The sequence below is a fragment of the Anguilla rostrata genome, chromosome 2 (genome assembly GCF_018555375.3).
Source record: "Anguilla rostrata isolate EN2019 chromosome 2, ASM1855537v3, whole genome shotgun sequence".
Taxonomy (NCBI): Eukaryota; Metazoa; Chordata; class Actinopteri; order Anguilliformes; family Anguillidae; genus Anguilla; species Anguilla rostrata.
The window spans coordinates 7354441-7415388 of NC_057934.1; the positions used below are offsets into that span (position 1 = coordinate 7354441).

Genomic DNA, 60948 nt, shown 5'->3' on the forward strand with positions numbered 1-60948 from the left:
CTCTCTCTCTCGCTCTCACACACACGCCCACGCGAGAAAGGATATTTCACCAGTCACTCTACAAAGGGGGCTGCACGCAAGTCAAAACAGACCTTGTCCGTCTGGCCAGAAACATCAACAAAAGAGTAAAACCCAGTCAGGGGAGAAGCAGCATATTTGCTTTGTTCAGGAGCAGAAAACGAGCCACCTTGCCTTAACTGATGTACGAGAGGACGGTTTAATTTTTTAAAAATGACGAAACCGCAAAACACTACAGGAGAACTTATCATTAGCTCGGCGTCCACGGTGCGACGCGGAACACTTGATTTGGCGGATCGTTCGCAGAGTCGCCTGCGCTAAAATTAAGTCTGTAATTAGAGCGGGAAAAAAATACACTCGAGCCTCGTAAAATAAACACAGATTTACTTCTGATAACCAGGGGCACGAGAGACTCCCGCCGTTTACCCCCCCCCCGCGCGCGGACACTGAAGCATGTCGAAACAAAAATAAAAGATAAAAACTGAAAAAGAAAAACAGGGCAAAAAAAAGAAGAAAAAAAGACAGGGTACTTCAAAGAGACAGAAAGTACGACAGCACAGAAAATACAGGCTGCAAAAAAGTAAATCACGACAATTTCCATAACTTTAAAATGGCACCAGGGCAACTTCAAAGGAGATTCTACCAGCCTTGTAACTGAGAGCAGAACGCCAGTCAGTCCATCTGTGTTTGACATGGGTGTACAAATTAGGAGTTGGAATCGCAATAGCTCTCGCGTAGGATATAATTTTAAAAAGGAAACACGACTGTGACACGTTGCATTGTTTCAAATGCAACAGACATTTACGCATCGTTGGCTGAATGTCCCTTTTTATCATTTTATCGATGACAATATTTCATATTGCAAACTGTAAGTGTAACAGTAATTTAAGACTTTAAACCACATTTCTGCGTTAGAGAGCCTGTGATATTGTTGAACGACCAACCAACGACCAAAAAAATAAACAGTGAATAGAAATCCATCCAAATGCTGACCAAAGCAGACGACATGATGTATGTCTGAAACAAAAGGGACTGACTGACCATTCTAAGTCGCGTGAGAGCAGGAAGCTTACTCCTCACCCTGATTGGCTCCCCAAATCTGGTCCTGGAGATCCCCAGACAGGTGTGGTAGGTTTCATTGTTACTAACACACTTACCTGATCCACTGCACCTAGTGAAGCGACAGCCAGAGACCTCACTTAGGTATGACAAGGTATGGTGCTCACCATACCTTGGATTCAAAAACTTGATTCTATTGATTAAAAAATGTGAATAAAAAGTGAAATAACTTTGCCTTTAAATAAAGAGAAAGATTCTACTGGAGACTCCATTAAAAGAGGGAGGGTCCAGTACCATTCATGGACAAAAAGTCACGGGTCAAAGAGGTTCCAGTTTCTGACAACGTTCCCCGCAGGCTGTAGCCAGGGTCCAGCTGAATTGGGCTTGCCTAGGTTTCTGTGACAGACAGCAGACTTGTTTGGAAATCATGAAACATTCTGCGTATGTTTATGTTTTATTCTCACAGCCCAAACGGGAGTCCAACCCCCCCAACGAATTCTGGAAAAGGTTTCAGCGTTGGCTGATGGGCTTTGCCGGAGCACCTTGGGATAGCCGATCCTCCAGATGAATCGGATCAGAGCGCTCTTCCTGTTTTAGTCAGGGACCCACCTACACTGTGGGGGCAGAGCGCTGTTTATAACCGTTACAGACCGCTATGGCTACGGCTAACCCTTTATCCAAACAGAGCTCGCTCTCTCTCTCTCTATCGCTCTCTCTCTCTCTCTCTCTCTCTCTCTCTCTGTCTGCACTCAATGCCCTCCATTAAAAAAACACTCTCTCCATTTCTCAGGCTGTCTCTCTCACTCTCTTTCTCTCTCTCTCTCTCTCTTACTCTACATTCCTTGAAAAAGATATCTTGCAGCTGGCACGGCAAAGCACGAGTACAGTAACATAATACAGACACATCCCACACTGGGAAGATTAATAGAAAATCAAAACGAAAAAAAAAAAATGTTTATGTATCCCTTGGTCACTGAAAAGCTGGTTGAAAAAAAAAAAAAAAAGACACGTTTGAACAGATTTCGGCAGTTGTCACCCTTGGAGCTGAGCACATCTGCTCCGAGCCTTCCAAGTGTCACGGAGTCCAGTTTCCGATTTTCACGCTTCAGAGTCTCTCATGAACAAAACAGCCGTGAATTTATGCCTTTCACACATGTGATCTGCCCCACAACACACACATAACACTTTCTCCATAAACATTATATTACATTACATTACAGGCATTTAGCAGACGCTCTTATCCAGAGCGACGTACAACAAGTGCATCAGTTCAAGGTGCAGAGGTGCAAAAGAAACACACTAGAGTGAAGTAAAGATCGTAGTGCCAGAAGTGACCACATAAATCTGGACTCCAACCCTGTAGAGTAACCTGTTCAGCAAACAAACAAACAATCCTGCCAAGTACAAACTAGCACTGAAATCACATTCGTCTAATCAGAATCCTACCAAATAAAAACTAACGTGATCGTATTAGCCTAACTAGGTACATAGAGCTAAACTATAGGCTAGGGAGGGGTGGGGAGAGGTGCAGCCTGAAGAGATGAGTCTTTAGTCTGCGTTTGAAGGTAGTCAGATTCTAAACGCACTCATCACACTTAGTTTCATTTTTATATCAGGTTTGTCCCCAGATATTTATATTTGACAAAAATACTGCATATACAGAACATCGTAAACATTTACAAAGAGCGTGACAGTGTAATACTGGCTGTCCAATCGTATCCAATAAACATTGTTGTCCATTTTTGGTAATATTATGGTTTTCTACCCTTCTCAGAAATGTCACAGTGACCACAGGGGCTGTTAGAGGGACAGCTCTGATAAAATAAGAGTGAAGGGTAAAGGACTTCTCAATGGAATTCATCCTTACTTCCAACTGTTACCACCGGCTTGCTGTTCTGAAATTCAGCTGGCATGATATGAACACCAACGATACTTTTATTCCTTCAATTTAATCAAGAAATGAAATTTAACACTATCATTGGTTTATTCTGTGGTATTGGTATGAATTTTAACCAGGGAATTGCATCTGGACAGGGCACACTAAGGGAGACCATATAAAAATTTAGCAAATTATTATTTATATATTTTTTACATTTTCTCACAAATGTATTATGTTATTGCTTGGTGGTATGGCTTTATGCTTTGTGTAAACATTCAGTTTAATCGATCAAGACAATATGACAACACATAATATTTCTGTCCAAACATGGACTCAAACTTTTTAAAAATTTATTTGAATTTTAACTGAAAAAAGAGAGAGCTAGGCCTACCTGAGGAGCAGTGGAATCCGTCGCCATGGAGACCGGGCCGACACTGGCAGGTGAAGGACCCCTGAGTGTTGTAGCACACCGCGTCCTGGTGGCACCTCCCCGGCTGACACTCATCGATGTCTGCCGAAAAAAAGAACACCGATTATCTTCAGTTTTTTTCCTCGTACCTTTCTCCCATCAACAATTTCGCAGTCTAACACAGAAGAGACCCCCCTCCTCTCCCCCAGAGCAAACGAAACGATAACACCAGGATCTGAATTTTCGGAAATCAGAGGAATCCCGCTAGCTCAGCTCAGCTCCCACCCTCGCCCCCCCCACCCCCCGGTCTCGTTCTTGCACAGAGAGAGGAGCAGGTCAGAGACGGGACGTACCCCGGCAGGCGCGGCCATCCCCCTCGAACCCGGGCAGACAGGAGCATATGTAGGAGGAGCTGCCGGTGTAGCTGCAGCGAGCTCGCTGTGGAATGTCGCAGTTGTGGGTTCCGGCCTGGCAGTGGTCCACGGGCCGGTCCGCTTCTGCGGGGGGTAGGGGGGACAAACAAGCAAGCTGAATTCTGAAGGAACGACCGGTGTGCCGTTTCACCCAAATTTCTGGCTGTTCCCAGAACAGCAGGTCATTTTACATGCAAGGTTAAAGGAACTGACTTTCGGTTGACAAATGCTCAATGTTCAATGAGAATTTTTAAAAGGAATTAATTTAATTTCAATCCATTTCTGAAATTGACTGACTCGCAATGGCGCTAACCGCTAGCTTCTGCTACGTAGGTGGCAGCAAGCATACGCGCTTAAACTCACCTATGCAGGTCTGGCCGTCGCTGGCGAACTGATAGCCAGCAGTGCACTCGCAGCGGAAGGTTCCGGGCTGATTGTTGCAGGTGGCATGAGGCCCGCACACCTGCGGCCTCTCCCTGCACTCGTCGATGTCTGAGAGAAAAAGAAAGATATGGTAAATGGACTGCATTTATATAGCGCTTTTATCCAAAGCACTTTACAATTGATGCCTCTCCTTCGCCAGAGGGGTTAGGTGTCTTGCTCAAGGACACTTCGACATGCCCAGGGCGGGGTTTGAACAGGCAACCCTCCGAATGCCAGACAATCGGTCTTACCTCCTGAGCTATGTCGCCCCACAAATTACACGAAAGAATTACACAAAAAACCGAATGAAACATGTTACACATTACATTACTGTCCTCTCATTTCATACTAACCGTTAGAGATGGTTAAAAAAACATGCTACAAAATACATCCCATTCAAATGTATCATTACACTGCTATCAAAACAATGGAGGTGTAGGTTGCATTACAGGTGGGACAAAGGTTCATGTATTTCATATGTAATATGGGTTGCTGTCACAAACGGATAGAAAGCTATATTGTGGGTGAAATGCCTACACGCGAATATATATTTCAAATACATGCATACGTTCGTATTTGAAATGCTCCCCATTCCTGCTAGCCACATGAAAGATAGTCACTTCTCGTGCTTTGCGTGAGTATTTTTCATTCATCCTCAGTTCATTCAGAGTTTTTCAGATACACTCGAGGGAATTAACTTCCTTCCTCATCATTTGTGTCTTCCTCTTCCCTGGCAAAATTAAAATGACTTCACGCGATAATTATAACGTTTAACCATTCTTTGAGATAAAACATTTTTTCTGTCATCATAAGATCAAGATTTTTTTCTAACAACAAAAGGAAAAGGGGCAGAACCCAGTTTAATGATCGCAGACGTTTTGGTGATAGAATCTTCCCCCGTTTGCACTGTTTGAAAGGCCGCTTCCGTTTGTGTGAAGGACGGGCTATATCGTGTCTGGCTCGACCGAGGAAGATACCGTCCGTGAGAAGAGCAGACTTCACAAGCCCTTCAGACTGAACATTCGCAAAGGCACGTCCTCCTGAATTAGATAGGTGGCCGTTTACACAAGATGATTTAACAAGAGCCTGATTCTTAGAGGGGCAACACCAGAGCTAGGTTCGACTGCAGGAAGGAAGACATTAAAGAGAATTTCCTGGGGGAAATTAAATAATACCTTTGGGGGGGTAATTAACTCTAACTTTAGTTTGGTGTGTAAAAAAAAAAAAAAAAAAAAGACCATGTATGGGTCACAGAAAACTTACAATTTCCCTCAATTAAGTGGCATCTGTACAATAAATAAAGGCCTTAAATTTTCTATTTTATTTTTTTGTTAGATTAAAAAAACAATCAATAGGCATATTCAATTTAGCTGTGTCTCAGACAGACATGGACCAAAGATGTATTTAAAATGCTTTTTAAATGCTGATATGATTGGTAAACACTCCTGCAGAGGCCTGAGAAATTTTCAAGACATACAATCGTTCAAAAGAAAAAAAAGTGCATTTTAAAATTGTTTACAATTTGTCAGGCATCATAGCACATTCAACTGGTGTCTAAAGGGTTTAAGTATTTCAAGGAGCTCGGGTCTGCTGTACAGCTTTGGAGATATGTCCAGCAGAGTTCAGGCAGTCCCATCATGACCATCTGTACCACATGACTATCATGAAGCTTTTGCATTATAAGTCAGTCTTCTAGAACGCTTGTTGCTTTCATTACCAGAAGTGATTGTGACATCAGCATTAGAATGTTCAGTGAAGAACATTCTAATCACAAAGCTGTGATCTTTAAAAGTGTTAACAGAAAGCCATTGCGAGTCCTACCGTGACAGGTCCGCCCGTCCCCGGAGAATCCGGTGGCGCACTCGCAGGTGAACTGGTTCCCCTGGCCCGGTCGGCAGACCGCGTTCGTGTCGCAGCCATGGCGACCGGTAAAACAGGGATTGGGTTCCGGTTCCCCACCTGCACGTGACCAGAGCAGAGTTTCTCAGGGGCGCGAGTGTGCAAACATCACCCAGGAGTGATCCTGAACCGTCCTGAACTCGGTGCGCTAGGATTCCGAGAGGAAGTGTCCGCTTACGTACAGACCAACCCAACCCACGGTGTAAAATGCCAGGGAATACCCTGAGATTCTCTTCTAAACGAAATAAGATGCACAGCAATGAATGCTTAGGAAACCAGAATATTGCTCAAGAGGCAGTCCTTAGCCTGGATTTGTAAATATCCAGCTGCACAAATGGACTGAATGCAAAACAATAAGCTCTATAACTCACGCCTGATAACAACATCTGCTGTTTGCGTTAATGTAAATGTACCGACGGACAATGCCAAGAACATTCTAGAACCAAACCCCCAAGGGCGTGAGGCCTGAGAGTGTACCCAAACATTCCCCACAGTGGGCGGAGCTTCTGTCCCCTGCCAATCACGTGCATGCTTCAACCAGTTGAGAGACTTTTCACTCTGCACCAATGCACTTTGGCTGAATCTAATCATATCATATAAAAACTGCACCCATTTTGGGTTTTGTGATGCCCCCATCACTCTCCCGTAATTATGATATTTAGAAACAAAACATTCCACACATCTGAGGAAAGTCCAGCGGGGGAAACCTTCTGCCTAATTGGAGAGGGACAAAAGCCCCCGTAGCAGTGACCCCTGACCATATGTGGTGACCCTATAAGCAGTCCCATCTGCAGACAAGAGCATGGAGGTCAGCGTATCCCAGAATTCAAGGCAAAAACATACAGAATCCCCGCCTCAGACAGCTGCTGGCCGGTGGCTTTGAAGTGGAAGCTCATTCGCGACACACAGAGCTTACTAAGGAAGTAACCCGCAGGTACTCTTCATCTTCCAGCGATGAACTGCAGCTGAGTCAACCCTTCTACAAGCTTGCCCACCCCCACATTCCACGTAAGGCCATCTCACAAGATCCAACCCCCCAGAGCCCCCCCTCCCCCTCGGTAAACGGCAATGTGTGAACGACAACGTGCCCCTTGTTGACCTTCACCATCCATGTGACCATCACAAATTTCAAATCCTCTGAATAAAAGAAAAAAGAAAGAAGAAAAAAAACTGAAGAGGAGGAGGGGGGGAGGGGAGATAACCACAGAAGAAGAGATTGATTCTCGCCGCTGCTCAACTGCTGAGCGTGCACAATTACAGGGTGAACCATGCACTGGATTTAAAATTACCATGGATGGAGCCGATCTTGTTGCTCATGGCGTAGCGGATCAGCTGGTTGCTGGGGTCGTACATGACGAAGATCTGGTCCACGCTCAGCTGCTGGGTGGACGGCGCCGCCCTGCTGGCCTCGTCGTGCGGGCAGCTCTGGAACACGATGCTCTGCCGCCACTGGTAGCTCCTGCTCTGGGCGCCGCCGCCGTCGCTCGGGGTGACGGTGTAGCCCCGCGTGGAGGCCGAGGTGATCGCTGCGCGGGAGCCACGCTCGTTAAAACTACAGGCGGCCATCTTGTTCGTTACCTGCCATCTTAGCTAGGTCAGCAGTGAAATGAGTATGAACTCTGAATTAGGGAAAACTTTGTTTACCTTCTATGCACCTTTAAAATGGAATTAGCTACAGGTTAACGTCAAATTGGGAAAACTGTTTAGCATTGGGGATTTCAGCCTTAGCATAGCCTGGTGCTGTTGAACTCATGGGTTGGTTAGCCTCTGTGGCTGTTGTATTGTAGAGGATGTGTTAGCCTTAGCATAGCATAACTTAACTGGTGCTCATGTGCTTGTTGTGGGTAGGTTAGCCTTAGCATGGTGAAACCATACTATTGCTAGGGGGGTGGGCTAGCCTTACTGTTGCTGCTGTACTGGTAGAGGGTGGGTTAGCCTTACTGTTGCTGCTGTACTGGTAGTGGGTAGGTTAGCCTTACTGTTGCTGCTGTACTGGTAGTGGGTAGGTTAGCCTTACTGTTGCTGCTATACTGGTAGTGGGTGGGCTAGCCTTACTGTTGCTGCTGTACTGGTAGTGGGTAGGTTAGCCTTACTGTTGCTGCTGTACTGGTAGAGGGTGGGCTAGCCTTACTGTTGCTGCTGTACTGGTAGATCTCGGTGTAGGGTTCGATTTGGACGGTGGAGCCCCGCGGGACCTCTGGCAGTCGGCCCTCCAGCTCGGTGCTGACCACCAGGTGGTCGTGAGCGTCGATGCCCCTGAACTCCTGTTTGATGGTCAGCTTCTCGTTCCCCGGCAGGAAGGTCACCTCTGCCTGCCGCGTGAACTCCCCACCTGCATGAGAAAAAAAAACAGGCGGGAGGGAAACAGGAGGCCCAGCTCTTCCCTGGAGATCCGCCCGCTCGCGATTCAGCCCTAAATTACTCTCTCTCTCCCTCTCTCTCTCTGTCTGTCTCTCTCTCTCTGTCTCTCCCTCTCTCTCCCTCCCTGTCTCTTTTGGGAGCCAACGAAATCACACTTCAAACGCGGAGAACGGGGAGCGCGCGTTTGGAGATCTGCCGATGGCCAGAATCGCAGCCCTGTTCGAGCCGTCGTGTTTCCTCAGCTGTAGCGGTTCGGTCGTGCAAACGGCGGAATGTGCAACAAGGGGACGAGACACACAAAAATATAATAATTCACGGCCCCCTGTTTGTGGAGGAGTTAAGGGCCTGCCTTCAGCCTCGTCTAAATAACTGTCTGGCTTTGTTCTCCTTAACATCAAACACGCGTCTTTTCCCCATTTTTATATTCTCCACCAATAGGAAGTGAATCTTTTGAACAATTTTGATTGTTTTTTATTTAGCTTTTTTTATCAGTTGAAAATCGTTGCTGACGGTTGCTTTTTTTTTTTGCAGTTTGATGAGGTGTACAGTGCATATACTGCCTCCATATCTGTTCAGTTGACTGATCTTGTCTGCTTGTCTTTGCCATTAAAGGCTGCTTTTCTGTTCCGGGGGGGGACTCACCGATGATGCTGAATCCGTTTTGGTAGCCGGGCTGCTCCAGGGCGAAGGCCCAGCCGATGACCCCCCCCAGGGAGGACAGGGGGAGGAGGGAGGGGCCCAGCGCGGCGGGGATGGTGCTGATGGCCACGTAGGCGCGGCCGTCGTTGGCCACCACGTACGAGTGCAGGTCGTTGTTGCTGAACTGAACCGGCGCGGAGGAGCCGCCGACGAACACCCGACCGTTCACCTTCCCGTTCATCCTCTGGGGCTTGCCTGTCAATCAAAAGGGCGAATTCACGAGTTAAGGCACTTTTTCCTTACACAAGTTAGAAATTTAGTCCCTTTCAACGACCCGTCAAATACACAAACTACCATAGCCTAGAAGACTACAGACTCATTCCAGCTCACCCAAACACTCCACAACCATTGTCCTGACTAGAGAAACACTGGGTTAAGGGAACCCGGGCTTGTAAATCAGAGGTTGCAGGTTCAATTCCCTGGTGAGGCACTGCCGTTGTGCCCTTGAGTACAGCAGTTAGCCCAAATTGCTGCAGCAGACATCCAGCAGTGTGAATGTATGTGAAAGACATGCAAGCTGTATAAGCCGGTCCTGGTGGGGAGGGGCAAGAGGAAAGGGGGCGGGGCCGGGCACCCTTACCTTCGGCGACGCAGTGTTTGCCGTTGCCGTAGTAACCAGGCCTGCAGTGACAGCAGTAGCCGCCGGAGTAGTCCCTGCAGTCAGCGAAGGTGGAGCACTTCTCTCTGTTGTTGGCGCACGTCTCAAAGTTGTAGGAGAACACTAGAGCGAAAACAAAAATATGGAGGGGAAAAAAAACGTTGGTGTTGTTGTCCGCCTTTTACAGCGTGGCCTGTAATGATAAACCGAGGAGCGAGGCACTGAACACTAGCAATTATTTTCAGTAAAGAAAAGGTATAATTTCAGTAGTTATTCTTATTCGCAGCTGTTTAACAGAAGAACTTTGTTACATAGCTCCCATTTTTTGAATATTTCATGTTTTTCAAAGACATAAAATATAACAAAACAAAAATTGATTGTGAAAAAAATGTGTATTCACAGGAATCAAGATTTTTTTTTTCTCACACTACACGAAACTGTGTCTCGTAGTTCAAGTCTGAATCACTTTTCAATCACATTTTTTTATTTTTAATCACAGCCTCCACTGCGTTGTGATTGGTTATAAAATACAGGTTAGGTCTTGAAAAGGGGGAGGGGTTAGGTTATAGCACAGAGGAACAAAGATAGACATTGAGGAAACTCTGACAGGGTAGGCGATGGGAGGGGGGTTCCTCTCCAGTGCTCACCGTCCACGTTAATCTCCCCCTCATCCACCACCACCACCTGGGGGTTCTGGGGCTGGTACTGGACCGGGTGGACCGGGATGGGTTCGGCGTACGGCTCCTCTGGGTCTTGTCCCTCAACGGGGACCTCCTCCGGCCTGTAGGGGGGGTACTCGGGGACCTGCTGCCCTCTGTCGTACATGGTGACCTTTGGGGCATGCTCCTCCGCCCTCTCCCTCTCCCTCTCCCTCTCCCTCTCCCTCTCCCTCTCCCTCCCTCCCTCTCCCTCTCCCTCTCCCTCTCCCTCTCCTCCTCCACCCTCTCGCCCCCCCGGGGCCTCCCCTGGGGGGTTTCGGGAGACAGGTCGGTCACCTGACCGGGGGCGACCGCGGCGAAGAAGGGGTAGGTGCCGATCTCGTACACCCACACGCCGCGCATCCCCGAGTTTGTGGCCCTGGGGGAAGATGGACAGAAAGCGCTCTTGGAGTCGGCCATTTTGAAGTTCAGTTTCTCACGAGAGCGGCAGTGTACCTTCGGCCATTTAGCAGATGCTTTTATCCCAACTGACTTACGCAGATTATATTCTTTTACGTACAATAAATTTATAGAGTGGAATATTTTACTGAGGCAATTCGGGTTAAGTACTTCTCCAGCTTCAACATCAGTGATTCTAAACTATCTTCATCATCATCATGACTATAATCATAATCAGACCTGGGTCAAATATATATTTGAAACAGCAATCAATCAAATCAAAACTCTTTAGCTGATGGTAAAATTTGAAAAACAAATGTGAGAGAGGTATGATGGTTCCGAACACTGGTGAATATTTCATGTTGCTTTAAATAAATAAAAAAAATCTGCAGGAACTTTACTGGCATCTAAGTGTTCACAAATGTATATCTGACCCAGCCAAGGAGTAAGACTGGTGGGAGGTGGGACCATGGGACTCCTGCAGGAGGTCGGTCTATGGCTGCTGCAGGGCGATGCTTACTCCGAGAGCTTCCTGACAGACGCCTCGTCGCGGGTGGTGATGCGGTAATACGGCCCCTGAGTGGCCCTCCAGAACCAGCCCTTCACTAGCCCCTTGCTGAAGCCGGCCTGGCAGGGCTCACTCGCGCCACCCGCAGGCGTGGAGAGGAACTGCATCCCTTCCGCCGGATACAGCAGAATGGCGTAGGAGGCCGTCTCCATGGAAGCCACCACAAGCTGGAAGGTGTTTCTCTGTGGAAAATGCAGAGAAGGCGTCGCAGGTCAATCTCATTGGAAGTGGTTTCAGTTACCAGTAGCGACTGTGACATCAGCATTAGAATGCTCAATTAAGAACATTCTATTCCCATACTTGAGACCTCATCCCTCACATCAGTAGTGATTGTTACATCAGCATTAGAATGTTCAGTTAAGAACACTCTAATCCCATACTTGAGACCTCATCCCTCACATCAGTAGTGATTGTTACATCAGCATTAGAATGTTCAGTTAAGAACACTCTAATCCCATACTTGAGACCTCATCCCTCACATCAGTAGTGATTGTTACATCAGCATTAGAATGTTCAGTTAAGAACACTCTAATCCCATACTTGTGACCTCACACCTGAAAGTGTTAGTAATGTTCCCCCCCGTCTCACCGTCCTGGACGGCCCGTCCCCCCTGCTCGGGGCCTCGTGCGGGGCAACGTTCTCCCAGGTGACCACCACGGCGTGGGCGGGCACCGCCTCTTCGTCCTGCGGGAACGCCCGGGCGACGTGCTCCGCGACCCGCCGCAGGAGCGCGGGGCTGGCGTCCTGGCGGTAGTACACCTTCCCCACGCCGTCGCCGGTGTCCAGGTCGCCCACCAGCGCCGCGATCATGCCGAAGGTGGCGGGCATCTTGCCCAGGTACTCCGACTCCGCCGTGGGCTCGGCCGTGGCGACGAACCCGTTGGTGTTGATCTGTGGACGGAGAGCTGACGGTCGTCAGGGTTCTACACACGGCCATGACGTACAAGCGGAAAGGCAGAGGGACGTAACCTGGGCAACGATGAGCCAAAATGAACTAAGGTGATACAGCAGGGATACTCATACTAGTCCTGTACTGCTGGATTTCATTTCTCCCTCGAATCAGGAACTGGTTTAACATGATGCGCCAGGAGAGTGTCATCTCTGGCCAATCAGTGACATTACTGGACTATAGACCATCAGGCAGAAGAGAAAAACCATCAGTACACCCGTCCTGAGAGCCAAATTTCACTATCCCTGTGATACAGGCTCTATCTGCATGCACAGCAGTACAGTTTTGGAGATAGTGAGCACTGGGTACTTGACACTCGACTAGCATACATACCGAACCATCACATCCATAAGCCATGAAATCCCCATCCATTCGTCTATTGATATACCCCCACTGGAAATAAGGAATGCCATAGACTACTCCAGCTTCTCCCCATAATCCAGAACTGTGCTTACTTCACCCTGAAGGTCCAGAATCCATCAAGATCAAAGCCAGACTCTGTTTAAAACTGCTCGCTTAATCTAATCTAATTTGTTGAGCTGCACCTTGTCCTCCCACTGCAACAACACTGTCTGGCAAAGCCTTCAGAATCAGTGGCAAACGGAATGTTCATTTATCACTTTAAAGCTTTTTTGCGGCCATTGCAATGCGCTGCCAATCAAACAACAATTAATCAGGGACAAAAAAGATGTGAAGTGAGAGCATACCCGTAGTGTACTGAACAATTCTGAATGGGATCATAATATTTGAGCGGGGAATAATAAACCCGATATAACTGGATTCATTTGCAGAGCACAGGAACATCGAATAAAACAGATTCCCTCTCGCATCGACAAGGCTGTTGTAGCACCCAACAGTCCTGAACTTGAAGGCACAAAAGGCCATAAATTAATTTCTGTTTATTTTGGTTCCCTGCAAAGAGGGGCATTCGGCCAGCTGGGTATGCTAAGGTCTTCTGCACACATTAACACAACGAGAGTGAATGAAAATGCTGATCCAAAACCGTGGGACAGGTTGTGAATCTGGTGTTTTTATGAAGGCAACATTGCATAATCCAGCCAAACATCTTTTCCTTCCATTAGGCCACTAAACTAAACTAAACCTCCATTGTGAAATGTCAGAAAGTAATCTGGCTGTAAATCTCTGCGGTGATAACTGGTATTCTACATTGTACTGACAACAAGATATTTTGTTTCTAAAGAGTTCACGATGGATAACAGGCAGGTATTCTTTGATTTCCCAAAGAAATCTGTTGCTTCATTGCAGGGGACTTGTATTACTGTGAAGTGTTAACGTCACATGCATTGCGTTAAATGAATCTTATCTGAAAAACGGGACGATTTGGTTGGAGGTTTTAGATTTAGACCGGCACTAATGACACCTCATTCTTTTTATCAAGAGCTTGATTTAAGACCATGGATTACATAAATATCTGAATCAAGTGCTATGGTGCTGGGCAAAAAAAAACACAGATCTACAACCACACCAGCTCTTTTTTGGGTAAGATGTCCAAACTGCTTACATATAATTGAATTTCTTAATCACCTACAGATCACAAGTGACATTTACTTTAAACAACACAGTTGTAACATGATGAAAAAATACTAAATTGAAGCCAGCTAATAGTTGCGAGTCATTTTTTACCTCCATGAAGTGGCTTCATCGTTACTTCTTGTGAAGATTACCGTACATTTCCTAAATAAATATCAGCACTAGAAGGATCCTGAATCTTTCTGTTCCAACCCCTTACAGGGGTCTCGTCTGATCTTTAAATATCTGCATCAGGAAGTCTCTGCTAATGGCGTAATGAAAAAAGAAAGCCTTTGAAATGGATCTGGGGGCCTTCTCAACTTATCCAAACAAACTCAGGCACGAGGAGAACAGTTACCCGAGGTTCCCTGATGGGTGGGTCTACCTTTAAAAGTAGGGGGGGGGGGGAAACAAAAGTGTATGATAATTTGTTTATTTAACTCAACAAAATGGGGTGCTAGAATGTTCTTTGTTTTTGAAGGCCCAACTGCCCAACCACCAAACACCAAAAAAACCAGGACACATCTCCTCACACCTCCCCAACATTCCATTTTGCAGGACAACATCAAAGGAATGGGACCTGCTCACATTTGGAAGAACTTAAAAGTCCACAAATGTGTGGCACAGTCTGCCTGGAGAGTTGCCGATTTATTGGTAATTAACAACACTGCAGCTGGTGGCAACACAAACTCTCCGGTTCACTGTTAGCGATCACAGCATAGGTGGATAACTGTAACTGGGTAGTAGAGAGTACTGAATTACAGTTTACCATAGGTTAAACTGTTAAAAATCACCCTGTTAACGAAAATGACTCCATCAGAAGAGCTGGAAGTCAAACATGCATTGTGCAATTACCTCTTAAACCCTACAGCGTACAGCTCAGTGTTTGTGTGTACACCATGTAAAAAGCTACATGAGATTCTAGCAGAGAGCCTTTCTGAAATTTTTTAACTGAAAACCGAGAACATGGACCCTAATATTTATTTTCCTGCGGCCTGAAATTGTGCTTTTTGACAGAAAAATAAGACACAGTTCCCACTCAGATCAGATTGACTGTAGATTTTCCATAATTTTTTTCAATGACGTTTTAAAGACAATGTTTAAACTAGTGACTCCTGGATTGGTTTTGTGGTCAATTTTTCACGTTCCAGGACAAATATTTTCCAAGGATGTTCCTAGTGATCGGTTTACAGGGCCGTGGGAACCCTGTAAACTGATTCCGCACAACCTGCAATAACCTTTTTTTTCTTTTCTTTTTTTTAAGCTTTCAGTGTATCTTATGAAATAACAGCAAACAGCTGTTCGCAGCCAAGATACCTAAGATGCATGCCACGCAGTGGCATGTAAAAGATTACATATGGACATTCCAGAGCAAGATGTGTCCATACATTCCAATGTCATTACAATGTGCCAAACTGTATGGTATTTACACGAACACAGTCATTAGACAACAGATAACAACAGTGCGTGTGGGGGAAAAAAAGGCTATGGAATATTGCGCAGTGGTCATGGAACAAATCGCAGAATGAGCCCAAATTAGACTGTTTTCTATCTGTGGCTGATTTGAAAAGCACCCTGAAAAAACACTGTAACTGAAACATGCAAAGACTTAGTTACTAAAATTTATTTTGCGATCTTTTTTTCAGAACCGTACGTTCTATGTTATGTTTAGTGCATTGTTTATACGGACACGGTGTCGGCTGCTAATCTCGGAAAATCTCTTGAAAAAGAAATTCTGGATCTCAATGACTTCCTGGTTAGATATATAAATAACAGTAAACATAGAAATAAAAGGTAAAAGCCGGTGGCCTCTCCACTGACGACGCACTGAACGGAGACACGTTTTCCTCTCGGATGGACATCTGGCCAGGTGTGAATTAATAATGACAATAATAACCGGCGAACAGGTGTCACACAACAAGTGTTTGGTCTGAAAAATAAGGAGGCCAGGACTTTGCTTAGCGTGTCCGCAGCGAAACATGTAGCACCTTGCATTACCGGTAAAACATTCATTTCGGTTGAGCACAGAGAATGCTCTAGTTTAACTGCGAACTTTGTTTTGTGCCGCGTCGGCTCAGCGAGCTGCAGCGGACATAAAAGCGGGGAACGCCATTCTGTGCTGGTGGTGTGGGACTGGTGTGAAATTTTGTAAATATTCAAAGAATCTAGAGAGGACTGAGGGAAAAAAAGACAAAATGCCTCCTTGGCTTCATAGCAGATGAGACGTATAATAACGACTGTGGGGAGAGAGGACAAAATGTAATTTAGGAACCTGTCTCCCAGCGTATCCAGATGTACCTACCGTCCTTACGACACTCGGCTTGTGTGCATAAACTGCATTCCACAAGCGTTTTCTATGCCTTTCGTTCAAAGGAACCGTTACAACAGCCACAGGCCTCCAGCCACGCACCACACGTGCAGCTTTGGATTTACGCAGTAGGGTTCACCTGTTTGCACCGGACAAGACTCTGCGTGTGCTGTGAGTCTGAACAATTCCCACAAAAACAGAAAAATATTGATTTTTTTTTTTTACTGTCACTAATTTATAAGATAAAACTCCTATGATGCAGTAGGGAAAAAACTACATTTGTTTAGAATTTTGTCACAGTGGGCCTGGAATTGCGTGGGCTCCTCAGGTTCCGTCCTCACAAAGACTCCAGCGCACAGCGAGGAAGAACTTATCCCAACCACCCCGCTGTTACCTCCCCCTGCTTCTTCCCAGCATGCACCTCCCCTCCCCCCCTTCCCTAAGGGGTATCCCTGCAAAGGACCTGAGGGGCGGCAGGGTGGGGGTCGGGGTGGGGGAGCTTGGGCCACAGAAATATCAAAGCCAGCTGGAAAACTTGGAGAGGCTTTCGCCAAAGAAACACAATCACTACCTGACCGGGGCGGGGAGGAAAGGGCTACATGAGTGAGTGTATGTGTGAATGAGTGACTGAGTGTGTGTGTGTGTGTGTGAATGTGTATATGAGGGACTGAGTGTGTGTCTGTGTGTGTGTGTGCGTGTGCGAGTGTGAGAGAGTGAGAGAACGTATGTGTGTGCATGAGTCAGTAAGTGAAGCTGGGGGGAGGGGGGGGGGTGGGGGTGAAGAGTCTCTGCTCCCATCTGTTGAACCATTTCAGCAGAACGGATGAAGTCCCAGCCCGTACCAGTCATGGAGCAGCAGCAGCCCTGAGTGGTGGTGGACGACCCAAAAACACCGGCCTATTTTCCTTGCTGCATAACAACCGACAACTCGGCAACCATTAGCGAAACAGCTCTGCCATCCGTAAGACTTGGAGCAAAGTTCCGTCCCTTGTGGGAAATACTACAAAGGCAAATGACTCTGATAATTGGTCAATCAGGGCTGGGCAGGATGCTCCTCTGCAGGATATGAGGAAGTAATTGTAAACACAATAGTCTGGGAGGGGGAGGGGCCAGAGTCAGGAATCACCAAAATTTAAACTAGGCTTAAGACATAAAACATAAATGTACATGCAAAGTAAGATAAAATGTAATGCTCATTTTGCAAGAAAGTATAAATTATTAGACATGTTTAATACTTAACATATTGACATATAATAAAATTGCACATTATGAGCAGCCCATGGAATATGCAGCCCCAATGTAATTTAATTTTGCACTGACAACAATTCTATCATGAGGTCATCTCTATCATGAGGTCAGAGAACCAGAAGAACCCTTAACCCTTTGAAAATTCTAAGTTAGTGTTCTAGGACTCCATTGCTTTAAGTTCGGAGCAGTGATCGTCACATCAGCAGTAAAATGTTCACTTAAGAAATTATAATCACATATCTTATATAAACATAAATCTTTTATGGAACAGATTTCACCATGTGTAGACCAGAACACAAGTAAGGAATTTCTATTTATGGGGCTATTCCCTGAAGAATAAAGAGACACTTGTTCAGTGACCAGAAAAAAAAGAAGCGATATTACTGTTGCAATAGCTTCTGGGCAGGCAATTGGACAAAAAAGTGAAACAGTGGAAGTCTTTGATTGGTTCAATAAAAAAGCACTTGTGGACATCCTCATTGGACATTCAAATAAGGGCAAGAGCAGACATTGCGCAGATGAACAGGAGAACTGTTTGAATGATTTTTATTTATGCGTAACCATGATAACACACGTATGTAATTCATGTTTCTGTACTGCTTGCAGTTTGGGTGCATGAATTATACATCTGCAGCTAATTTTTTAAATACATAATTCATAACATATCTATGTCTGACCTTTACTTAAAACCAATTCAGGAAAATACATGAAACCAATTATGTACATATCTGTAAATACTGGGCAGTGTGTGTGCTGTACAAGGTACACTCACATTTCAAAGTATTAGATAATAGCTTTCTCTTCTCTGGGAAGTTTGTTTCCCCTCAAACAGTGGATTGGGACCCACGGCTGGGCCATTGGAGAGGATGAGGAAGGGAGGGGTGGGTGCAAAAAGACATGAAAGAATGACACTGCAGCCAAAGTAATACGCTTTCCACTGACACATCCTGCTCATTAACAGGGCCCTAGGGTCCCAACGCTGGGGAACCACTGAATAAAGGCTACTGCTACACATGGCTTTGCCGTTTTGCCCACTTAAAAACCCAAATTCCCCCTTTGTTGTCGGTACTGTGCATAAACGTGACTATAGATTACACAGCTGGCCCATAAGGAAGTGTCCGAATGAGAACGACTGCTAAAGAAGACTGAGCTGAGTGATACATTACACCCGCTGACTCCGGGTATTGAACGGAATCTACAAGGCCGGTTTTTTTTAACCCGCCAGAAAAATACGATTCTCCCTCAGGACACGGCGAGGAGTGCTGAGTACCGTCTTTACGGTCTGTGACGACCCAGAGCGCGTTGCTGAAAATCGTGCTTAAAGCACAGACTTAGTTTTCAGAAGATGGCGCGCGCGCGCGGGCCAAGACATTCCAGACGCACAGCTGCTCTACGCATCGAATCCGATCGCTAAGAAACCCGCTTCCGACGCCCCTCTGGTCACAGTGGGATTCCAAGATGTTTAAACCAATACCCAGCTGTTTCTTTCAAATGTCATGGGCATATGTATACATTCTGCTTTTTTTTTGGGGGGGGGGGGGGGGGTAAAAATCGTACCCTTCTTATACGACTGAAAGGACAGAAAACTGTTATGACTAAAAGTCCCTAAAATAACAGTTGCACTGCCTATAAAGCCAAGCGTAGAAAATGTATGGTCAATGCATGAGCAAATTCTTCCAAAAAAGAGTTATTATGTGTAAACTCCGCAGCTATATTTATCAGAAAAGAGAGCTACAAATGGTAAAGTGGTGTGAACACCAAGGCTCTCTCTGGATTTTAAAGGGATTCACATCAGGCCCATTCCTGGACTTTTTGTTCTCATCTAAATCTTTAGAAACCTAAATTTTGTTAACAGCTGGAAGAATCCTTGAAATGTAACAACATTGCACAATGCGCACTATCTGATAGTGATACCTCTGCCTTGAACTGTGCCTTTCAACACCCATACCCCTCTCAAAAATATTTCAGAGGTAATGACTTTCTTATCACACACACTTTAACTACATTTAGGTTAATCTCTCACTTTGAAACTTGGGTAACAGGCTTGCGCAAACATAACTGAATGGAGAACTATGTTTCGAATGCCTTTCAGTTGGAGAAGATGTGACCTTCTCTTGACAGATAGCTGCAGTCAATGCGTTTCTCCACAATAGCGGTCACCACGTGTAAACATCAGCAATGCAAAATTCAACATTCTGCACCAAGGGCATGCTATGGAGAACACAATGATAATTAGATCATATCAGACTCATGCAATACTACTTAATAAAGTTTATTGTCAACATTATAGTTTTTTTTTTGTTGTTGTGTACGTTATAGTAGTTTTATAATCGTTTTTTCCAACTCACATAAACGCTGTCAAATGATCCGTCGTAGAAATACATTGATTTGTCCAGTGGAAGCTCTTGCGTCTGGTCGTTCCCGGGGTCCAGCAGACGGTCCCCGGCGTTCTCTCCATACTGAAAGAGCTCGCTCCAGCGCACGCAATTCACAGTGACAACAAGCGCGAGAAGGGTTATCCAAACGAGCCATCCTCGTCGTTTCAACCCCATTGTGGTAAAAGTCAAGAGATTGGAACTGACAGCACACTATACGTTTTATGCAGCCAGAGTCAGTTGCTGAGTGTGCAACAGGTTTATACTGTGAGATAAGCCCGACTCAGCGTCCTACTGAGACGAACAGAGAGAGAACTGGACACGGATGGGAGGGCGGAGTTGGACAGGGAGGAACACTCGGAGAATTCAGAAATGCACTGGAAAAATGCAACCATCCACATATTAGTTTCCTGTGTATTTTACGTCACTGAAGAATTTCGTAGTTTGCATTGTTTTAATTCCACGTACACTTCAGCCATGTGTGTTTTTACACCCAAAACAAGTGGTTTAAAAACCAAACTAGTAAACTTCTGGGAATCGGAGAAAAGTACTAATTGGTGGTAAATTTAAACGCACATTTCACTTTCGTATTTATGCCACTTGTCCGCCGAGCGATTAGTGAAGCAAACCTTTTTTTTTCTTTTTCTTTTTTAAACCGCAACAACTGGTGGACGCACAGTAGGCTACTTAAAATACCGCATTCATTCAGATTCGCACATATAGCAGGTGGGCGCAACCTGCACGTGAGTTCCAGCAGCGCTCGAATACGCTACAGAAAGAGGCTAGGGGTTACCGCGCGCGCTTGCACATACACAATGCTTTTGCTTTTATGTTCAGACTGGGACGCACACGCGCACACAGGGACAACAACCATTGTTGACAATACATTTTTTACTAGTTTTTAAATAAATAAATAAATATTGTTCACAGCCCATTAAACTGTGGTCACAACTTGTAGCCCCACACTTCTTTAAAACGTTTTCTCAGACCACCCCAAGCCTACAGTAGCTCGAAATTGCTCTATCTGCATAATTTCTTTCATCAAGATACGTGCCCCGATGCGCAAGAAATACGCTCCTGAAATGCTACTCTATCTGCGTGAAGGCGGACGAAATTCCGGTGGATCACGACCATTCTGTCTTATTTATTTATAAATGCTATAACGGATTTCCCTTGCCAAGAGCAGGAATCCACAACCAGCTACCGCCATCTGTCGCATTCAGCAGCCATACAGAAGAGACTACTGCTTCAAGTGTTTTCCTAACGTCTTTTATTAATTTGAGAAACGTCTTTTTCAAATTAATAAAAGCAATTTCTGTCACCCAGGACTTTTGAAAAATGTAGCCTAGCAGATGTTCAAAATAAAATGAAAATATTTTTCGCTTGATCAAAAAAAACCGCTTGTACGTAAAAAGTGCGGCATTTAACTTGACTGGTCCAATGCTTAGGGAAAGTCAATTCATTTACAATACGTTATTTTTTTTCTGGGGAGTCAATGTGGGAACTAGTGAATACACGGGATTATGTGACCAATCAGATGTAGAGAGCCAGTTTTAACAGGAATTTGACACTGGGGTGTCTTTAACGAGCATGCTAACATTCTGAAACAACATTTGAGCAACAAAAATGCCTCATGTAGGTAGAGGAAGTTGACAGGTAAGTTTTAACGATGAATTGAAGCAAGACAGATCACATTTTTGAGGCTAATACAACGGTGGAATTGAGTTGCTTGACAACAGCTTCAGACAAACAGAGCATATGTCAGTAACCACGCAAGGATCCAATATATTAATTTCCTGAAGAAATGATGAGTAGGATACGCTATCCCGAAATGACAATGTGCTTAGAGGTTATAAACAAAATTGGCGGTACGTTTCATGTGCTAAAGCTGTCGTGGTCGGAAGTAAAACTTCGCCACCTAATTTATAGCTGTCAATGGCAGATCCATCATGGCTTTCGCCACCAACCAAGGACAACAGAAGCTTTGAAAATAAATACGGTCAGCTCCATAAAGTCTTTTTAAAGACAAGAGTTTAAACAAACACATCTTTCATTTGAGCGCTAGCCAGTTTCTAGAAGACTTCCCGAATTTTGGCACCCACCTTTGGCTCCGACGTTAAGTAAACATCATCATGAATCACCCTCTAATTAGTTTAAAACACATTCTGGTTATCAGATCTTTCCATACAAACAAACAAAACAAAAACTGGCATAGGAGTAGTTGAGCGGTCAGCATTTATATTGCTGGCTATTCACTGATGTATATTGAAAGCACCTTTTAATGTATTTTCAACTTGTATTTAACAAGGTTGGACAGAAAGGTATCTTCCTTTGGTAAAACAAAACTCACCGATTAGTAGACAAGAGGAACACGAAGTTGGTCAACAGCGCCATCTCCTGGTTATTTGTGTTAGGAAGACCAGTAATTCGAATGCACTTACGTGAAAACACATGATGAATGAGCATTAAGAACTTCCTGTCTGTCTGTCTGATTGTTTGTCTCTCTCTCGCTCTCGCTCTCTCTCTCTCTCTTGTGTTTAATTGACAAAATCCATGGGATATTAAAAGTAGATTATAGATTATAAGTACATCACTATATAAATATAAATACACTTGACACATTACCTATACATCTTTTTGTTCAAACAAAATGCCTTTTAGTGACATTTTAGTGACATCTAGTGGAGGATAACACTGTGTTTTCCCACTTGGAAAACCAATACTGTGGCTTGGTGGTGCAGTGGATAGGTAAGAAGATTCCAGTTGAATCCCAACCTTTCTGTGCAGAGTTTTCGTGTGTGTGGGTTTCCTCCAGGTACTCCTCAGTCCCACAGACTGCTCCAGCCCCCCCCCATGACCTTGCCCTGGAAAAAGCAGGCTAGATAACGGATGGGCGGATGGATGGATGGATGGACTGACGTCTTTTGCCTAGAGGGCCATTCACCTGAGAAAGCAGTGACCACACTTCAGTTAATAAAGGGATGGGTGAAGAGCCTGGGTTTTAAACCGGGGGTCGGCAGAGGTACTGCAAAATGTAAAAAAAAAAAAAAAACAAACAAAAAAAATCTATATTTTTATGATAAAATGTTTGTAAAAATTTACAGGATTTCAGTTTTTTTCAAAACACTACTAAAGTCGGGTAGAATAAAGACTGTAACTCATTATTTGGCAGCCATCCCATAATATAACTAGGTTAATGCAGTCTTTTCCCTTCATTAAATGGTTTTTCACAGGCATCATTGCTGCCAGTCTTTTAACCATTTTTTTTTAACAGTAAAGAGGGTCTTTAATCGCCCCCCTGTCCCCGTTCACAGTCACAGTCCTCATTTGCACATAGGTGAGGGTCCTTGTACTGGAAAAAAATAATAGCCTAATTTCAGTTCCTTGAAGTGAATCTTTCTGCTTTAGACCATAACCTCCCAAATGTCCTCATACCAACCACTGGCCAGTTAGCAAATATCTAAAATACATTTTTATCACATGCAAAAACTATCAAGTAAACACAAAGTAAAACTGAAACAATATTTATATTTTTTAAACCCAGAAAGTGAGCTGTCGCTTTAAGAAGCTGGTTACAGGCTGAGGTGACCTTCTGTTTGCACGAGCCTCTTCATCACTGAGGTTCACAGGGACAATGACAGGCTCCTTCAGTCTCTGTCACAGGTCAATGATGTCATAAGCTGCTGCCCTTTGACCCCATATGCCAACATTACCCTGGCTGTGGTTCTAAACTGCTGGACCTTGTCTGGGAACCAGTACACTAGCATCTCACACGCCCAAATTTAGGGAAGTCACGCACGCAAAAAGGGCCTTTCCCCAGTGAAAGGTTTTGGGGGGGCGCGGTGTTGGGGCTAAACATTATTTTGGGTCACCCTCTCTCCCGCAACCTTCATTTCTCTACAGCTAATATATTTTCTAAATCAGAAGCTGTAGAGTGAAAATGACAAATTCAAATTCAAAATCACTGACAAAGGCAGGACCAAACTGACGTGCGTTCAACAAGGAGAACTTTCACAGTGAAATAGGTTCCTACATAACAATTACCAAATGACAGTTGAGTTCTCGGGGTCTTTCCCTTCAAAATGGATTTTGGCTCTTGTTAGCTAAGGTCGTAGTTAAAACGTAGTGGTGAACCAACAAAAAAGTTTGAATGTGTTCGCTAATGTCACTTGCCTTGTTGAGCGTGCGTCTGGACCCACACACTTCTATGAAGAGACACCAGTAGCTCACCACCTGTTACCTGTTATCTTTCATCCACAAGCCTTGCCAAGCTATGCTAATGCTAAAGGTTCAAACAGTGTCTGGGGCCCCACAGGAAATGAAAGAGACACGGTTGCCGGTTTAAAGTTGAAGAACCCGCCTTACGAGGTTTCAAGTTCCAGGTGGCAGTTAATAATAAACGCCCTTAGGGGCCAGAACCGTGATCGAGAGCCTGTACGGTTGTCCTGAACAGAGGTGGTGGACGTTGCCATGACAATCCGCATTACAGTTGACAGTCTGGCGCCTCCCCCACAAAAAGGAAACCACAATAGACCTATCACAATAAACACTTTCGATACTGACACACAGTTGTACTTCTGGACTGAGTGCAGTCTTCACTGGTCGACACGTCGTCGGCCTGTAAGAGCAATAAAGCGTTCTCTTAAGGTGTACACATTTTGCACGCAGCTCTATTCTACAGATGTCACCTTGCTACTTTTTCAGACGGCGCCTCAACGATCCTATTGAAAAAAAACCCAACCCTTCTCCCCCGTGATCTCACAAGTCTAGAAGCGAGTATGTTGACACAGGCACTTAAATGACTATACTGTAACATTGCACATCTCCAGTTCTAGTGGTGTTTGCTTACCATGTGAAACATACTTTTGTAAGCTGCTTTGGGTAAAATGATCTGCCAAATGACTAAACTGTAAGCTGTAAGGGGTGAATCCAGGCCTGTGCTTAAGTGTATTTTCTGCGTAACTCACCACTGAAAGGGTGAGACTTGTATGGAGAACGTTCTTAAGCACAGTCCTGGATTTGGCCCTAACACAGTAAAAGTGTAATGAATGTATTCACTGAACAACAGCAGAAACAGAAACAATGTCAGTTACAACAGCTGACTAAATAAATCAACAGATAATTAAAAAGGTTTCCACATGCATTCCATTAAGCGAGTGTACTGGATCAATTTATAATTATAACAGCAACGGCCAGCCTGTGTGCCTTTTCAAGTGCCATTTCGGTTTTGAGTAAATCAGACCACCGGGTTTGCGTTTTGCAATGAAAGTAAATTTAGAGCTGTACAAGAGGAACTGAAAATACACACTGCAGTGGAATCCATCTGCATCAGTGTTCTCACTCTTAATGAGAAAGCAGATGGCCAAAGAGTGCTTTTGAACAACCGGTCGCTTCTATTCATAAGTACCTTTGACTGGAACAAATAATAAAATGCAAAAGACTGTCGAATCATCGCTGTTGACCAATTGCAGGGGTCCTAGGACACATCCAGCACAGTACAATTAAAAGAAGGGAGAGCAGGATAACTGCAGGGAGTAATGATTGGCTGAGACTGCCCCATGTGACACAACGAAGGGAAAGTGATTAAGCTGTAGCGAATCATCCAGGACCTCGCTTGATGGGCGTCATGTGACACGGTCGCCGGTTTGGCGTTCGCAGCAAACATTTAGAAACCCAGGAGGAGAAGTCAGAGAGGGGTCAAAGGTCGGCGGCTGTGACCTTCGCTCTGCCAATTTTCCGATTCACACGACTCATGACGTCACCAAAATAAATAAATACATAGATAAAATAACCAGTTTTTTTTGCAATAACAAAACTGCCAGTGCCCTGCATCTCCACAGAATGAGGTTCTCAGCTCAGTGGTAGTGATTTCCCCATCGCCTGGCTTTTGAAGTTTCAAAATTTAAATGTTAACTGAAAAAATGTCCACATCAAAATGACAGTTAACTGATTAAAGGACCGTTTCAATAATAAAGAGCTATGTTCTATGAGATTTGGTTGAGCCAACCCATTTCATGTTCAACCGTGAACTCAAGAATCGACACGTTGAATCACAGCGACTGCTGCAGCTATCAGCATGCATTCTAAAAGCCACTTTTAGAAAGTTGGCCAACACAAACACACTTAACAAAATCTCTTCTGGAATCTTTATAAAGCTGTCTCTTCGCTAGATGACTTTTTGATCGAGCATGAAATGGATTATTGTGCTTCCTGTATCCTGGAGCTTTGGTGGAAACACTTCCCCAAAAGGGAATGCATAAGATTCAGAACCATCCTGCAGCTATAAACATTTGAGATACCACCGAAATGTAAAACACGTGTACTTTTATCCAAAATGGAAAGAGTTTGTCCAACCAGCCCAACTCCAGAAATGATCATCAGCAAACAGACAAGCAAGACACATGTAACCGCACAGAATGAAACTGAATTTTTCAGTGGTCATATACAGCAATGGGGGACCCATGAGAGAATGGGATTGATTGAGGCGGTGGGGGTGGGGGATGTTCTAGAACTACCATTTCTTTCAGTTACCACTAGCGAGTGTTACATCAGCATTAGAATGTTCAGTTAAGAACACTCCAACTACACATTTGTGATCTTACAGATTAAAGGGTTGACAAATAAAAACATTCATTCTATTGATGAATCATCAGCAGTGTTATTAATGAAAGCACTTCATTTACATTCAGATAAACAAGATTATGCTAATACGCTGCTAATAAGGCTAAAACGTATACTAACGCTTTTAACACGAGAAACAGTTGCAGAAGTCAGCTACATTTTCCAAATGGTGGAAATGGAGAAAAAAAAAACAGCAAAAGAGCAATGTCTGTTCAGGTGACTTCTTGTTGTTTGGCCTCATAAAAATAAAAACTAGCGGTATATTAAATATCCCTGGAGCCCAAAAAGAAGGAAGGCTCTTATTGCTCCAGATAGGTTCATGATGCACAAGGTGAAGACCGATGGTGGTGAGACACGACGTCGGCGCGTAAAGAGGAAGCTGAAGTGAAACTGATCTCACGTCGACGCCGTCCGCCGCAGAAACAGGAACATCACCGCCGGTTACAGGAAAGCACCACATCTTGTGCCAAACTGATGCTCACACTATTTTACTGTCACAGACTTAGACACCCAGCAACTGCTGCTGGAAGCGCAGAAAATATAATAGTATCATTTTTATAGATGCAGTAATTAGTTTTATATTTCATCAGCCATTGATCACTTTCTTTGTACTGATTCAGTAATGATAATAACATTTATGATGTTGTTATGATGTTGTTATTTCCGTTCGACGAAAAGAAAGGGAGAGAGCCTGTGTTTGATTTGAATGAGCTGTATTTGCATGTGTAGATTTACATTACCAAAGCGGTGTCTTAAGTACTGTACTGTACATACATAATAATGAACAGGACAGAAAAATACATTTACATTAAAATAACCACAGAAAGTAGAGGACTTCAGTAGGTAGATGAACTGAACTATACATATAATAATAATAAATATCACATAACCGTCTTTAAAGCTGTTTTAAATCTCTTCATCTCTTCCTCCCTCTCTCTCTACCCCCGTCCTTCCCTCTCTCTCTGTCGCTTTTCCCTCCCCCTTCCCTCCTCCTCCCCTCCCCCTCCCTCTCTCTCTCTCTGTCGCTCTCCTCTCCCCTCCCCTCTCGCTCACGGCGCACAGCACACGGAGCACAGCGCAGCGCAGCGTTCCTTCCTGCGCGGCTCCAGCGAATGATTCATCCGGAGCGCAGATCACGTGACCCCGCCTCCTGGCTCAATCGCTGGGGAGGAGAGGAGCCGAGCCGAGCTGCGGCAGGAAGTGAGCCTTGTTTTCATTTTTTTTAATCTCCTCTCCCTTTCTCTCCATTATCTCTCACTCACGCACACTCGCTCTCTCCCTCCCCTTTCTCCTCCCCTTCCTCCGCTCCTCCGTCCCCCCCCCTGTTCTCCGTGTCTCTATCGCGGACGTCAGCCGCGACGACTGCGCCAGAGTCTCGGGAGCTGAGAGAGAGAGAGAGGAGAGAGCGGAACGGAGCACGAGAGCAGAGGAGAGGAGAGAAGCGCCGCTCTCTAGCAGGGGAAAGAAAGGAGGAATAAGGACCCGGCAGAGGAGAAGAAAGCCCTCCCCTGCTCCCCCCACCCCCCCGCGGGTTCGGGACGGCGATGGAGGAGGAGGAGGCGGCGGCGGTGCGGGCGAGGGACGCGGCGGGCAACGCTTCCCTCCTGCCGCTGCCCACCCTCAGCCCCGCCGTGCCGCCCTACGTCAAGCTGGGCCTGACGGTGGCCTACACCGTCTTCTACACCCTGCTCTTCGTCTTCGTCTACGCCCAGCTCTGGCTGGTGCTGCACTACCGGCACAAGCGCTTCAGCTACCAGACGGCCTTCCTCTTCCTCTGCCTGGTGTGGGCCGCCCTGCGCGCCGTCCTCTTCTCCTTCTACTTCAGGAACTTCGTCACCGCCAACTCGCTGGGGCCCTTCACCTTCTGGCTGCTCTACTGCTTCCCCGTCTGCCTGCAGTTCTTCACCCTCAGCCTGATGAACCTCTACTTCGCCCAGGTGAGCGGGGTCTGGGGGAGGGGGAGGGGGTCCACAGGCGCGGGGTGACATTCGGGAGGCAGTGGGTATCCGTCGGGGGGGGGGTTGGTCTCCTGAGAGGAGCATGCACTCGTTTTACAGATGCGTTCAAAAGCTGCAGAGAGGGTATGGTCCGGTTGGGTCGGATAGGATTCGAGCGGGCGGTGGAACCCGACGAGGTTTTGCACTGATTTTTCGCACGCGCTCGCTCGGCATGCAAGAGGTGCTGTTCCATTCCATGGAGCCCCAGAGAGGGCTGAGGGGCCACCCGCTAAAATCCCCCCCACCTCCCAGCGCAGGTCTCCCTTCAGTGCAGTCACAGAGCAGAAAGTGTGTTTATCCTCTCCAGGTGACAGTTTGCCTGAATGTGCTGACACAGGGCAGGCTCAGACACATTCAGGGAAAGCGGCTCTCCTGCAGGTTCACAGGTATCTCAGGTAGCCCTGCCGGCAGAAACGCTTACCTGTCATCCGGGTTCCAGGTTCTAATGTCAAGGCTGGCGTGCTGCACTGTATTTCTTAGTTAGCACACCTGAAAAATCACGTGACATAACAAAATCAAATCAGCCCAGATGACATGCTCCACTGCTGTAGCTAGAATAGAATGTAACAGAGCAGAATTTTTTATTTGACATGCAACCAACATTTTCCTTTAACTCTCGGATTGACAGCATAAGAACTGCGTTCGCACAGAGACCAACAGACCCACACATACCAACATGCCCCCGAGCTCACGTTACTGTGCGTGTATCTGCTGGTTTTAGCGCTCATTTTATCTAGACGGGCTTGTTTCATCGCATTACAGGCATTTAACAGACGCTCTTATTTAGAGCGGCTCACACAACTTTTACATAGCATACATTGTATCCATTTGTACAGCTGGATATATACTGAAGCAATTCTGGTTAAGTACCTCGCTCAAGGGTACAACGATGGTGTCCTACCCAGGAATCGAACCTATGACCTATGGCCCAGTTCCTTACCCGCTATGCTACACTGCCGCCCCGAGTCTTGTCCTTACCGTAACCAAACCACACTGCCGTACCTGCAGTGCATTTATACTGACTTAACAACTTTTCTGCTTAACGGCGAAACCTGTGGCAAAGTGCAGTCTGGGAAAGAGCAGTGCAGTCTGGGAAAGAGAGTGCTTACGTGCCGAGAGACAGCGATCTGTTCTCTGAGCCACTGGCAGGTGTTTACCTTTCAGAGGTCATGTAAAACGGCGGCACGTGGCTTATGATCTCAGTGACACTCGGGCTCCAGGGCTAGTATTCATAAGGCATCACGGTGCAAGCAGGAGCGCTGATCCAGGATCAGCTGTATTCTGTGCAAACCCTATCTTACCCATTATGATCACTACGATCATTATGATCAGAACTGACCCTAGATCGCCATTCCTACTCTGTGGTGTTCAAATCCCTGGTGGAAATTCCAGCTGGAATTTGGTGGTGTAATCTAGCTGGAGCCAGCTTCTGCTCCAGCTGGATACCATCTGAAATTTGGGGATGGTCCAACTGTCTGCACCAGGGCTGACCCACCATGTTTGCTTTCTCAACCAATCTTGTTGCCAGCTTGACCATCTTCATCCACACCAGCTTCAGACCAGCTTAAAACCAGCCAGGAACCAAGCTAGAATTTCCACCAGGGATGCCAAGTACACAATCACCTGTTGGGCAAAACCGTGATAGCTCATGGACACTCTTTTAGCCCTTGCCACCCAAAATTTGTACAAACTCCTTAGTAAGCTAAAGTGAAGCAGGCGATTGGCCAACCATTAATATGTCAGTTATGGAAGAAGGATTAGCAAGGTTATTGTTCACAACTGCGCCAAGTTTAAAAAAAAAAAATAGCTTAAAAACACTAAATAGAACAAACAGACAGTCAGTTATTGAACAGGAAATAACTGACCCTTACAAGGCTAACGTATATGAGGAACCAAAGTCAAACCAAAAATCATGCTTTTTATAAGCTCCCTGCTATTTTGAAAAGCAACAACAATCATACAAAGTGTGTAATCCACTGAGAATTTCAGTAATTTGCAGCCACAATGTTTGTGAATGCCTTCAAAAATGTGTTTCATCATTGTTCACAACACAAGACGACGTAGTCTACCTCAGTCGGAGTTAATAGAGATGACTGCCCCTGAAGTTTTGACAAATCAAAAGCCATCTTTTCTCCAGCAAAAGCTAGTCAGCAAAACATGGCGGAAGAAAAAGAGAGACTTTTATTTGTTCAATAAACAGGAAGCAGAGCTGAAAGGATGTGAGAGCAAGGGGAGGCTATCTCAGGCTAACTTTATTATCTTTATATATCCCATAATGCCTGTGGCTTCAGCTCAGTTCCATCCCCCACTACCACAGCACTAGCGCTCTCAGGTGAATTAATCCAAGGGCGTTTTATTCCGCTAATTTAACTAGCTGAATGAGACGGAGGGATTTGGAAGGGGGTCGGGGGGCGTTGGTGAAGTGGGATTAAATATGCAGCGGTGTGTGATGAATTATGCAGAAACACAACGCTGTGCTTAATTTGCAGGGCGTGATGCATGCGTTATCAAAATGGTACTCTACAGAGGCCAGGCTAGTGTACAAGAGCCCTGCACACATTTTCACCACTGACAAAACCATAAAGGTGCTTCAAGTGTAGCTACAAAGCGTTTCAGCCTTGCTTGAATTTTTATTGCTGTTCAATATTGGAATATTAGAACCCTGGGTTTTTCGAAGGGGGACGATGAAAGTACTACAGGGGGTCCCTGGTCGCAATCTCAATCCACCACCCCCACATCCCTGGTCTACAATCAGCAAGTAATACGAGTCCCGGTCTTGGATCAATTTAGCTTCCTAGCAGATAATGGATAAGGCTGGGATTTTGATGTCCGGGGGGGGGGTCTTAGACCAGCTCATTGTGTGGTCTTAAGGCAAGGGAAATGATTTACGACCATCCCATTGAGTCCCATTGGGACTCCAAAGCATTCCAGAGAGAGAAACTGCTCTAATTCAGTGGCATGTAGAAACATCCGGAACATCCACTCCAACCTGATGGGCAGCCATGATCTCATTCGATGCATTGCAGTGCCAGTTCAAATAACTTCCGAACACGTAACCCAGGGGGGTTGTAAACAAAAATGTATTTGTATGTATGTTCGGTGTGTGCGTGTGTGTGTGCGTGCGCGTATGTGTGTGTGTGCGCATGTGTGTGTTTGTGTGTGTGTGCGCATGTGTATGTGTGCACATGTGCATGTACGTGTGTGTTTGCATATGTGTCTGTGTGTTAAGCGTGTGTGGGTGTCTACATATGCTTGTGTGTATGTACGTGCGTGCGCATACGTGTGTCTTGTGGAATGTTCCGAACAGCTTGCTCCATAAGCATAGCATCTGCACCTAAGCCAGTCAGATTCAGTCCCCAGCTTGGAGATTCGCAGTGTTTCAGTGTCACAGCAGGGACTGGGGCACAATAAAGTGTGCAGTGTTAATTCAACAGTGTCATTGTGAGTCCAATAGGAATGCACACACAATCCTAACAGAGTTGATTTAACACTTAACAATACACAGAAGAGTTGCTTTTATTCCCCAAAGCTGATACAGGGTCGTTTGGACATTGTTGATATCCACAGACGTATATTTGCACAGGGAAAAGAAGAATAGGGATATAACTTAGAAGTGAACTATCCCCCTTGAAAATGCTTTTGAACAGGTCTTGAGGAATCACCTCAGGTTGGGGCCCAGGTACTGTCAGGGTTAAATTTGTGAAAAAATCAACTGCAAACGCCCCTTATTCTTTGCTGCCAAAATACTGAGAGCAAAGCAAAACTTGGATAATCATCAGATTTCTTGGCTGAATGATTTATTTTTTCTGTGAGCAGAAAGTCCCTTGAATACCCCAGAACACTTTTTTTCCCATGGGGGGAATTACTTAACTAGTGTGCACTGTGAAAGCACCTCGGGGAATATCTTTCAGTAAAACTTTTTTCATATCTCCCACCAAACAGGTTGTCTTCAAGGCCAAGTCCAAGTACGCACCAGAACTTCTTAAATACAGGTAAGCACCAGTACTCCTCAAATACAGGCATGCGCCAGTACTCCTCAAATACAGGAACACACCAGAATGACTCAAATACAGGAACACAACAGAACTTCTCAAATACAGTTCAAATACAGATCTCAAAACAGTTCACTTTGCCTACGTAACACAGGCAAAGCAGAGTGCTTTGAGAATCGTCCTCGACATCTTGCTTGACAGTTGGCGCAACACAAATTGCAGACTTTGGCGGCTCCCTCGCAAAGACTGAGGCGCTGGTGAACCGCTTCAGGCTCTCCGCGAGGCCAGTGGTCTCCGGAAGTGAAGCCGGTTCACTGAGCCCGAGCTGTTTCCTGTCAGCGACAGCTGCTTCCTGCGGCCAAATTTAGCGAAAGGCCCTTCACATGCTCGAGTACAGTGAGGGCTGAGGTTTTGCGGGGGTGGTGGCAGGCAGGCCTGTCAGTCTATAAAGTGCAAACATCACAAAACAGGTTAGGGGACCTCACAGCTACATGAAAATCACGTTAGCCTAGAGGGCTGAGGCACGGTACACAGAATGATGTAATGCAGTTGTCAACAGTCCATACATTTCTACTCTTGTGACTGTGAATGTTTGAGCCAGAATGGGTATGGGAGACACAACTATAATAATAATTTAAAAATAACAATATTTTTTTTTGATCGTAGTAACAATCTGGCACACTACCGTGTATTTGTACTGGCTTTTATTTCATCGTTGTTTTTCTTTAATCATACCAGATGCGGTAGTGAAACTGCAAACTTCAGTAGCAACGCAATGCAGTTTCCATGTGATCATGTGATGTGTTTTCGTCAAAAACATAAAAGCTGCTGTGTTTCTCATTGGCTGTCATATCGCCGTTCAATAGGTTGTGGTTTTTTTTTTCCAGGAAGCATTTTTGAACAATGTTCTCTATACAAACCAGATGGCCAGCTCCAGTGTTGTTTTCATCCTCTGTGCTTTTCTGTTCTAGAAATTTCCGGCTGTTTTGAGTGTCACTATGCTAGCCTGTAGATCTTCTGCGTCCCTTCAGGAAAACTCACATTTAGCCGGTTAACTGAAACACCATGAGACTCAGCAATAGCAGAGGCAGAACCTTTAAATGTTATGACTATAGAACTGACCACCTGTTTAGTACAATCGGCATCTGTCTCAGTGGACTTAAGCACAGAAGAATATAAGAACACAGATTTTAACAGCCCTTACATACCATCTGAACTCATCATTTACTAACACATCCAGAGAGTATCTGGCACACAATCAACCCTGAACATCAACACTCTTCCCCCTCTACTACATGACCTAGCAAGCTGTTCCATGCATTGCCTGCTCTTTGTGTAAAGACAGAAAGACAAGTAAGAAAGAAAAAAAAACGCATAGATATCAGCGCACAATTTGCCTGTAACTAAATTCCATCTATGCCCTCTGGTTGTGCAGACAGAACCAAGCACCAGAAAACAGATGCAGTGACCTCTCTGTGTTGCTGCAGCGACCTCACACGTCGCTTAGCCCTGGGCTACGAGCATTCACAGAACATTCTAGAACATTCACAGCCGGAGGCTAAAGGAGACACAGGCTAGGGCGTCCCTTCGCACGTCTTCATCGTCAGAAATGGGAAACCCCCCCCCCTCAGGTTAAAGAAAGCTAAGAGTGAGAACAGATTTGAAAATGAGCGCAGGACAACAATTATCCCCAATCGTGAGGCACCATCCAAGTCCAAGGCCATTCAGTGCGAAAATCCATTCTCAACATCCTCTTATCATTTCATAAAAATATTGGTCATAACCTTTCAATGATATCACATTTTATAGGATAAATGCATGCGTTTTCAAGAATGTTTCCTTTGTTTTAACAATACCTAAGGCTACTTTTGGAAGGTAGGTGTTCGTTTTGGGCACACCACTTTGTTAGGAGGGTAAACATTTCACACCGTAATGGCCGAGGTCTTCTGGTAGAGAGCCGTCTGATTTTCAGTGATACCGAATGTCTTTGCAGTCTGCACGCTGACGTTTGCAGGGCTCGGTAGTACGTGAGATCAAGCTTGTCAGTTGGCTAGAAAGACGGATGTTGGCCGACTGTCTCTTGGCACAAAGGTTTATTTTAACTTTTCCAAGGACGGTGGAATATTTGAGCGCTTCCAATGAGTTTTTAGGATGAAAAGATTTTCGAAGGATTTTCTATGGGAGCATGGGAACTCTGCTCTTAGTGTTCTTTCTCCCCCCTTTTTCCCCCCAGAATGCCCTTGTACCTGCTGTTCCTAAGCATCAGCCTCCTCTTCCTCCTGGTGAACCTGACCTGTGCCCTGCTGGTGAAGATGACCAGCGCCGAGGCCAAGACCATCGTCCTGGTGCGGGTGGCCATCAACGACACGCTGTTCGTGCTCTGCGCGGTCTCCCTGTCCCTCTGCCTCTACAGGATCGCCAAGATGTCCTTAGCCAACATCTACCTGGAGTCCAAGGTCAGCTGTTCTCCCTCCTGGGGAAATTCCAAAATGGAGTCACGCGACTTGGTTTTGAAAACAGCAGGCAGGGGCAAGCTTATATATACTGGTGGACACAAATAATTTGGTGTTTTGCATCTTTTTGCTAAAAAAAAAAAAATCTGCCGATACTAAACTTGCTGGATTTGCCATCTAACGCGCTGCAAACAGAAACCCGGCACAAATCCACTCAACTGATCAATACATGTCGGCAATAGCCAACACGCACACACTTTGGACTCATATCGCCTTTCGTGCTTAAGTAGCCTAGCTTCCTGATCTCGCCTTACAATGATATTGCCTTTCATGGTTTTAATAGGCTAGCTTCCTGATCTCATGTCTCTCTGGGGTTTGTTATTCACTAAATTCTAATCAAACGTGTATCTCGAGCAAGTCGTTGGGCGGTTTCCAAAATCACAGGGAACCTCGGCGTTGACATTGCTGATTCATCGAACCCCGCTGTTCCCGCGACCAGTTAAAAGGCGAAAGCTCTTGCTGGGAGGTGCGGCACGACCGAACCCGGGCCTCGCAAATCGTTTTTTTTTTTCTTTTTTTCTCTCTCCACACAGTCGCCGCCGGCGATTCGCGCCGACTGCAGCTTAGCAACACAAGAGCCTAATTAATTACAACGGTTGCTTTCAGCTGTTCATGCCAGGTTATTACCCATGAGGCCTCGCAGGGTATTGTTCATGTTCATCTTCTTCAAAAACGCTGTTCACATTACATATGAGGCATTTAGCTGAGACTCTTATTCAGAGGGACTTACACAACTTATGTTCTTTTTCATACTGTGCATTTATACCGCTGGATATATACACTGAAGCAATTCAGGTTAAGTACCATGATCAAGTGTGCAATTGCAGCATCCTGCCGGGGAATTGAACCTGCGCCCTTTGGGTTATGAGGCCAGTTGATGCGCATTGAATATCGCAAGCTAATTTGACTATAGATCAGGGGTGCACAACAAGGGCCGATCCGTTTCAGGATTTTGTGCCAACTTCTCTTCTTAATCATTCAATTAGCTCAATCATATCTTGATCTGAAAGTTGCATAAGCACCAGCTACAGCTGCAAGCTGCAAGCGTATCCTAAAGAGTTTTCTGTGCTCAAGTCCAGGAGTTAACCAGCCTAGTTTATAGAGCTGTCAAAAAACTAAAACTAAGGTAATTGGTTGGAACAAAAACCAGCATGCACCCCAGCCCCCCAAGGACCGGAGTTGTGCACCCCTGCTATAGATGCTTATGTAAGAAATCTCTATGGAAAAATCTGGACATTAATGGGTTAATGTCCTGTGTTTGTGTGCAGGGAACGTCAGTGTTCCAGGTCACTATCATTGGAGCTACAGTGATCCTGCTCTACACATCGCGAGCCTGCTACAACCTGGTCGTCTTGGCTCTCTCCAACATCAAGATCAACTCCTTTGACTACGACTGGTACAACGTGTCTGACCAGGTGCGACACTTACGTTTACATTTTGCCTTGAAACCGATGTTCTTATTCGGTACGACTAACCTAAGCGAAATATGAAAAGGTTCGACCCAGTGACTGGGATAACCCTGGTCCTGGAGTTCCACTGGTGGTTCTGGTTTTCGTTCCATCTGTGCTTGATCGCTAAGATTTTAGGATTATTATGGGTCTAAATATTCAAAAGCCTGGCTGATGAAACACTGAGAACCTCTTCAGAAGTTTGACATGAGAAGGGTACAGGGTGGTATGGCTGCTTAGCTTCAGAAGTTTGACATGAGAAGGGTACAGGGTGGTATGGCTGCTTAGCTTCAGAAGTTTGACATGAGAAGGGTACAGGGTGGTATGGCTGCTTAGCTTCAGAGGTTTGACATGAGAAGGGTACAGGGTGGTATGGCTGCTTAGCTTCAGCAGTTAGCCATGAGAAGGGTACAGGGTGGTATGGCTGCTTAGCTTCAGCAGTTTGTCATGAGAAGGGTACAGGGTGGTATGGCTGCTTAGCTTCAGACGTTTGACATGAGAAGGGTACAGGGTGGTATGGCTGCTTAGCTTCAGCAGTTAGCCATGAAAAGGGTACAGGGTGGTATGGCTGCTTAGCTTCAGAGGTTTGACATGAGAAGGGTACAGGGTGGTATGGCTGCTTAGTTTCAGACGTTTGACATGAGAAGGGTACACGCGGTGTATGGTCGCTTGGCCTTCACAGATCAGCTCATGGATAGAGGTACAACGGGGCTGACAGGTGCGTTTAGCTTAATTTGCAGTGAAACGAGTACTTATGGCTGCTAACCCTCAAGAAGTTGACAGTGACTGAAACCGTGGAGCACTGGGTGGTATTGCTCCAGCTTCTGACGCGTTTACATTAGGCCAATACAAGCTGGCTGTGACTGGCTCTTCAGAGGTTTGACATGAGAAGGGTACAGGGTGGTATGGCTGCTTAGCTTCAGAGGTTTGACATGAGAAGGGTACAGGGTGGTATGGCTGCTTAGCTTCAGAGTTAGCATGAGAAGGGTACAGGATGGTATGGCTGCTTAGCTTCAGAGGTTTGACATGAGAAGGGTACAGGGTGGTATGGCTGCTTAGCTTCAGACGTTTGACATGAGAAGGGTACAGGGTGGTATGGCTGCTTAGCTTCAGAGGTTTGACATGAGAAGGGTACAGGGTGGTATGGCTGCTTAGCTTCAGTACTTTGATATCAGAAAGGTACAGGTGTGGGTACAGGTATGGATACGACTACTGACCTGTGGATGCTCTTTCTCCAGGCTGACCTGAAGTCCACTCTGGGGGACGCTGGCTATGTTGTTTTTGGGGTGATCCTCTTCGTCTGGGAACTCCTGCCCACCTCTCTGGTGGTCTTCTTCTTCAGGGTCCGCCGGCCGAAACAGGACAGGGTGAGGCTCCGCCCCCTGGGAGGTCACATGACCAGGCTGTTCTAGGGCAGCTGTGCCTGGGAGGTCACATGACCTGGCTGTTCCATTGCAGCTGTGGTTTTTCATTTTCAACACATCCATGTAGGCGTTAAGGATCTGCTCATGCAAAGCCGCACAGAAATACAGTATCAGCTGACAGTCACCTGCTCTGTTGCAAGAGCATGCAAATCGTCTGATGAAATACAATTGGGTGTTCTACTGTACATTAGTAAAAATAGTAATAATATTCCAGTAAGAGCAATGACACATTCCAGTGTATTCTCATTAGGTTAATAAAGTACAGTTTGACGAGATCACATTGGTTGAAACAAGTTAATTAAACAGTCAATAATTGATATCAATTGACTAGTCACATGATTTGATTTAACTAGGAGCACTCAGAGAGTTTCCTGACACATCACAATTTTAGCTGAGAACCAAGGAATACTAAATTAGTAGTAAAAGGAAAAAAACAGGATAATAATTATTCAAATTTGAAATGTTTTTCTTCTTAAAAAGGTGGTTTGTTTCTGTTTTTTTTTTTTTTTTTTTTACAGAGCAGCACAGGAATCCCCAGCCACGTCTTCTCCTCCAGGGGTTACTTCTTCGACAACCCGCGCCGCTACGACAGCGACGACGACCTGGCGTGGAGCATCATCCCGCAGAACGTTCAGGCCAGGTAAACAGCGCCCCCTACTGGCCACACCTCACATTCGCAATTCAGCCCTGCGCCAAAGTTTAGGGTTTATAAACGCAATTATACTTCACTTCTATACTGTTATACAATATATATACTCAATAAATACTTATACTTTATAAACCAGGAAAATATCTTTGCAAATATCTAAAACTATTTTCAACAATATTCATGGAAAAAGTCTTCCTTCTGACGATGAACATTTTTATTGTTAAAATTATAACGCCTGCTATTGATCTCATATTTTTTAGTGCCTTTACAGATAGTTCATCCTTGCTCCTCCACCCCCAAATTTATTACTCAGCTAAATAAATAATATAATAATAATAATAATAATAATAATTTGTGATGGTTATATTCCAGCTTGAGTGCAGACTGCTATGACTGGGGCAGTCGGAGCAGCAGCTTCGTGGCCTACATTGGAACAGAGGAGCCCGATTCGTCTGCAGCGCCGGAGGAGCTGAACCCGTACTGACACCCCCTTACCCCACCCCCACCCCCCACACCCTCTCTGCACTTTTGCACACAGCCCTTCAGTCCATAAGCTCCAGGACTTCTCGAAGACACTCAGATCTCTCCCCATCTTTCACATTCAGACATTTGTGTTTTTTTTACATTTATTATTGTTTTTGAGGTTTTGTGTTTGTTGTCACTTGTCATATTTCAAAAGAGAAAAGTGAAGAAAGAGTTTTTTCCCGGACCTACAATGTGGTGGGGAAGGGGGGTTGTAAGACTTGTTAGTGTGTTGAGTTTCGCCATGGCAACCTTCTATTCCCCCATCTCCTGTTGGGTATCACCTCTCATCTTCATAAAATATCACAGTCTGGGTTCTTGCGCTGCCAGGGGTAAGCAACCGATCCGATCCTGTCAAGGACCAATCCGTCTCGGGATTTTATGCCAGCCTTCTGCTCTTAAAGGGAACATCCCCTCAGAACTGAGGAAGAATGGTCAAAATGGTCATTGGTTGTTGATTTGTATGAATGTATTCGTGTTCAAGGGTAGCCCAGGGTTAATACAATTTAGCGTGAAACCCCACACCTAGCCCTACCCCTGACCCCCCCCACCCCCCGCCCCCGATATCACCTAATACATGGCACTGACCGCTGAAAACGTGATCATGACACAGCATGGTGCTAACGTGTGCAATATCACAGATTCTCTAAACCCACCAGATATTCACCGCTGTGTATAACTTGCACTGAAAGAACAGTCTCCCTACCCTTCAACCTGTAACACTCATTAAAAGGGCCCGTGTCCACATGCAATATTAGCAAGAGACTGAGCTGTCATTTTGCACCATAAACTACTGTTACTGCCTGGAACCTCCTGTAGTTAAGAAGGAAACTCGGCTCCAATATCTGGTGAGTCTAAAGAAACTGTGAAACCACTCACTGGCTCCCCCTAGTGGACTGAGAAAGAAGCTCACTTTTGCCAGCATGTCTGTTGGATGGGACCATACACTGAAAATATACTTTATGTAAATATCAATTTAAGCACTCGATTATAACAGATTATTCTAATATCTTAATGCCTGTGTGATAAACATGCCTAAATTCAATAATAACGTTCATATCAATAGACTCATGGTTTTTGTTTTTGTAATATTCTCGCATAACTTTGTGGCCATTTTAATAAATTTCAACCACGTGGCCCTTTCTCATCCCAGATACGTTGAAGGTTCAAGGACTAAAAAGGATAAAGTTACGATATTTTGGTTTTGTTTACGGTGTACAGACTTTGCTGGGTGGTGTTACTGGTTTCCTAAGGAAGAGGGGCATTTTGTATGGTATTTTATATGTATAATTTCATTGCAATATCAAGTATTTGTCCTCAGCTTTTGTATATCCGCCCACGTTAGCACATACTGACCCCTGAACTATGAATAAAGGACACTTTGTAGTAAGTTTCATTCACGGTATGTAATTGTGGAATCACATTCATGATATATTATATTATATTTTGGGTCACACATCATCACAAGTGGCACACTGAACTGCAAATGATAAACAGAAATGTTTTATTCCTCCTTTCAAATAAATATACTCAAGTACACAACAATATAGGTGCAACTATAGGTATTTTGAGAAAGAAAAAAAAATCTGAATTTCCTTCTTTAACAAATGGTACAAGATCTTGTCAGTTTGCAGAATATGTCAAAAGGCAGATAGTCAAACACCATAAAGCAGACTACTGGAGGCGATCAGTTTAGTCAATGAGTGCAAGCTTCAGAATTTTAATTTATTTTTTTAAACTTTTAATTTTTTTCCTTTTCCATCATTTATGAAATATTAAGGCAGACAGTGGATTGCACGGAAAGTTCTGGTGCTTTTGAAAGTCATGCAGCTCACACCAAGGCAAGAGAAGGCCAACCAAAGGGCTGCTTCTAAACCCCTCCCCCTACACATTTTTGGCTCCGCCCCTTTCCCTCAATTTCTGCTAAAGCAAACGGCGTATCATTTTAAGAGGCAACAACGCGCAATTATTCAACACGTGGAAACACGCGTGTACACCGCACGTGCTCGCAAATGCGTATCTGCGTGAAAATGTGCACCCCAGTTAGGGGTCAATTACATCCGAGGTTGGTCAATTCACTGAAACCAACTGAAATTAGAATTTGTCACTTGAAAAAAATCCATGCAAAACTTTACGGTCCGTTTTTCAGTTCTTGAAATGAACTGAAATTAAATTTACAGAGTTGTCCAAATCTAGATGGATCCAATGCCAAGTCTAGTATCCACGCACTGAAAAATTTTTCAAAGAAAGTTGGGGGAGGCATACTTTGGAAAAAAAAAAACCCAAAAAAACCTATGGTCACATGCCTGGCTGGACAGGCCAACATCACGTACAAATGCCTGTCGGGCACTGCTCGTCCTTGCCAAACATTTCCAGGTTTTTGATTTTTCAGTGAACTGGTCTAGGTGCCTGTGTTTACAGGCTGAAATGGAGGAGAACCAAGGTAAGGGTGTAGCATTAGCCCTGGGGCAGGGTGTACCATTAGTCATGTAGCAGGGAACAGTATTAACCCAAGAGCAGGGTGTAGCATTAGCCCTGGGGCAGGGAACAGTATTAACCCAAGAGCAGGGTGTAGCATTAGCCCTGGGGCAGGGAACAGTATTAACCCAAGAGCAGGGTGTAGCATTAGCCCTGGGGCAGGGAACAGTATTAACCCAAGAGCAGGGTGTAGCATTAGCCCTGCAGCAGGGAACAGTATTACCCCAAGAGCAGAAAGGCTCAGAAATGAAGGGGTTAAAATGACCCACAGGAGACCCCACAGGATACACGTCACCGAAAGGTCGGCTTCTGACCAGCGCAGACGCGTTTACCGCTAACGTCAGACCGCGCCACAGCACCGCTTGGAGCTTCAAGTATTGCTACAGCTAAACGCCGGCTGGTCATGTGACAAAAAAAAAAATCCAAAACAAGAGAATTAAAACTATTACCTCAGGAGGTCACGTCAAAGTTGATTTTGTGCCACACAGGAGCTAAAGGGGGGGGGGGGGGGCTCACACTGTATTCTGGCAAAAGAAAATATACTCCTGCGTTTCTTTCTTTGGCATCAGACTGATACACTGTCGCGTGCATCCTTTTCGCGTTAAACGCGGCCTCAGGTTCTGTGCTGCAGGTGCAAATGATGAATTCTGTCACAGATTTCTAAAAATGCCAAGCTTTGTCAAAAATTAAATAAAAAAATAAAATTAAAAAGACAAAAAAATCTGCTGTAGGAGCACGCGCGATAACTTCTGCTTTGGCTGGTTTAGCGGTGTGCTCGACGTGCGGATGTTAAGCTTCGCACGTCTTCGTGGCGGGGGCTGTTCCCGTCGTTACGACGACGAGCGCACGCTACACTGCTCGTTAGCAACATGGCCGACACTGAAGCAGCATCGGCGATGGACGGTTCTCCGAACACGGACACACACACCCGCTCGAACACGGACACACACACCCGCTCCCAACAGACCTTTAACCGCCAATGTTACCCTCATGAAAACAAAATATACAGTATATGCTGAAAAAGTCGTAGACTTGTTGAAAGCATAGCAATACATTTCACAGAATTTTAATATATTGCAATCTCTGAAGGTGGCAATAGTTTACAAATGTGCTCATATATTGTGAAGTGTTGCAATACCTTGACGGCATATTTACTTGATAGTTCCAATATATTTCCAGTATATTCCAATTGAAATTCAGGACACGGCCACTGCAAGAAAGGTTTGGCAGAAAGTCCTACAGTCATGATTCGGTCGTGACAACCCCCAACAGTTCTGAGCTGCAATTCAAAATTCCTATTTCTCCCTGCAATTCAAAAAAAACAAATCCTGTACATTTCTGTACAGCGTAAATTCCCCTACACAGCCACACAAAGCGTATTTCTGAAGACAAAATGGACTCCTGTGAGAAAAGCACCCATATTCCCATGATAATGAATCACCCTAAGTCGCGTTGACCGTTTGGAAAAATGAGAGATCGTCTACGCTCGTTATAATCGCCACGTTTCAAGGGGAGGGTACATTCTTTCTCTGCTTCACACGCTCTGGTCCCACGCTGTAAAAAAACGAAAATAAATTCACCAACATTTTGTCAGAATAAATACAGGTGCAAAATACTATAATGCAAGGAAAGGAACGTTGTAGACCTGCGATCTACATGTCCCTAAGCCACTCTCCCAGTGCTGTTTATCTCTCAGCTTTTCTCCCATCGATGCATGTGTGAAATTACACACCATTATCCATGTGCTAATATCACTGACAGGGAGACAGTTCAAATTAGACTGACCCCCCCGTACAGCAAGACCACACAAAAATAAAATTGTAAATATCTGGGATGCAGAAAGTTGGCAAGAGGTTTCTTTTACTTTCAGAAGACCAGCCTAAGCCCAGCCCAAGTTAATACATGCAATTCTGCAAAACGCAAATTCAAACACACACACTCACACATACACGCGCGCGCAGGCATACACACACACACACACACACAGGCACACACACTCGTGTCACACTCGTTCACAAAGACGCAAACGTGTGCACAGAGAGACAGTCATACAGACATAAGCCGGTTTGGGGAAACAGATAAGCATCAGATCACAACCAGTTTCCTAAAGAGGGAGATGCAGAGTGCCAAAATGAAGCGGTGCCTCTCCCACTCTGTACTGCACCCCTCGAATGGGGCGGGGGTGCGCACGGTTAGGGGGGGCGAGGGCCCAAACAGTCCCAACAGCGTCCCGAGCCAAGACGGTTCAGGAGTTAAAGAAGAATCCTTATGTGGGTCTACGTAGCAGTCTAGGCCGTCTGATTGGTGGAATCGTTGGGCAGCTGGACATGGAACGGGCAAGGAGGAGATTTCATCCGAGTCTGTTTCACTTAATTTTTTTTCTTTTATGTTTGTTATTTTTCTCTTCTTCTGGGCCTTGATCCTGTAGTCCCTGAAACAGCGGCCTTATTCTCGGGCAGGATAAGACTATCGCAGAGTCCTCCGGGTCGCTGCTGCCCCCTACTGGCCGGGGGTGTTCGTTACCTGCCATCGTTCAGCAGAGTTCTGAAATTGTGCACCTCCTTAATGCTAGTGGAGAGCCTGTGAAACAAACATCATTGGTTAATAAAACACAATAAGCCTGTACAACACCTCAGTCACCATGACAACATACCACACCCCCCATTTAAATTTAATACTATTCTATGATGACATTTTTCAGGATAACTATGACTTTCCCATATTGATGTTTGGGGTAACAGTGAAGGTTACTACGTTTGGGCTACGTTTGTGAGAGGAACATTCACTTTGAGGCCTAACCTTAAAGAACATTTTGTGTGTGAAGTGTCCAATGACTTTGGGAGTGGAATTAGCACAAAAAACAACAGGTGAGAAACTTCTTAGCGTTATCACCACAATGACCTCACAGGAAGGGGACTCGAGTTAGCCAGAAAGATGGATGACTTGCAGCGGCTTATTTAATTTCATTTTAAATCTTCTCTGACTTTTCAAGGACAGCGAGACATTTGACAGTTTTCCATAACTTTTCTATGGCTTTCCAGATCTCCTAAATTTTAATGGCTTTTCAAGGATTTTCTAGGACTGTGTGAAGTGAATATTAGAGTTTCAAATTTCTACCCACATCTCTGTGTCAACAGCTCCACCTTCAGGACACTCTGTGTCCTGCAACAGCTTTTTTTGACAAGAGCCAAAACCCATGTAAGAGTGAACTGTCCCTCAGAGCACAATGGGACCACAGTTTCTTTCACCCCCTTTTAAGGCTACAAAATCCCAGCAGGGACAAGGACAGAGAACTGTCAAAGAAGGTGGTGCTCTGTGGGGTGGTGGGGTGGGGGGGGGACTGTATTGCTCATCAGCGAGGGAGAGATTCCCCGTCTGTCTCATTAGATGACACAAGAAGAAAAGCCTCCATTCAGTGTGCCTTCAGGTCTTCAGTAGACTCTCTTATGGAGAATCCCTTGCGCTCGTCTTACGCACATACTCCATTTACGCCGCTGGGTATCTACTTCCTGAACAACCGGCAGGTGCGGGGGAGCCGTCGGGGCGCGGGGCGGGGCTCACCTCCCGAAAGCGTTGAGGAGCGCCACGATCTCCTGCCGCGTCAGCTGGAAACCTTTGGACGGGCTGTTCTCCGGAAGGTTCTTTATCTCCTTCTCCGAAAATAAGATCTTGAGAGCGGTGCCCAGGCCTTGAGTCTTTGGGAGGAGGGGGGGGGGGGGTGGAGGAGGGGGGGTGGAGATGTGTGAAAATCAGTGTGTTTACAGACAGAGGGTAAGACACCTTGCTCTCATACACAGACCTGAGGTTAATCCTGCGGGACTAGGTGAGTCATGACAGTGCAGGTGCCCAACACCCAAACCTTCAAGAGCGCACCAGCCCTGACACGGTTTGAGAGACAGAGAGTGACAGATAGACAAGGAGAGCGACGGAGAGAGAGCAGGAGAGAGAGACAGAGAGAGAGCTGGAGAGAGAGAGACGGAGAGAGACAGACAGAGACGGAGAGAGACAGACAGAGATGGAGAGAGACAGACAGAGACGGGGAGAGACGGAGAGAACAGACAGAGATGGAGAGAGATGGAGAGAGAGACAGAGAGAGAGAGAGACAGACAGAGACGGAGAGAGACGGAGAGAGACAGACAGAGACGGAGAGAGACGGAGAGAGACTGAGAGAGACAGACAGAGACGGAGAGAGACAGACAGAGATGGAGAGAGACAGACAGAGACGGAGAGAGACGGAGAGAGACTGAGAGAGACACGGAGAGAGAGAGAGAGAGAGAGAGACGGAGAGAGACGTGTACCTGCAGTTTCCCCCACAGGCGGCACTTGCTGCAGCCCACACAGTCCATGATGCGCGAGATGTTTTTGAAGTGCAGCCTGAACTCCTCCTACTCACGGCAACCGCAAAGGGCACGTTCAGGAAGACAATGACAGGTTAGCATCGCAGCAGTGTAAGAGGACGTTCAGCTAAGGCCTCCAGGAACTGCTAGCTCAAAATCAGGCAGCCAACAGAACGGAAACACAAAACTGCGCTTAAACTTCCTCGATTTCAAACTTCTGTCTTTGTGATCACATAGTAAACCAAAGAGATCTTTTTTGGGTAACTTACTATAAGTTTAAATATTAAGTTATTCCTCAAAGTGTACCATCCAAGAAATAACATCTCTAAAAATGGACTTTTGGTAATTTGATTTCTGAGCCTTCCTTTTAGCACCATAGCAAACTCTAAAACATCTACATACTGCATCAGATACAGAAGTTAAAATTCATGCTAAATTGGGAGTTCTTAAAAACAGTACTTCCTGTCTAACTGTAGAACTGAGCAGTGTGCAAGCAGAGTCAAATTCACAACATGCTCAGATCATGACACAGCCATTGAGAAGGGATGGGGAACCCTGATCTTTGAAGAGCCTGATCCATTTCGGGAATTCCAGCCAACTCCCGCTCTTGATTATTTAATCGGACCCAACTTACATGACCTGTAACTTTAGCTAAATTTTCGGCTCAGAGGACTGATGTCGTTTCCCCCATGTGAAATGTTTTATTGTTTTCTAATCCATGAGTGAAGCAGCATCAGTCAAACAGCAGCCAGCTACAGCCGTAGATAAACGCTGAAAGGGGGCTATAAACAGTCCCAAATTTAATAGACCGTCACAACCACAGAGGACAGAAAGTTAGACAAGAGCCTTAGAAAGAGCCCATTGGCTGGAATAAGGATCCAATCAGAGGGAGGGAAACCTCAATCGCTGACGTCCACTGTTCAGACTGAGAAGCAGATGGGCTACCTTTAATGTCTTGGCCTCTATCTTCTGTCCGGCGAACATGGACTTCTCGTCAAAGTGCATTGGGAAGGCCCTAGGGAAGAAGACAGGTCCAGATAACAACTTTTAACACCGAAGGGTTCACACTGAGTTCCAGCAGGAGCACCCAAGCCTTGAGGCATCAGACTCCAGACCTGGAGCGCAACAGCGCTTCAGCAGTAGACCCTTAAGTGTTCCCCCTCCCCCCAGGACTGGAGTTAACCCCACAGACACAGCGCCCCCTTCAGGAGTGGAGTCTGAGATCCCTGCACTAACCCTCCAGCAGCTACAGCTGTTGTAGCTTTGATAGCACAACACCAAGTGCAAATGACAGACATTTATGAAAAACAGGAAACAAAAGTTCAAAAACAATAAAAGATCTAAAACACGTTTTTTTTAAAAGCGCTGGACTCACTTGGCGGCGTTGAAGATGCGGAGCAGCAGCTCCTTGGTGGCAGCATCCTCCTGGGCCCTGCCGGTGTACAGGTTGACGATGGTGCGCTCGAAGTAGGGCGCCACCTTGGACAGCGCCCGCAGCTCGATCAGGTACAGGAAGTACAGGTTCTTCAGCCGCCGCGTGCCCTCCCCCTTGGTCTCGGCCGGGTCGAAGCGGGTGCGGAACTCCCGCACGTTCGGGCCCCACACCGCGCGACCCCAGCCCTCTGTGGGTGAAAGGTCGGGGGTCAGGGGTCATTCAGCAATGATACGACAGGGCACGGTGAACAGGCGGGAACCAGGGTACCAGTCTCTCATTCTGAGCTAAAAAAAATGGCTAAAGTGGTCCAGCTCAGAGCCATAAACCCCGCCCACTTTTTTTAGGGATGTAACCAATCACATCAACTCAGCCGAGGCAGATCCAAGGTGAAGGCTACAAATCAAACTGCCAATTTGAACGTAAAAGCAGGAGACGCGGAAAAGTGGCCGAATAGCAATTACAGGGGTCATAGGTCAGAGGTCAGGGGTCAACAGGTGAGTCTCTTACCGTCCAGCAGGTACGCTGCACACAGGTGGATGTTGATGCTGCTGTGCAGGCCGGAGATCAGTCTGTAGAACACCCTCTTCTCCAGACAGAGCCCTGGGGGGGGGGAGGGAGGGAGAAAGCGGGGCGCCAGGTTGGACACAGCCTCACCACAGCTATTCCTCTGCGAGTAATGTGACCCTCCCTGAGAGAGGGTGGGTGATGAGTGTGATTGTGAAGGTGCAGAAGAGGAGGATCTGTGGGGCTTTGTGTGTTTGCGAGTCCCGGCTGGGTCAGGGGGGCTGCCTTTCAGCAGAACAGATACAGGGGTGATGGATGCTCTTCCCTTCTGACTGTGAGAGGGAGGGTGTGTCTGGGACTGAGACTGAGTGAGTGAGCGAGTTAGTGTGTGAGTTTGTGTGTGTGTGTGTGTGTGTGAGTGAGCATGAGATATAGTGTTTGTGTGAGACCTTGTGTTTGTGTGTACGTGTGCACGTGAGTGTGTGTGAATGAGTGTTTATGTTTGTGATTGTGTGTCTGCGCCATTGTGTTTGTGTGAGAGGCTTTGGAGGGGAAGCTTTGAATGGCTCTTGTGCAGGTAACCCTAGCTACATATCAGCAGGTACACAATGGAGACCCAGTACGGTGACTCAAGTGCACATGGGAAATCTATGGGCCCTTTGTAACCAATCAAATGAGGACTCCAGCACTAGATAACGCTTGAAGGGCTGGAGAGACAGCAGCAATTGAGATGAAAGAAAGACGATACGGTCAATATCAATGTGCCACGATCTGTAGACCAGTGACTTTGCAAAGCTTTATGGTGCCATTCAAAAAGAGATATAGGACTGTAATTCTTGAGGTTTCTGTGTGCACAGTTTTGAAATTGCAGAATAGTAAATTACCTTCCAGCCAGTTGTAAAAGCCTTCACCTGTGTGTGACAAAAACATGTTAATTAAAAAATGCCCTCTAATCACTCTAACTGGAAATAATATTGTTTGATATGCATAACTTTCATAATGACTATTCAAAGCAGGTTAGCACAACTCACCATCATCATCTCCTGTAAGAGAGAAAGAAGAAGATTACATTAGCAATTCACATTCAGTTCAGGGACTCTGAATGTGACTAAGCTACTGCATAATAAACAATGAAATAATCTCCATGGCGAGATTACATACAACCTTACATTGCATGCAAATGTGGCTTTAGGGAGTGGTGTGTTTGAGTTTGAGCTGGGCCCAGAACATTAGAGAGGATTCGGACATGCACACACACACACACACACACAAATACAGACACAGATACAGACACAAACAACACAAATACTTTGTAGGGACTCTCACCTCTGCTGGGTGCCAGGGGGTTCAAGGGTCGATACACTGACCTGGGCCTGCGTGAAAGGGCACAAACACAGTCAGGTGCCTTGCAAGGACGTGTGTATGTGTGTGTGTGTGTGTGTGTGTGTGTGTGTTTGTGCCTGTGTGTGTGTGTGTGCTGTCTGTGAATGTGTATGCCTGTGCAAGTGTGCATGGTGAGAGGGTGTGTGTGTGTGTGTGAGAGAGAGAGAGAGAGAGATAGAGCGTTAGCACTGTCTAAAGTGCACTCAGTGACGCGGGCTTGGGCTCACTTGAAGCAGTTCTCCTCGTAGATGCTGTTCCACACCCTCCAGGCGGACGGGCCCTTGTACCCGGTGTAGCGCTCCGGGTTCAGCAGCAGGTCCACGTACTCGGAGTCTGGAGACGTTTCGTCTGGGGGGGGTGGGGTGGGGGGTGGCAGGGGAGGGAGGCGCTGTTACACAGTGGGACGAAATGGAGAAATCCACCAGGGCAACATACTCTCGAAGGGGCCCCGTGCACACTGTCTATGTGATGAGGTGCTTCTAATGAGGTGAAAGTCTTGACGCCATTTTGGAGTGTAAAATCATGAGAACAAGTTATCCCAGTGCACCAACGCCCTAATGGCAAATGCTACAGCCAACTGCGCGTCATCTTACAAGGCTGACAGGCACAACCAACAACCAACCTCTCTGACTTTTACTCAGAAGAGAAGAAAATAAATGTACAAACGTATATTCATAAACAAACTGGTAAGAGGAGGCAGGTGGGGAAACGTACCGTCCAGCTCGCAGAAGTGGTCCTGAGCGTCGTCGTGCCGGGCCCAGTCGGCGAAGGCCTGCTTGCTCTGGTTACTGCGGCAGAAAGAGACATTTTAACACAGCGAGGAGCGTCACCGCCACACTCGCTAACCGATTAGCCGCCGCGGCTGCACTCGGTTTGGACGTGGCCTTAGTGCGAGGTTAAGGCTCCGGTTTAAGGGGCGTGTGCCGGTACCACTCCGTCCGTCTCCATGGAGACGAGCGGGGGGACTCACCTCAGCGTGTTGTTGATGGCTCCCAGCTCGTGGACCTGTTCACACTCCTCCAGCTCCGACACGGAGTTGGCCGCCTGGGAATACTGTGGCGACACGGTGGAGGGCAAGACAAGGAGACATTGGGACAGAAGTTAGGACTCAGAGTAAAGTTAGCATCAAAACCACTGACTGTTTTGCTTCAATTCATACAGAGTGGCAAAAGTGACACGTTCATGGATGCAGAACAAAACAAAAAGAAAGCGAAGAGCCATTTTGATTGTGTGCCCTACAGATTACCCCTGTGTAGCCAGGACATTATGTCCACAGAGTTTGCCATTAAGGACCCATTAATAATGCCTTTCACCCAGGGCAGTGTGACTCTGTCTCTTCCCTGCCAACCATAGACACGGGGGAGAGGGGTGTGTGTAGGCCTCAGAGCGGGAGTCCCCCAAGAGACACCAATTCCCAGCATGCCTAATGAGTGACTGGAACCTACAGGGCTGAGCTCATGTGACCTTTCAGCCCCTGAATGTTCCAGAACATCCCAAAGACAGAGGCTCATTGACAAGGAACATTGTTCTATTCCCCCCTCCCCTCCCCTCCCCTCCCCCCCTCCCTCCTCTCCCTCTCTCTGTACTGCCGTATTACATAATAATCTCTGTTGCATGCTTATTACATTAGTCTTCGAATAAATTCAAATTACAGATGAAGAGAATTCGCTTCTGAATTCCTTAGCACAGCACAATAAACGTTCAGGCACAAAAAACGAGGACTTCAGTGAAAAAAAAAATTCAGTGAAACTAACGAGACCTGCGGCATCAAATTGTGTTTTTATTATAGCACTCAATCCAGACGAACTGAAATCAAATGTGTTTATAAAGCAGCGTTCAACAAATTCTTTCATCACAGTACGCTTCATTGCAGAGCCCGATCGAAAACCCGCACAGAAAGGAAGACTAGGGTCGACAGTGAGGAGGGAGAACTTTCCAGAAGAACAAAAAAGAAGGCACCAGACTCACTGGGGGGGGGGCATCTTTTCCACTCTGGGCCAGATCAAGTTTGTTTTAAGAGCGACAGGCGGTAAAAGAATTTGTCCTCACACACTCAGGACGTAGGCCAAATGTGCGGGGCGTGTTTCTGCCGCTGGGACACGGTCTAAGGGGGGGCGAAGGTGTGAGATTCCACGTGGATTAGGACCCGGCTTACGGACAGAACAAACAGAGCGGGGGCTCACATCCACCAGCCCCCCCCCACAGGGACCAAAGTCCCCTCATCAAACGGGAGCGTCCCATTCGCTCCAGCTCCCCACAGACATTCGGATGAATTTTGGGAATTCCACACAGCCTGAGATATAGAGATATAGACCGCACTAACTCCTGCACACGCACACACACACACCTGAAATGCCTCATGTGACCAGCTGCTGGAATTCTCAAACTCGGTGCAATCTAATCTCAGTTCAGAAAAATAAAAAGTGGGCGTGGCAGAGAAAGAGACTTTACTTTTAACTTCCTTTTTAACGCAAAGAAAAAGAAAGATACCCCAAAAAAAAAAAAATAAAACCCAAAAACACCAACATAAAAAGGGAGGTAAAATAAATTATTTCTTAAAAAGAAAGTGAGAAAGATGAAGTCACAGAGATCGAGTGAGTGAGTGTGTGAGAGAGAGAGAGAGAATAATCCCTCCTGCCTCTCTGCTTCCTCACAGCCATTTGAAGAAGATTCTGGAAAAAGGCGACACATACTGTACGTCACCTTTGACCTTTTCGCCCCTCTGCTTTCAATTACCACACACCCCCGAAACGCCGCGTGGACAAATAACTCCAGGAAGTGCCAGGCGGCTGTTCTTAAATGCCCCAACTGTACTTCTCCTGCACGCTTCGGCGCGTCCCATTGGAGCTAGAATCAACTACGCGCTTCCTGCGAGTCCAGTATTCTGACAGTACGGTACCAACCAAATGCCAAGTCACAAGAAACCCTCACAAAACTGGTTTACAAATTCCTTGCATATTTACCAAGGTACCTTGTCTGGTGGGGCGGTACTCAAAGGTTCACCCAAGCCACAGTAAATTCCACCCAGAAAAACGTACATGCTTTCAGGGCTTGTGCCAGTGGATTCGCATTTAGATTTGTTGAACCTGTGGTCCTCTCTCTGCCCAGACCTAGGAATCTGCAGATGTTAATTGCTGGTACATTTTCGGTTGGGTCTGCCCTGATTCATTCACACTCATTCGAAATGAAATAAATACTTAAGGAAGATGAAACGTATCAGCACACGGACGCTCCTCTCGCGTTTAAGGAAAGCGGTTTGGTAGAACAGAAGGAAGCTGGCAAAGGGGGGGGGGGCCTGGTGAGGTGTTGATGCTGTAAGATCTGGTGGCGGGAGGCCAAGTTCTGCGGACGTGACCTTGGTGTGGGGGGGGGGGGGTGTAATCAGTCCAGATGTCCCAACACGTCAGCCTTGCCTCGGGACAAACACACCCTCCTCTCCCCAAACCCCTGGCAACCACCGCACGGGGGATGGGGGGGGGGGGGGGTGGGTACGAGCTGCTGCTGACTCAGCACTGAGACACACCGTGTCCAGGACAGCTCTAAATGCTGCTGAACAAACAGGCACTGCCTCCTCCTCTGTTTCCACCCCCACCCCCCCAAACCACCACCATCACCGCCATAGAATTCAGATTGACAGATTACTGATCAATTTACAACCAATAGGCCTATACATTTTCACCAATATTCTAAATGAAACCCTTCTTTCTCCTTATGGTATGTTTATTGAAGAATCCCCCCCCTCAAAATTTCTAAGGGATACATACGCAAGAGTAATTTCTATTGTTTACAGCATCATATTTGGGGGGGAAAAGCAGCCAGAAGAAGAGTTTTTTGAATAACAAATATTAAATATCAATACTTCTTACAGCAACAATCTTTAAAACAGCAGCTCCTACGGAGTGTGGTTTCTAAGTCTTATTTTCACACAGAGACGGTTGGGGAGGATTCAGCTGTAGGTAGGCTGCTCACAGCACCAAAAAAATACACTCCCCTGAGGACAAAACAAATTATAAACCTGTCTTTACGCCTCTCTCTCCCGCGAACGATGATTTAAGCTGCCTACTCAGGAAGTACAGTACGGCCCCACAAACTCACAATGAGGCCTCACCCTGTGAAAATGCAGCTCCAGACAGGGACTTCCTTTACAGTTCTTTCACTTTCACAAAGCCTGTCTCTCTTTCCGAGCAGTCTTCTTTTCAGGCTGCTGTTCCTTATAGAACTTCAGTCACCATTTAAATTTTAAGGAAAATAATTTTTAATTTGTGCATTTATTTACCTTATGAATTAATCCTCTTGCTATAAAAAACACTTTGAACGCGATGTATTCACAATTCTATATTCTATTCTCATATTATTATTATTTTTATTATTAGCTGAAGTCGTCGTAGTAACAGTAGCAGTCGCATCAGTTGCAGTGTTTTTATTACAGAAAAGAAAGCCCAGGTTCAGTTGCAGTTCAGAGGCAGAGAGGACGTGATTAATCGCAAAGAACCCCCAGCCCACCATATGCTGCACGAACCACGTCACCAAACGAGGTGCACACCCTACCTAATCATCCAGAAGACAAACCAAATTTAGGACAAGCCGTTTCAACAACACTCGCGCGACTGAGAGGTACGTCTCTGAACGTCACAGGGAAATGACGCACACGCGCACACAAAATAATGCTACAGCCCCACTCTGCAGCAAATAACACACCACCTCAGCTCACGCTGCGGTTTACGGTCAACTCTCCGGTAGGGAAAAAGGTTAAGCAAACACTGCATTTTATGGTTACAATGTTTGGAGAGAACAGATCCGAGTCTGTGTATTTGTTCAAGACAAAATAAATATTCATCGCACCAATTCTAGAAAGAAGCTACTCCGAAGATTAAATATACACCACATTCTTTCTTTTGGCTTATCTTGGAGGAAAAAAAACATGAAATGAAAATGGATGTGTGAGGGATAGATGGACAGATTTAGATCAGTGATACCCAACCCTGTTCCCGGAGATCTACCATCCTGTAGCTTTTCATTCCAGCCCTAATTTGGCACACCTGACTACTAATTAGCAGAGGAACAAGATAGCACAAGGTACTTTGCTAATGAATGAGGTGTGTTTTTTGTTAGGGTCAGTGCAAAACCTATAGGATGGTAATTCTCCAGAAACAGAGTCGGTTACCACTGATTCAGACAGACAGACAAACAGATATACAGTCAGACAGACACAGACAGTAAGAACATGTATGGAGGCATCATTAGAACTTACTTTATTATAGTTGCCAGCTTTTATTCCCACAGGGATTTTGCTCTGTAAAGAGAAGGAGGCAGGTGAGCAAATCACCAAGCAGATGAACACTAACTTTCATGAGTACAAAACAAGGAAAAAGATGGTGATGGCGTAGAGAGAAAGTTTGGGTACGGGTAAGTTTGGGTATGAATATTTAACCTCAACTGCTTCAGTTCAGCTATCCATTACGCTAGCAAATGTTAACACCACCCAAACCTGGGTGTAGAAGGGGACACGCGTGATTGGTGGAGACGGCGGTGAACTCTGACCTCTGGGCAGGGCTCCACCTGGCAGTCCTTGATGGCGCATTGGCCATCATCTGGCCAAAAGGGACAGGGTCTCTTCAGGTTCACCTGCAGAAGAGAAAGGAGTGAGTCAAAACCCACACTTCTCTTCTTTTACTCACCTGACACCCGGCCGTCAAACTCCATGACCGGCAGAAACACACACGGCAGGTTATGACCCCCAACCTACATTAAAAAAATATCCTCCTTATCCAAAATACTCCGCTGTTGAGCCCAGCCTGGAGGTTCTGGGTATGCGTGCTTATGTGTGCCCCTTTGAGAGGTGCTCAAGCGTTAGGCCAAGCGGTAAAAAACAAGATCAGCTCCCCCACGGCTCTGGGGAAACGTTCTCATCTTTTACAGACTCTTCCAGCCAGGTCTGCTACCACAGCAAATAAACACCCCGCAGGGACCGGAGCATCAGGGGCCCCCTATTCAGAGGGACGACAGCACTCCTGGTCCAAATAAAATAGCTCAAAATGAGTCCCCAGCCCTTTCTGCAGAAATACACATGTATCAGGCCCTGATTGGTGCTCTCCGGCTTAGCAGAAACGACCGCTCCTTTTTTTTTTTGCTGGGAATGCATGCAGCAAGGGATTATGGGCCGTGACATTTAGCACGACCCGAAGTGAACGGCGCTCCTCTAGAGGACTCTGGGAAACGTGTCTGAGACCCGCCAACTCTGTGGACGGGGGTTTGATTGCGCACGTTCGTCCAAACTGGCAGGAATAGAGCCTGGACGCTCCACAGTCCCTTAACTTTTTCATTGTTGTGCGGCGAGACGGAGAAGAAAAATACAAATAAAAAGAGGAATTAACTTTTAACTGGTCCAAAAAGAAGAATGGCAGACCACACAATCTGGTGTAACGTGACTACGCATGCACGCAGGGACGAGAGTACCCGCTGTTGGACGAAGGAGGAAGCGGCAGTCGAAATGCACCTCATTTATTAAACCAAGAATAGACGGCATTTGACTGCTACGTCTTGCTAAGGTACATCTGAACCGGGGCTGTGCAATCTCTGAATCTCAGTAGAACATTGACAGAAAGGAAAACGGGCACACGGCGCTTCGACCTTGGACGCAAACGTGGGAGGTTAGGATAGGACGAACCAGCTGCCAATCAAAGCTGGGACGTTCAAAATGTAAACTGACTGAATTTTTTTTTTTTTTGTTTTGTAAACTGTATGGTCAATCTGACCTGGATCACTCACAAAAATAAGGCACTCAGAAGCCACAAAATCAGGCATCAGAATATTACTGTATAATAGAGTCAATGGAACCCTGTTCCTACAGAGTAATGTCCATTTCTGGATTTCCTGCAAACTTCTACTCTTAATTGTTTACATTGCTCCATTTACTGATAAACAAGAAAACTGCTTTGGTGTCCCTGTGTGAAGCTAATCCACGAGAGAACCGGCATTTGCGTATTACAGGCAATTATCTAATTCAGCACGGGTAACTGGCAGAAGCCAAAATCAGGCATAGACACAGTCTTCCAGGAATGGGATTCCATGTCCATTTGTACTAGGTAAAATGTTGGTTCAAACCGACGATGTCCTGTGCTCCAGCTCAAAATGGCAGTCGCCTCTTGAGCCCTGTTTTCAACTACAGCAGGGGTGCGCAACTCCAATCCTGGAGGGCAGGTCTGCGTGCTTGGTTTTTGTTCCAACCAGTTACCTCAGTTTTACTGAACACAGTACAATCTTTAAGATAAACTTGCATTCGGCGGCTGCAGCTGGCACTGATGCAAATGTCAGATTAAGATATAATTGAGCTATTTAAATAAATAAGAGCAGACGTTTTCACAAAATCATGAAAGACAGGCCCTGCTTGTACACCCTGTATTACTGACAGTAGAACCCTGAAGAGCCTCAGGATTTGCTGGTTTTTATTGTTACACAGGAATTAATTGCTCAGTTAAAGCAGCCGACAACATAGCTAACTCACATCACCTGGTATCATGGGTCTGAACGCATTACTGACTTCAAAATGAAAACAAAAAACCAGCAGACCCTGCAAGTATTTACTTATTGCTGACCGGTTGCAGTAGGTAGTGTCAATCAGGTAAACAGCGCAAAAAAAAAAAAAAACTGTCCTGACTCCAAACCCTGAGGTAATAAAAGGAAAATCTGCAAAGGACCTGAATACTTCTGCAAGGCTCTGTAACTGAAAAGAAAAAGCTCCTTGAGAACGAGAATTTGCATACATTTCCCCACACCCCGACCACCCTCTTTGTCTGAGACTGAATGTGTAGCATCGAATGTGGTAAGGGATTTCTTTTTCCTTTTATTTGTTTGAGATGAACAGATCTGTACCTGGGATTGCAAATTGTATTGTGTTTACTGTCAGGCTGGTAAAAATCCAAAAACCAAACAACAAGTGAATATTTGCCCAAAGCTTGTCACTTAATCTTTGAATGTGTGGGTGTGTGTGGCCCCGTGTGAGGTGACAGCAGTGTGTTTTTTTGAGAGTGTGTGTGTGTGTGTGTGTCTGTGCCTGCGTGTGTGCTTGTGCGTGTTGTGGTGTGGGTGTGTGTATGTGCGTGTGTGTGTGTGCAGCATATAAATCAGCTCAAATGGCTCCTCCTGAGGGCCCCCACCCAGAGCACACTCACCCTATAGTATCTGAAGTAGTCTCTCTCCAGCAGTTTCTGGATGCTCGGGTAAATCTTGAAGTTGTTGAAGACATCGATGCTCTCGATGTCGCAGAAGCAGTCGTCCAAGACGCCGGTCAACTGGGGAGAGAGCACAGCCAGGAGCGGAGAGGTTAAAACCGCAGTCTCAGCAGCACAGCGTTTCCAAAACAGGGGCCAGGAGAAGCCTGCCTTTGCCGAAAATCACACCCGTACCCGGCTACAAATGAGCCCCAGCATGCGAGGTTAAGACAGGGGTCAGGGTTTCATCCCATCAGAGTACCCCGGTTCAACATCACACTTTCTTCTGCAAAAGCCCTAGCGAAGCCAAGAGGCCAATCAGCCCTGACTTTTAAAAACGCACAGACAAAAAAAGTGAGAAAAATATACAATAATGATGCAAAAACCAATGTGGGCCAAGTTAGTGTTGTGGTCATTTGTCCATTCTATCTTTGCAGTTATAGAAGCATGACAAAACGACAGTTAGTCACAGTCACATTACCTTACCATATGTCAACACATCGATAATTTAACCCACAGATCAAGGAAGGAATTTCTCCAGGTAGTGACTGCCCAGTCAGCAAAAATACTAAAGAGATGTACAGTTACCCTGTAACCAGCAATAAGAAAGCAGTGGCTTTGTTTCATAAGAAATCATTTCTGTCTTTGCAGTTATAGAAGCACCACAAAACAACCTAACCACAATCCTCGGCCCAGTGCAACCTCTCCCCTGATAACTACCGGCATCGCTAATTCTCACTGCATTGTAAAAGCATGCTATGTAAAAGCAACTGCGCAGTGCTCGAAACCACACGTATTAATTATTTAGACCTCGTCCAATCTAGGGAACGTATCAGGTAACAAGTGTGCCCTCATAACAACATTTTCTCCCCCATGCAAAAATACAAAGAGGAAAAGCTTGGTGATACATGGCGCTAGCAGCGTACACGCAAGGTACAGAGACATTTCGAGAGACGTTATCGTCAAAACTACTAAGTTCCCCTTTTAAGTTTCAACACAGAACAAGCTGTTGCTTGGCTACTTGACTTGAGCGCTAGTAGGGCGTCCATCCACAAACACAAGAAATGATTAGCTCTAACCTCGGATTGGAAGCATCGCGAAAAGATGAAAGAGAGAAAAGATGCAGTCAACAGGTTGAAAAGCGCACCGGACAAGCTGCCGAGTCGCATTATTGTTTTCTATTCGTTTTTTAAAGTAATTCACTTCTTTGAGATCTATCCGTACTTGAAGAATTAATAACGTTTGCATCCATGCAGACCCAAACTAAACTCCTGCGTAACTAGAAACATTTCTTGCGACTGAAATAACTACACGTCTTTGATAAAAAAAAGTAGGAAGATGCAACAGCGCGAGTTGAGCTGTCATTACTTTCCCATGCTCCGCCCATACACCCGCCCCTAAACAAAGACCGGTCAGTTTCACTTCAGCCCCGCCCAGCTCCCCCTTCTCGACTTGTAGTCGTTACCTAAACCAAAACGTACACGACGCCAACGGTCTTATTCGTTTCCACGGACTACAAGTCCCAAGCATTCTCTATGAACGATCTATCCAATCCGAAGAGACCACGGTGTTCTAATGTATTGAGATGGAGGTTACGTTATATCGACTTAAAGAAACTCATTTCACAAGAACAAGGCAATTCAGACAGAAATATACTGCAGGCGATTTCTTCCAAAGAAATGGTTTTTTTTTATACAGTAGGATTCTAGAAACAGAACTGTTGATGACTACACCCTGTGCACCAATGCGGTGATGAGGAAAAACATATTAAATAAATAAGTTCAAAATAAGGTAAATTGAGATCCACTATGATCATTAGGCTCCAATATACAATATACTAAAGAAATTATTAATGGATGTCAAATTCTAGATCAGTCTCAATGACAACAAAAGGGACACATTTCTGATTGTTTCGACTTGTTACTTGATGTTACATCATCGCATATAAATGAAATAGGGCGCATCGTATTAACAAAACTGCAAACTATGGTAGTCAGTTTGAACATAAAATCTACTTTGTGTGTGTGTGTACTTACTCCCAAGAACAGCATGATTAGCAACAACAGACGTGCCAAACTGCACAGATTAGAATGTCATCATAATAGATAACTTTTATGTGAATAATTTATTAAATTGTTTTCAAACTGGGGTTGTTAGCTAGCTTTCAAATGTGTGCCAGGAAACCGACTGTCTGGATGCTGGGTAAATTCACCAAGTGAACCTTGAATGGTGAATAAACAAAATATATATTTTCTAAAAAGTCAATGCGTCATAATAAATATACGTAAAGTTAGCAGAGCAATGTATCCATTCAAGTTAGCTGCAGTTCAAACTGAAACTACCTGGCCAGCTCCGTGCGAGTCTTGCACAGTCCATTTAAATTCTATGCATTTGGATGACGTCAAACAAAAGTGACCGTAGAAAATACCAGAACACAGGTATCAAAGCCTTTCTAAGTGGCTAACGATGAACATTGCAATTTGATCATTAGCTAACGATTAGCTGTTATTTTACAGGAGGTGATGCGGCACAAAGATGCACTTACGTGACAAAAACAGCTTTGGTCTTCGCTGTCGGCGGCCGCGGCGCTGCCAGAACGTTGGCTTTGCGGCGTCTTGGAATTGATGTTGTTGTTGAACCAACCCAAAACAAAGTGTCCGACAAGCACCCACAGTAAAACTATCAGTCCCCCGGTCTGTATCGTGATCTTTATCATCACGAATTCAAAGAAAATGCTTTCTTTGAAAACAAACCAAAAATCTAACGAGTGGTGTGATACGTTTAGAGATGCAGGCGCAGGCTAGCTGAGCACAACCACGACCAGTAGCCTATACGATTCCGTGGTACATCCAGGCGATCCGCAAGCCGAAAAGTGTCACTAAACTATTCCTGACAAATTAAAGACGGTTTCATACGAATCTGTAAGGCAAAGAGCAACGTCTGTCTGTGTACGAGCAATCCAAATGGCAAGCGCGAAAGGTTCCGCACCGGAACACCCGAGTCGCCGACATTCAGTTTACATGCGGCCCGATTTGTCCAAGGATTACGGGAAGTGTTGCATGCATAAGAAAAGAGAGTTCTGCTACTCTACCGCTTCTAGTGGCAGCATGAGAAATACAATTTGGCAGGGGTCTCGGTGCGTTTAAAGGGAAAGTCCATTTTTAAAAACATTATGCCAGTTTCAGTATCTTACATGTTTCACATCAGCACGGACTGTGTTCTTGTGCGATGAAAGACATCTTATATATTACAGATGTTTATGGTGACCTGTCGGCTTTAAAATGTCTGGCATAGGGGCTCGTGGCCTATATCAAGAAAATGCACTACAATCGACTCCAAAGCAGCTTTTCAAGCAACTATACAGAGCTTGTCCGTCCATCCCAGAGACCGTAAAAAAATAGGCCCATCCACTCACTGTTCAGTGCAGTATCCCAGGTAACACAGTCTCGTTCACTTCATCATGAAGCCCCTAGAGGGCACCATCTTCATTTTGTATAAGCAAGGATAACCAAGGATGAAAATACAATTTAGGTCAAATGTAGGTAAATATTGGTTTTTGTCAAAAAAGATATTCTAAATGGCGTAAAAACATAATGGTTGCT

General features: G+C 45.6%; 3 protein-coding genes across 6 annotated transcripts in view; 1 reads left to right on the plus strand and 2 right to left on the minus strand.

Annotated features, from left to right (window-relative positions):
• LOC135244722 (nidogen-1-like) overlaps positions 1-20206 on the minus strand; it is a 25103-nt gene extending 4897 nt beyond the window's left edge. The window contains exons 1-13 of the mRNA XM_064317233.1: positions 19807-20206; positions 12012-12314; positions 11376-11605; positions 10700-10835; positions 10406-10649; positions 9741-9881; positions 9104-9355; positions 8232-8432; positions 7390-7626; positions 6023-6160; positions 4142-4270; positions 3719-3862; positions 3348-3467 (exon numbers count right to left, since the gene is read on the minus strand). Coding sequence (XP_064173303.1) covers positions 3348-3467; positions 3719-3862; positions 4142-4270; positions 6023-6160; positions 7390-7626; positions 8232-8432; positions 9104-9355; positions 9741-9881; positions 10406-10649; positions 10700-10835; positions 11376-11605; positions 12012-12314; positions 19807-20010 — 2479 coding nt within the window. The 5' untranslated portion in view covers positions 20011-20206. The remainder of the gene's footprint in view (positions 1-3347; positions 3468-3718; positions 3863-4141; positions 4271-6022; positions 6161-7389; positions 7627-8231; positions 8433-9103; positions 9356-9740; positions 9882-10405; positions 10650-10699; positions 10836-11375; positions 11606-12011; positions 12315-19806) is intronic.
• A 7303-nt stretch (positions 20207-27509) lies between these two features.
• LOC135244742 (G protein-coupled receptor 137Ba-like) lies at positions 27510-40395 on the plus strand. Of its 2 annotated transcripts, XM_064317280.1 has the most exons (8): positions 27510-27654; positions 27808-28391; positions 32394-32443; positions 34677-34899; positions 36225-36371; positions 37643-37771; positions 38347-38468; positions 38850-40395. In XM_064317280.1, exons 2-8 carry the CDS (start codon positions 27999-28001, stop codon positions 38959-38961), a joined length of 1176 nt encoding a protein of 391 aa, XP_064173350.1. In that variant the 5' UTR covers positions 27510-27654; positions 27808-27998; the 3' UTR covers positions 38962-40395. The 2 variants fall into 2 exon arrangements, with proteins under 2 accessions (XP_064173350.1, XP_064173343.1); XM_064317273.1 differs by having other exon boundaries at positions 27543-28391.
• An 85-nt stretch (positions 40396-40480) lies between these two features.
• Positions 40481-60406, minus strand: ero1b (endoplasmic reticulum oxidoreductase 1 beta). 3 transcript variants are annotated; one of them, XM_064317241.1, is made up of 16 exons: positions 59892-60406; positions 57308-57427; positions 54678-54761; positions 54388-54429; positions 50107-50189; positions 49851-49924; positions 49364-49484; positions 49080-49126; positions 48785-48796; positions 48638-48664; positions 47757-47849; positions 47190-47436; positions 46760-46829; positions 45776-45862; positions 45039-45172; positions 40481-44057 (listed from the first exon to the last, which is right to left on the minus strand). In XM_064317241.1, the coding sequence occupies exons 1-16, from the start codon at positions 60060-60062 to the stop codon at positions 43997-43999; spliced, it is 1473 nt and encodes a 490-aa protein (XP_064173311.1). In that variant the 5' UTR covers positions 60063-60406; the 3' UTR covers positions 40481-43996. The 3 variants fall into 3 exon arrangements, with proteins under 3 accessions (XP_064173311.1, XP_064173321.1, XP_064173330.1); XM_064317251.1 differs by lacking the exon at positions 59892-60406 and adding an exon at positions 58426-58733; XM_064317260.1 differs by lacking the exon at positions 59892-60406 and adding an exon at positions 57833-58419.
• Positions 60407-60948: the final 542 nt, after the last annotated feature.

Excerpts from the sequence above, each read along its gene's own strand:
- LOC135244742 (XM_064317280.1), top strand. The coding sequence starts at position 27,999 with ATGGAGGAGGAGGAGGCGGCGGCGGTGCGGGCGAGGGACGCGGCGGGC. Across the intron at positions 32,444-34,676 it reads CCAGAACTTCTTAAATACAG|AATGCCCTTGTACCTGCTGT; the intron begins GTAAGCACCAGT and ends TTTTCCCCCCAG. Across the intron at positions 36,372-37,642 it reads GGTACAACGTGTCTGACCAG|GCTGACCTGAAGTCCACTCT; the intron begins GTGCGACACTTA and ends CTCTTTCTCCAG.
- ero1b (XM_064317241.1), bottom strand. The coding sequence starts at position 60,062 with ATGATAAAGATCACGATACAGACCGGGGGACTGATAGTTTTACTGTGG. Across the intron at positions 49,925-50,106 it reads GCCATCAACAACACGCTGAG|TAACCAGAGCAAGCAGGCCT; the intron begins GTGAGTCCCCCC and ends TTTCTGCCGCAG. Across the intron at positions 44,058-45,038 it reads CTCCTCAACGCTTTCGGGAG|GCTCTCCACTAGCATTAAGG; the intron begins GTGAGCCCCGCC and ends TTTGTTTCACAG.